General features: G+C 44.7%; 3 protein-coding genes across 4 annotated transcripts; all 3 read left to right on the forward strand.

Annotated features, from left to right (window-relative positions):
- Positions 1-5,167: 5,167 nt before the first annotated feature.
- Positions 5,168-12,962, forward strand: CDK20 (cyclin dependent kinase 20). Of its 2 annotated transcripts, XM_004276820.3 has the most exons (8): positions 5,168-5,613; positions 5,971-6,084; positions 8,206-8,394; positions 8,644-8,765; positions 8,956-9,018; positions 9,754-9,877; positions 10,323-10,478; positions 11,965-12,962. In XM_004276820.3, the coding sequence occupies exons 1-8, from the start codon at positions 5,539-5,541 to the stop codon at positions 12,160-12,162; spliced, it is 1,041 nt and encodes a 346-aa protein (XP_004276868.1). In that variant the 5' UTR covers positions 5,168-5,538; the 3' UTR covers positions 12,163-12,962. The 2 variants fall into 2 exon arrangements, with proteins under 2 accessions (XP_004276868.1, XP_004276871.1); XM_004276823.4 differs by lacking the exons at positions 8,956-9,018; positions 9,754-9,877 and having other exon boundaries at positions 5,171-5,613; positions 11,965-12,267.
- Positions 12,963-14,019: 1,057 nt separating this feature from the next.
- On the forward strand, positions 14,020-39,636 carry FBXW12 (F-box and WD repeat domain containing 12). The gene is made up of 6 exons (XM_049711544.1): positions 14,020-15,924; positions 18,478-18,515; positions 25,078-25,241; positions 25,689-25,814; positions 28,291-28,487; positions 36,671-39,636. Exons 1-6 carry the CDS (start codon positions 15,607-15,609, stop codon positions 36,851-36,853), a joined length of 1,026 nt encoding a protein of 341 aa, XP_049567501.1. The 5' UTR covers positions 14,020-15,606; the 3' UTR covers positions 36,854-39,636.
- Positions 39,637-50,750: 11,114 nt separating this feature from the next.
- On the forward strand, positions 50,751-60,276 carry LOC101276274 (NUT family member 2F). Its single transcript, XM_049711371.1, is given in 7 exon segments — positions 50,751-51,002; positions 54,871-55,403; positions 56,366-56,494; positions 57,541-57,852; positions 58,079-58,460; positions 58,873-59,115; positions 59,587-60,276. Coding segments are annotated over 7 exon segments (2,511 nt in total). The 3' UTR covers positions 60,247-60,276.
- The last annotated feature ends 11,292 nt before the right edge of the window (positions 60,277-71,568 follow it).

Genomic DNA, 71,568 nt, shown 5'->3' on the forward strand with positions numbered 1-71,568 from the left:
TTACTTTGGCTATTCGGGATCTTTTGTGTTTACGTACAAACTGTGAATTTTTTTGTTCTAGTTCTGTGAAAAATGCCATTGGTAGTTTGACATGGATTGCATTGAATGTGTAGATTGTTTTGGGTAGTATAGTCATTTTCACAATGTTGATTCTTCTAATCCAAGGACATGGTATATCTCTCCCTCTGTTTGTATCATCTTTAATTTCTTTCATCAGTGTCTTATAGTTTTCTGCATACAGGTCTTTTGTCTCCTTAGGTAGGTTTATTCCTAGGTATTTTATTCTTTTTGTTGCAATGGTAAATGGGAGTGTTTCCTTAATTTCTCTTTCAGTGTTTTCATCATTAGCGTATAGGAATGCAAGAAATCTCTGCATTAATTTTGTATCCTGATTTTTTAGCAGTTTCTTGCTTTCTGTTTTAAATATTGTTTGTTTTAAATGTTATCTGAATACACTGAGAACTACTTCAAACAACGCTATAATTTATTTTTGTTTTTCAGTATCAAGCAATTTTTAAAACCTCAGTGGAGAATAATCTAGTATCCTCACCAAATATTAACCCTTTCTATTCTTCTTTTTCACTCTTGACATTCCCTGCTTCCTTCTGTTATCATTCCCCTTCTGTCTCAAGAACTTCCTTTAGCAATTTTCAAATTAAGTCTGCTGGCAACAAATTCACTCAGTTTTCCTTCATCTGAGAGTGTCTTCATTTCACTTTCATTTCTGTAGGATATTCTCCCTGGATATAGAATTCTGTTCACAGTTCCTTTCTCTTAGCACTTGAAAAATGTTGTGCTATTTCCTTCTGGCCTCCATGGCTTCTAATGAGAAATCACAGGAATTAGAGACATTCTGCTCCAGGAGGCAATGTGTCATCTCTCTATGGATGCATTCAGGAAGGTTTTTTTTTGGTTTGGGTTTTTTTTTGCTTTTTTTCCCTTTAGTTTTCAGTAATTTGATTATGCTGTTTCTGGGCATTATGATCTTTGGGGGCTTATTCTTACTCAGCTTCTTGAATCTGTAGGTTATGCCTTTCCCCAAATTTGTGAAGCTTCCAGTCATTATTTATTCAAATATTATTTTTCAGCCTTGCCCTTTTCCTCCTCTCCTAAATGTTAGATCTACTGTTATTTTCCTACCAGCCCTTCATATTCTGTTTATTTTTAATTTTTTTATTTAAATAGTTTTAATTGTGGAAAAGAACACATATAAAATTTACCATTTGAACTATTTCTAAGTGTACAGTTCAACAGTGTTAAGTATATTTACAGTATTGTGCAACCAATATCCAGAAGTTTTCATCTTGTAAAACTGAAACTCTGTACTCATTAAAAAACAGCACCTCATTTCGTCCTCCCTCCAGGCCCCAGCAACCATCAATCTAATTTCTGTTGATATAAATTTGACTTTTCTACATATTTCATATAAGTGGAATCATACAGTATTTTTCTTTTTGTGACCTGCTTATTTCACTTAGCATAATGTCCTCAAGGTTCATCCACGTTGTAGAATGTGTCAGAATTTTCTTCCTTTTTAAGAATGAACAGTATTCCATTGCATGTATATACTGCATTTTGTTTATTCATTTCTCTGTCTATGGACACTTGGGTTGCTTCCTCCTCTTGCCTATTGTGAACAGTGTTACTATGAAAATGGGTGTGCAAATACCTCTTCAAGATCCTGCTATTAATTCTTTTGATATATACCCAGAAGTGGAATTACTGGATCAAAGAGTAATTCTATTTTTAATTTGTGAGTAACTGCTATATTTTTTTCCATAGCAGAAGCACCATTTTACATTATTTTGTGTCAAGTTTCTTTGCTGAACATTGTGTTTGGGATTCATCCATGTTGTTGCTAGTAGTTATGCTTTGTTTATTCTCATTACCGTGTAGCACTCCATTAGGTAAAAATCCCACAATTTATTTATTTATTCTACTATCGACTTTGGGGTTGTTTCCAGGTTTGGACTATTAAAAAGAGTGCTGCTATGAATATTCTTTTGTGTTTCTGGTGAATATATATATATATATATATATATATATATATATATTTACACATTTCTGCCAAGTTAAATTCCTAGGAGTGGAATGATTCTGGTGATTATAGTAATATTGTATTATGGTTTTGATTTGAAATTTCCTGATGACTAGTGGAGTTAGCACAGACCTTTTCAAATGGTTATGGGCCATTTGGGTGTCACCTTTTGTGAAGTATCTATCACAGGTTTTGCCAATTTTTCTGAAGGTTTGCTTCTTCTTTATGATTTTGTAAGAGTTCTTTATAAGTTCTGGATATGAGTGCTTTGTCAGATACATGTGTTACAATACCACGTCCCTTTTTGTGGCTTTGCTTTTCACTCTCTAAATGGTTTCTTTTGATGAACAGATGTTCTTACTAATGATGAAGTCCGACTTCTAATTTTTATTTCCCTTTTAGTATTTTCTGTAACCTCATTTAGAAAATCCTTACCTAACCCAAAGTCATTAAGATATCATGTTTTCTTCTAAGAGCTTCATTGTTTACCTTTTATATTTAGGTATGCAGTCCATCTGGAATCAATTTTCGTTTATGATTTGAGATTTGGGTCAATAGACATTTCTTCCTCATATGACTTTTCAAATGAAAAGTCCATCCTTTTTGAAGACCATCCTTTCGAATTCCACCACTGTGTCTACCCTCACCATTTATAATAGCTGTAAAGCATGTCATTCTAAGTTACTCTCATAACTTATTCAGCCACTCTTCCATGGGATATTTGGGTTATTGTCTGGCCTCTGCCATCCTCAAACAGGGTGAACATCTTTGTATGGACATTAAGGCCTTCTTCTGAAGTTGTTAGAACAAAGTAGAATTTCTGAGCCTGAAAATTCTTACATATTTTAAGAATTAGTAAATTATACAGTTCACATCTCAAAGAATACGAAGAGCCCCAGTGAAACATCTGTCTCCTACCCTGTCCGCAACCCTCCCAGTCCCTTCAACAAGTAAGCACAGTCATGAAATCTTGAGTATTTTCCAGATATCCTGCAATGCACAAAAATTCATTCTTTATATTCTTTTCTTTTCTTTTTATGCGGCTAGTGGTACTCTATATGCTCTGTTGTTCATCTTGCTTTTCTAAATTAACAAAACATCTTAGAAATCTTCCTATTACTGTAATAAAAAAAGCATCCTTATTCATTTTTAAGGTAGTGAGCATAATTTTCCATTTGATGGGTGTATCAGAAATTAGACAGTCTCCTATTGATTGGCATCTATGGTGTTTCTAATCTTTTGCTATTCAAACTATGCTTCAATGAGTAACTTTGAACATATCATTTCGCTGTGCGCAATATATCTGTTGGAGGTACTTCTAGAAGAGACCTTGCTGGATCCAAGGGGATATGCAGTTGTAATTTGATGAGCATTGCCAACGCTTCAGAAATATATGAAAGCTCCTGTTTTCCCACAGCATGGCCAATGTGAGGCAGGAGATAGATGGGCTCCAGGCTAGACATTTACAGCTGGCCTCCTGTTTGCCCTTCCTGGGGTGAGAAGAAGATGTGCTCCAGGCCGGGCATTCATAACCAGCCCCCTGTTTACATTTCCTGAAGCAAGAGATAAATGGGCTCCAGGACTACATATTTATGACTGGACTCCTGTCTATATTTTGAGATCTGCACTGCAGTATAAAAACCAGCAACAGAAATAGGGTAAATAACCGGACACTGGACATTTTTATTGCAGGGACAGAGTGGGACTAAACCCTGTTAAAAGATCAAGGGGTCATACATTTCCCACCCTTGGGGCACATGTGCAGAAAGTCTCGTTGGGGGTCAAAAGGGAGGGGGCACCACCCCATGATGCTAAGGCCATCCCACAGGCCTCTGGGCTGAAATCCATCTTAGAAAAAAGTTGCGCACGCATGTTGGGGAGGGTCCTAGGGCAGGTCAGGTGTGGAAAAAGAAACCAGATAATTGGCCAAAGGTACACAAAGACCCAGAAGAACTGCCTTATATAAATGACTTAACCTCCTCTTTACTGTGCTCCTCCTCATTAGGGAGGACGCCCACACCATTTGTGCCCAGGTGTGCATTTCTGCCTTGCTCCTGTCTTAACTAAACAAACTGTTTCTCTGTGTGCTCTCCCACTTGTTGTTGTTGTGCTGTGTCTCTAATAATAAACTTTGTACCTGTTTTTACAGTTTTGCCTCCATGAGAAATGCATTTTTCACAGGGGGCAAGAGCCAAGGGGTGTGGTTCCTAGGATTCCTGGTTTTCATCCAGGCTACACAGGTTCAATTCCTGGGCAGGGAATTAAGATCTTGCTTCACGCCACCACTCACTGCTGCCTCTTCAAGATTAAATGGACTGTTAGATCTGAGATCTTTAGCTATCCCAAAGATGGAAAATTGTAGATTATTTTCCATTTATCTCATTGTGTATGAGATTGAGCACCTTTTCATAAGTTTAAAAAGCTAACTGTGGGCTTCCCTGGTGGCGCAGTGGTTGAGAGTCCGCCTGCCGATGCAGGGGACACGGTGTTCGTGCTCCAGTCCGGGAAGATCCCACATGCCACGGAGCGGCTGGGCCTGTGAGCCATGGTCGCTGAGCCTGCGCGTCCGGAGCCTGTGCTCTGCAACGGGAGAGGCCACAACAGTGAGAGGCCCGCGTACCGCAAAAAAAAAAAAAAAAAACTAATTGTGTTTTTTGTCAACATCCTTTCATGGCATGAACTTCTTAAAAATCACTCAGGCTGCAAATTCCTCCAAATGTTTCCTCATGAGAAGCCCTTAGACATGGACTTTCCGGGTCAGAGTTTGTACTTTTTAAACGTTGTCTTTACATGTTGCCAACTGATGCTCCCTCCACAATGCAGACCCGAACCCGTCTCGCTTCAATCATTGGCTTTGGGGCTCATAGGTGGAAATGGCACCTGTAGGTTCTCACAGGTAGAAACTTGCACCTCTACGTATGGGGGCGAGGGTACCCTGGCCTGCCCGAGGAGCCGACCCCGCCCCGTCACCTTTCGGCCACGCCCTCGGCGCCGTGGTCCCGCCCTCGGCTGTGCGGCCCCGCCCCGTGCCCCCGCTCGCCCAGCTGATTGCCCCGCCCACCTCGCTGAGTGCCCCGCCTCCACCCCGGAGAGCGGCTCCACCCTCCCGCCTAGGTAGCCCGCTCCCAAGGCTGTTCCGCCTTGCTCCCAGGCTGCATGCCCCCGCCCCTCTGCGTAACCTGGCGTCACTCGTCACGTGACGTCTGGCAGTGCTGCGAGGGGTAGGCGGTGGGTGTCGCTCCCGCTGCCACGGTCTGCGCAGGGATGATTTCCGCCGAATGAAGCTCACTGAGGCGTGATGGCGAGGGCCTAGGGGAAGGCGCAGACAGGCCCGGACGCCGCCTGTAGCTGCCCTCGGCCTCCCGGCCTCTGCGCGCTTTCCTGCGCCGTTGCTAGGCAGCCGCCTCTGGGCGCGGGAGGCAGGGCGGGCTAATGCGGAAAGGTACGGGTGCCGGGGAGGGGCTGTGATTGCGGAGGGTCCGGGTGTCTGGCAGAGGGCTATGGAGCAGTACTGCATCCTGGGCCGCATTGGGGAGGGCGCGCACGGCATCGTCTTCAAGGCCAAGCACGTGGAGGTGAGCACCCAGCCCTTCCTCCTTCGGTTCCATTGAGATCTACCCGTTTTCCCGACCCACGCTTGGGCTCCTGCCTCCCCGCAGCTTTTCGTGGCGTGCTCCCCCCTCTTTTGCTTTCTTGAGTGGAGGGCGTACAGGTTGCGGCCAGCTACCAGCGGTGCTTTCTTCCGGAGAGTGCCTCCTAGGAGCGTGGCGTGGATGTCTCTGTTTGCTCAGCGCTGCGCCTGCTAGCCCTGATTTCCCTCCAGCACGGGGTGGGGGGCGCGTCCCACCCCCACGAGGGCCTCAGGCCTCAGCGTCGCATCCCCTTTTCCAGCCGGGGATGGGGCTGCAGTGTCTGCGTCCTGTCCCAAACAGACTGGAGAGATCGTTGCCCTCAAGAAGGTGGCCCTGCGGCGGCTGGAGGATGGCATCCCCAGCCAGGCCCTGCGGGAGATCAAGGCCTTGCAGGAGATCGAGGACAGTCAGTATGTGAGTGGGGCTGGTGTTCTGAGGTGCTGGTTCCCGCCCTCCTCCATTCACTCCCACTCTGAGGTCCTGCAGTCACTCTGTTCACTCATTTGCTTCCTCACCCCTCACTCACTCCCTTTCTTCTCCACTTGTTGTTCACCCTTATTCACCCAATTACTTCACTCATTCATTCCCTCTCGTTCACTCACTTATTTCTTCGCGTACTCCTTCGCTCATTCACTAACTTATCCTTTTTTTTCTCAAAACACTTAGTGATTTCTGAAGATAATAATTGCCACCTATTGAGCTCCTGTTATGTTCTGCATGCCAGGTTAACTGCTTTATGTATATTGTCCTTCTGAGTTTTGTCCTCTGCTCCGCAAGGCACATTCAGGCTCTCCCTATCTCAGGCCAGGGGAGGAGGCACAGCCACCAGCTTATGGGTGCTCAGCTTGTTCCACTTGTCTGTGGAGGCTTTGGCCCAGGTCTGATCGCAGAATCAGGACGGTTTAACATTGGAGCCTCCCATAGACTCTACCCTCTACTGGCCACTGGCAACACAGAAACCAGCCCCTACCCTGCTCTTGAGAACTGAAGTGTGGTAGGGGAGATGGACAAAGGCTACAGCGCCCATCTGGCGTGGTTTGTGCTGTGACAGGCCTGGGAGGGGCTGTGCGCACACGAGGAGAGACACCTCACACACCCAGTTTCATTCTCTTTGTGGTATTCTTTCTTGTCCATGTCCTGAGTAGAGGATGTGCTTAACTTCCTGGGGAGTGACAAGGGTAGGTCCACCCACCTAAGGGTGGGTGATACTCTGACTTGTTTCTTATTCTCTGGAGATGTCCTTGATATATTGGGTAACACAAGCATGTTATAAAACTGCATGTGTCATCTTGGTTTTGTATGAAAATATTTTGTATATATATATGAATACATGTCTGTGTGTGCCATGTCTCTTGTAAAGTCTGGTGGAATAGACTCCTAAGGTTGACTATAGGTGATAGGGTTTTTCTTTTGCTGTTTTTTTCATTATAATTTTGGGTATTATCTGAATGTATTTGTTTGTCCCAATCTGTAAAATGAGTGTCTACTACCCTCAACATCAGAAAAACAGCAATATGGCCATTCTTGTTTTTTGAGGAAAGTAAAAGGGCTTTGCTGACAGCTTGTGTGTGGGAGAGGTGGAGGGCCCATAGGAAGCTGGTGATATGGTCCCATTTCCTGTGCATCAGCAGTCCTGAAGAGTCTATCTTTAAAACACTCCAGATCTTACCCTGGCCCAGGCCATCCTCACCTCTCATCAGAACAACTACAGCAGGCTCCCCTGCCCCCCCGCCCCCCCGCCACTGCCTCCACTCCACAGTCAAAAAATGTACATAAAATCATCCACTCCCTGGCTTGAAAAGCTCCAGAGGCTTCTCTTCACTCTGAAAGAACTGTCACCATCTGCTTCCACCCGACTCCAGCCTCTTTTTTCATTCATTCACAACTTCTTAAGTGTCTCTCCCATGATAAGCACTGTCTAGGCTCCAGGAGTGCAGAACAGAGGAGCCTCCTTCCTGTTCTTGCCTCTGGGCCTTGTGTTTGCTGTCCCCTGGCCCAGAGCTCCTTCCCAGATGCCTTCTCTTCTTTCTTCATCAGAATCTTCATCAAAATACCCTATATGTTTGTTGTTTGGTCATTTGTCAGTCATTTGTCCCCTGAACTCCTTAAAGTCCTTCAGGACCCACCAGCCCTTGCTCCTGTTCACTACTGTGCAGCCTGCCCTTGTGACCTTGTGGGCCCTCAGGAAGTATATATGACATGTCTCCTGCTCTCCCACTGCTGGGAGTTGTGATCACCTGTGTGTGTGTGTTTCCAGGTGATTTTCCAGTTCGTGGGCTGGGTGGGGGACCAGACACTGCCCTAAGTCGCCTTTCTTAGACCTCCTTTTCCCTGAGTGTTTACTGGAGCATTAGAGTAGGGACTTGCCTTCTCCTGGGAGAGGGAAGCAAGAGATCACCAAGCTCCCTGATTCTGAGCTCAGATCTCATGCCACCATCTCTGTCTGCCTGGTCCTCTGTTGGTGCAAGGGCTGAGGGTCCCAGAGAGAGTCTGAGCCATGTGAGGCTGGTGGCTGATGGGATGCCCCACTTGCAGGTGGTACAGCTGAAGGCCGTGTTCCCGCATGGCGCAGGCTTCGTGCTGGCCTTCGAGTTCATGCTGTCAGATCTGGCTGAGGTGGTGCGCCACGCCCAGAGGCCGCTGGCCCAGGCGCAGGTCAAGAGCTACCTGCAGATGCTGCTCAAGGGGGTCGCCTTCTGCCATGCCAACAACATTGTGCATCGAGTCAGTTCCAGCATGGGCTGGGGTGGGACCTGGGGTGGTGGTGGCTGGGCTGTGGGTAGGCCAGCCCTTGATGAAGGGCATGTTTAGAAAAGGGACAGAGGGGGCAGGGCCTATGGGTACGAGGCCAGGGCTGGGGCCCTGGAGGAGGTCTGGTCTTGCACTGACCTGGGTGCCCAGCCTGCCAAGCCCTCCTAACCCTAGGTCCTGTGGGGGCTTTGGAGGAACTGATGCCTCTTTTGGTGCTCTCAGGACCTGAAACCAGCCAACCTGCTTATCAGTGCCTCGGGCCAGCTCAAGATAGCGGACTTTGGCCTTGCCCGGGTCTTTTCCCCAGATGGCAGCCGTCTCTACACGCACCAGGTGGCCACCAGGTAGGGAGGACCAGTTCCCAAGCAGGACCTAGCAATAGACAGGCCCCAACCCTCCTGCTAGGAAGAGGTGCTTCTGGACCTTCTGTCCAAACAGTACTCTTGGGGCTGGTGTGGGGGCCAGGATGACCTTCCGAGGCAGCTTCCTGACAGACCGGTGACCTGGCTGTGACCACCTGCCCTCCTCTCACAGGTGGTACCGAGCCCCTGAGCTCCTGTATGGTGCCCGCCAGTATGATCAGGGTGTCGACCTGTGGTGAGACTCCTATGGGCTGGGCAAGGGGAAATGTGGGTTGTTGGGTCACCTTTTCCTCCTGGGCATTGAGGTCTCTAAGCCATTTGGGGGTTTTCCTGCCGTGAGCTCTAGGTTGCCATGGAGGTGTCTCCCCTGGTTAGAGTATCTCTGAGGAGTTTGGGATCAGTGTTCCTCCCCATGACAGTTTTGAGCTGGGAGGGGTCAAGTGGGATCAGAGTGGTTGTCCCAGTAGGAAGCTTCTGGGCTGAGGTCGGGGAGGTGGTCTGAGGCATGGGGCATCTAAGCTGCTATGCACGGGGTGATATCCCAGGTTGCAATATTCCTGAGCTATCTAGAGGCCTGGGTCCCTGGATATGAAGGCCCTGAACCTTTATTTGGGGTAGGATGGTTTGTGTATGCCTAAGAGTTTGAGATTTGGGGGCCGTTTTGGAGTCTGCCCCAGAATGGGAGGAGGTGGCAGTGTGTCCCAGAATGTGAGGCTCTGAGAAGTCTTAGAACTGTTGAGGGGTTGATGTGTGTTCCAGAGTTGAGGCCTGAGAGCTGTTTAGAGAGGGGGATATGCTCTGTGTTCTAGGCTTGAAGTCTTTGACTGTTTGGGGATCTGTATCCTTAGCTATGAAGCCTGAAGTCTACTTTGTGGGTATCTTGACCGCAGTGTGAGGTGTGGGTGCTGGTGTGGGGAGATCTGTTTCCATGGTATGAGATCTCTGAGTTGTTTGGGTTCTGTATCTGCAGGGCTGTGGGCTGCATCCTGGGGGAGCTGTTGAACGGGTCCCCCCTTTTCCCAGGGGAGAATGACATTGAACAGCTTTGCTGTGTGCTTCGAATCTTGGGCACCCCCAGTCCTCAAATCTGGCCGGTTTGCAGGGGCCTACAGTGGGGAGGGGTGGGGGCGGGTGGCTTCTATTACCCCAATAGCTAGTGACTCCCCTGACCCGCACCTTCTCTCTCGTGGTCCCATGCCTCCTTGACTTCCCGGACCTCGGTCCTGGCCCAGCGTGGGATCTCCTCCACCCCTGCCCTGCTGGAGGTGGGAGGGCCAGGGCCCAAGCCCTATCCCTTCTCACCCGTCCCCAGCACACACGCATCCAGACCGAGCTGGGCATGGAGTAGGCGCCTGAGATGTGGAGGAAGGACTGAAGGACTGAGTGAGCACGTGATGTCATGAGTGACATGTGAGCAGGGGTGCGTGGATGGGGGAGTGATGAGTGAATGGGAGCAGGTAGGTGACAGGGAGCAAGAACTGACACCTAAGGGGGCTGGCGGTGTGGGTGCCGGCCCTGATGGACCCCCTTCTCCTCCAGGAGATCAAGGACCTGCCTGACTACAACAAGATCTCCTTCAAGGAGCAGGCTCCCGTGCCCCTGGAGGAGGTGCTGCCCGATGCCTCTCCCCAGGCCTTGGACCTGCTGGGGCATTTCCTCCTCTACCCTCCACGCCAGCGCATTGCAGCCTCCCAGGTAGGGTGACACCCATTGCCCTGACCCTCCTCGTCTGTGCCCTTTTGACCCAGCAGGTTGAGATTCTCAGAACATGTGATGGGCTGGGACCAGAACCCCTGGAGCCAGGGGTAGGAGGGTGCAGGGCAGGTGTGCCTCTCCTGAGTGGATCCTAGAGGGGACCCTAGAGGGCAGGTGGCCAGGGGTGGCCCATTAGAAGGGCATGCACACCTCGCAGAAGAGCGAGTCTCGGGTTATTGGTGACTCGCTTCTTCATCCCTTCATTCCTTCAACAAGAATTTACTAGCAGCTGCACATGCTGAGCATTGTCCTGGACCCTGATCCAGAGTGAACAGACATGACTTGTGCCTGTGGGGTCTCCACCCTGTGGTGAGGCCGGGCTGTCAGTCTGTGGGAGCCGAGGGGAGGGTTGTTGGGACTGACTTTGGGGTCATGCAAGGCTTCCTGGAGAAGGGCAAGTTTAAGCATGGGGAGCTGTTTTCCCAAGAGAAATGATGAGCAGAAGCCTGGAGAGGAGGACCCAGGAGGGGTGGGTTGTGGCTGGAAGGCAGGGGAGGAGGGGAGGACCATGGGCTGATGGCTGATGGTGTGAGGGCCTCTGTCAGGTGTACCTGGCCATCTGGCCTCATGGCAGCCTCCCCTCCCTGCCCTCGGCACTAGCAGCGTGTGTTTACACATGGCCCTGGCGAGTTCCCATGTCAGCAGCACCTTCAGAGTGTACTGAGGCCAACTGACCACCTCTCAGCCCCCTGCTGCTGCCCCCAGTCTAAGCACCACCACCCCTCCATCGCCTCCCAGAATCTGCTTCTCCTGCCCATTTAGTCTCTCCTCCACGTGGCAGAGAGAGGGACCTTGTCCAGGTAGGCTGTTGTATCCTCACCTGCAGGGCCCTCCTGGGGCTCCCTCAGAGGAGAAGCCAGGTCCTAGTGGCCCACAGGCATCACACATTTGGGGCCATCACCTCTGTGACTCTGCCAGCTCCCATTCCCCTTGCTCATTCCCCTCGGGCCCCAGGGCTCCTTCATGTTCTGGGGGTCTGTGCATTTCTGTCCCTAGGCCTCACTCATTCACCTTTCAGGTCTCTGCTTGAACGCCACCTCCCAAGGGCCTCCCCTCACCATTCTTCAGGCCTGCAGCCCCTCCAGTATTCCTCATCCCCCCCTCATACTTTTCTCTTTCCCACAGCACTAATCATTTGATGCACTGTTTGTCTTACTTCTTTATCGTGTTTATTACCCCCACCCCTCACTTTGTGGAAAACTTGAAGGCAGAGCTCTTTGTTCTGTTTACCGCTGCATCTCCTGTGTCTGGAGCAGTGCTCAAACAGTGAGCACTCAGAGGTGTTGGAGTCACCTGAACGATGAGCAGATGAAGGAAAAATACTCTTCAGGGCAATATTCACATCTCCTCCTCGGCGGGAAGTGGCTGAAGCTGGGACGGGGAGGTGACCAGTTTCCTTTTGCTGCCCCTTGCTTGCTACCCTCAGGCCCTCCTGCACCAGTACTTCTTCACAGCTCCCCTGCCTGCCCACCCCTCGGAGCTGCCGATTCCTCAGCGCCCAGGGGGACCTGCCCTCAAGGCCCCCCCAGGACCCCCCCACATCCATGACTTCCACGTGGACCGGCCTCTCGAGGAGTCGCTGTTGAACCCAGAGCTGATTCGGCCCTTCATCCTGGAGGGCTGAGACGTTGGGCCAGGCCCCACCGGCGTGTCCCCCCCTTCCCTCCCCAGGACAAGCCAGGCCTCTTGTTCTTCTGCTCTGGCCTGATTCGACCACAGTGGTCCTGCTCCTGGCCAGGCCATCCAGCCTCAGCAGAGGGGACCCTCGGCCTGTGCTGTCGGCCTCCCATCTGTGTGCTGGTAACAGATCCATCAGAAGGAGGCAGTGAGTTCCGCTGTCATGCCTGCCATGGGGCTGGTTCTCTAGTTGCTGCCTTCCTGGTCAGGGTCAGTCCTGGTAGAGCCATTTGGGGGAGCGCTGAGTTTAGGATGTCCTCATGTCGGAAATCCAAGTGGGAAGGAAAGTTTGGGTTGATTTTGTTCTCAGAGACATTAAACACTAGTTCACTTTTGAGATTTATTATAAAACCCCCCGGTAGTTCTACGTGATGTATGCCCCTCTTCCTTTCCAGTTGAGGGAAGTGGCTGAGGTAGCATCATCCCCTGGCCCTTGCTTTCTCTGTGGTCAATGGGAAAGTGGCCCCATTCATGGCTACTTTACTCTTGGGGGATTGCTAGGTGCTTCATGTGACAGAGCTCCCTTTTGGAGGTGAGTTGGCAGAAATCAGGACCCAGGAATGGCTCAAGTTGGGGACCCAATAAGTGACCCTCCACACCTTAAGCTGGTTTACCAACATCACCCTCAGGATACGGGTGAGCCTGGACCACATGGGCCTCCTCTTTACTCAGAGATACTGGGCAAATAAGAAGACAGACATTCCTGGAACTCATTTGTTAATTCAGTAAATCCCAATACAATCTGAACTGGCTCTTGTTTTTCTTATTAAATAATTTGGTAAGCCAATTCTAAAATATATGTGGAAATGAAAGGGTTAAGAGGAGGCAGAAGCAGAAGAAAAGGCAAAAAAAAAAAATGATGAAAGGACTTACCCTATCAGATACCAAGACTATTATAGGGCTGTAATAAATAAGCAATGTGGTATTGGTTCACAGATAGATAAAAACAGATAAATCAGAGAAACTTATTCTTAGCAATCTTTTATTCTTAAAATATTCATTTTGTGCTCATGTGGATAGAATTCTGTAAGCACTGCAGTCACAGAGGTGACTAACAGTGCCACAGTCACTGCCCTCCAAGCTCTTAGAGGGCAAAGCACAGTAAACTCCAGTTGTTGCTTTCAGGGAAGAGTCTGAGTGTCTCATATGTCTTTAGAGGTGTTTTAAGGATCTGGCCTCTGCCTGTCCAACCACATCTGTAGACTCTAAGCTTCAGTCTAGCTCAGTTTCTGGTGTCTCTTACCTCCGTATGAATGCAAGTCTGTACCCAAACCCTGACCACTGACCCTCAGCCAGTTCCACTCGCAAAGACTAAAGCTTACTCCACCCTGACATTGACCCTCACCTTGACCATAAACCTTACACTTAACCTGACCCTATCACCCTGACCCTGACATAGACACTGACTCTCACCCTCAATTCTTTGCCAGCCCCTTCCCCACCCATGCCTGGCTTTGATCTTGGCATTGACTCTGACCGTCACCCAAACTCTGACCCCGTTTGACTTAGAACTAAACCTTGTCCATGAACTTGGCTCTCATCTTCACCTTAACCCTGAGTCTCTAATTGACATTCCTCTTCCCTTGATGCTCATTATGATCCTGATCGTTAACATGTCCCTCACACTTGCCCTGAACTTGACTTATCTTTGACAATGACAGCTTCTCTCACACTGATTGTGAATACTGTGATAAATGAGATACTCACCACCTTCAATCTGATTCTGACCTTCAACTTCACTCTGCCCCTAGACTGAATCCTCACCTTGACAAGGACCATCATACTGACCCACCCTGCCCTTGAACTTGCGCCTTGATGCTGAACTACACTGTACACTCAACCTGAAACTAGTCTGCACCCCAAGCCTGACCATGATCCTGATCCTGACACTCATCTTGACCTAGACCTCCATTTCACCCTGACCTGGGTCCTCATCCTAATGCTGAGCCTCACACAGAACATGGACTCACACTTGGCTGTCACCGTTGACACCCTAATCCCATCATGACCTTGAACCTGATCTAGACCCTGACCCTGAAATTGAACTTCACACTGACACTGACTTTCATTATTATGAAGACTCATCCTCAGCCTGATCGTCACCTTCATCTTGACCCATCCTCACTTTGAAACTTAACCTTGAACTTGATTTTGACTATAAACCAAACTCTGACCCTCTGTGGTAAGCAGAATAATGTGCCCCTCCCGCAAAGATGCCCATGTCCTAACCTGTGAATACATTGCCTTACACACAAAAGGGACTTTGCAAATGTGATTTAAGGGTACAGACTTTGAGATGGAAAGAGTATCCTGGATTATGCAGATTGGGCCAATGTAATGGGGTTGGGGGGAGGGAGAGTTGGAGGAGGAGGACTTAATTCCTTCCAGCAGCAATAGAAAAGGAACCCACCTTGACTTTTAATTGACCTTGACCTTCACAATGAACATCATGCTCACCCTGACCCTGACATTACCTCACATTGATCTTGACCCTGAACCTGACACTGACTCTAATCCTGAACATCAACCTCACCCTCACCTTGACCCTGAATCCTACACGGAACTGGACATCCACTGTCAACTTGAATCCAACTTTCAATCTTACTTTCACCCTGACAATAACCATCATCCTAATCCTGACATTCATCCTCTCACTGATCCTCTCTAATGGAGCCTCAACCTGATCCTAACCTTGGCTCTCACACTGATCTTGAACTGAACCCTGGATCTAAAATTTCCCTTATAGTGACCTTGTCCTTGAACCTGATTCTGGCACCATGACCCTGACCATTCTCTTATCTTGATCCTTAACCTGACGTAGAATTTTACCTTGAATTGGACACTCACCCTCACTCTGATTCTGATCTTAATCACTCTGTCCCTGATCTTACCCTCATCCTGACTGTGACCCTGGCTGCTGTGACATTGAGCTTGATCGTGACCTTCACCCTTACACTAACTCTGATCTGATCTTGGTCAGGGCCACGACCAAAACCAGGGTCGGGGCTAAGGCTAGGTAGGGTGAGAGGCTGGGCAGGAGCCATGATGAGGGAGGTACCAGGTTAGGGCCAGGGCTTGGGCAAGGGCCAGTGCCAGTGTAAGACGGAGGCTGAGGGTCATTCTGAATGTGATTGTGAAGGCCAGGGTCGGGGCTAGGGCAAAGCTCAGGATGAAGGTGTGTACTAGGGTGAGTCAGGGTCAGGTGAGGGTAGGAACAGGAGTATGGTAGATGTCAGATGCTAATGAAGTCAAGGGTGATGATTAGGGCGAGGTTGAGGAAGAGGGTCAAGGTCTGGATAAGGGCCGGCACCAGGGCAAGGGCTCGGGAGGTGCTGGGTTCAGGGGCACCACAAGGTCCCGCGTGAGGGTCAGGGCGAAGGTCAGAACGAGGATGAATGTCAGTATAAGGGGGTGGGCAAGGGTCTCAGCGAATGTCAGGACAAGGGCAGAAGCCAGTCTGAGGCCAAGTAGAAGTGGGGCTGGTGAGCGGATTAGTAGAAGTGGGTGTTCCGAAAGGAAGCGCGGAGGCTGGGCGAGGATTAAGCGAGCGGGCGGGGCTCGGCCTGCGGGGGCGGAAGCGCAGCAAAGGCGTAGCCCGACCCAGGCAGCCATGGGGGCGGGCACTGTGGAGCCGCAGATGGGTTTGCACCAGCTGCTGCATGTGTTTTTGGAGGCCCAAGACATGCTCTGCGTCGCCCAGGTGGACAGGGTAGCGCGTCCTGTCCCAGGCGGGAGGCAGGGCTGGGCTCGTGGTCGGCCCGTCCCCTCGGAGCCTCAGTTTCCCAAATCTGGGAGGGGGCGTCGGACGGCCCTGAATCCGCGATCTGCAGAGGGCGCTTTTGGCCCCCGGGGTGGCGACCTCGGCGACCTATGAAGGGGTCTCTCTGAAAGCCTCTTATCCCTCCGTCCCTCCGTCCCTCCGTCTGTCGGTGTGTCCAGAGCTCCTGCGCGGTTGGCTTGCACCGGGCACCTGTGAACAGGGTTCACCCCTAAGATTGGCTTAGGGATCCCCACCTCTTCTGGCATATTCTGGAATTTCCCTTCTGAGGCCTGCCTGGAAAGCCGTGCTCTCCCCGTGAGTGGCACCTCCTCCTGCGGGCTCCGCCTGTCCCTTCCCAGCCAGTCGAACTGTACTGGCTGTGCGCCCTAAGTGCCTGTTTAGTGCATTAGTCTGATCTGCGCTTCTGCCCCTGTTGTGTTCCGAGCTCTTCCTCCTCTGTGCTCTTACGCAGCCCAACTGTAACTAAATGATCACATAGTGTACTTGTTAAATGTTTGCTTCCCCCCCCACCCCCGACCCCCGCTAGACTCATTCTTTTCTCTCTTGCATCGCTGTGTATATAACCACTGTATGATCACTGTGTGTATACACTCAGCGTATGGCTTGATATTTCGTGTACTCTAAGTAAATGTTTGTTGAGTAAATGAATTTCTTTACTTTTAAAATACATTATTATATCATTTTACAAAAAGATTAATAAACAGACCCTTACCTGAATTGTGTAATTATAACTTAAATGTATCAAGTAAAATACTGCGTTGTTATCCCCATTTTTACCAATAGGGAAAGTGAGTATCGTGCCGTGAGTGCATTGGCTGAGGTCACCCAGGTAGTCTCCCAGCAGATTTTGAAAGGGAGGTGCCGTTTACCCTTTGATAGCAGCAACTTCTCCAGGTTCTGGTTTCCCTGTTAGGTAAAATGAGGTCAATAAACCCTGCCTTACAGTGTCATCATGAAGATCAGCATCTAACAGAGGCATTCTCCAAGGTGGGTAACACCCATTTTGCAGGTTATATTACATACTATAATTTTATGTTAGGGAAGTAAGAACATCTCAGTTGGGTTTTGAACCGGGAACTATAGAAAAACAGAATGCGGAAATCTTCTTACTTGGTTTGATTATTGCAAAATATCAATTTTACATTCCTACTAGCCAAAAAGATTTCTTAAGGACTGAGAAACTTTGATTTCGGGTGAGTGAGGGCTGTGGAAGTAGGAACCTGGGCTCAGACAGGGTGGTTGTTATTTCTGCCAGGGCCTGGAAAGCCACGTATCTGGATGGGACCCTCAGTAGGTCTGGGCCACAGAAAGCTCCAGAGTGGTTTCTACTGAAGCTGTATAGGCTCCAGAATCCAGGGTGGCCCAGCTGGAGAGGCCAAGAAGTTCCAGGATGCAGGTGTGGGCCTGAGGGAGGGGGAGGCAGGGTACTCTGATCCCTTCCCAGGGCCACCTGAATCTCTTCCAGATACTTCTGCAGAGAGCAGTTTGTGGGAATAGGGCCTGTGTGCCCTCCCCAGGTAGCAGTTCTGTTCCTTCACCTTGGCATCTCTGGGACATCCCTTTAGCCAGAGCCTTAATTTACTCCATTGCAGCAGCCTTCTTATGGGTCCTGCTGCTCTGCCCTCGTTTCCAGTCCTTCCTTCTCTCTTTTTTTTTTTTAATTGGCCCTACCACATGGCTTACAGGATCTTACTTCCCCAACCAGGGATCCAACCCATGCCCCTTACAGTGGAAGCTCAGAGTCTTTTTTTTTTTTTTAATATTTATTTATTTATTTTGCTGCATCGGGTCTTATTTGCAGCACATGGGATCTTTGTTGTGGCACGTGGGATCTTTCGTTGCGGTGCACGGGCTCTCTAGTTGTGGCACACAGGCTCTAGAGCGCTCATGGGCTTAGTTGCCCCAGCATGTGGGATCTTAGTTCCCCGACTAGGTATCCAACCCGTGCCCCCTGCATTGGAAGGCAGATTCTTAACCATTGGACCACCAGGGAAGTCTCCAAATCCTTCCTTCTCATAGAAGCCTAAAACACAGTTTGACTTGCCACTTTTCCATTCACAGTTCTCACTGTTTTTGCCCTTCTGACTTCCAAGAGTTGGTCTAAGCCTGTCTCCAGCTCCTTTCTCTATGTTCTGATTAAGGCAACTTACTCATCATCTTTTTCATACTTCTGAATCTTTGCCCAAGTGGATCTTTCTCTCCCTGAAATACTTCAGCCATTTTCTTAGAGGATAACTGCTCATCCTTCAGGAGTTGATCAGTAATTACTTCTGAACCCCTTGGCTCCAACTGAGTTGGTCATTCTCTCCTTTGTCATTCATTATTTGGTGTGTTTTATTTGATTGTCTGAATTTGTCTCTAACTCCCCAGGGTGAGTGTTCTTGAGTGCAAGCACTGGGTCTCATTTAGCTCTCTGTCCCCTCCACAGGGCCTGGCAGGCTAGGCACTAATTGCATGTTGACTGACCAGATACTCTTCTAGGTCTGGAATGAGGCTTCAAGGACCAAGGAACTGTGGAGGTGAATGGAGGAAGAGCCAGGCCTGCTCAGGAGAGTATCCCTCAAAGGAGAGAGGGGTGTACTTTTCAGCACTCACTGCGTTTCTGCTAAGTAGACAAGAAGGGACAATCCACAGCCCTTACCAGCAGGAAACTCCTCCCTAGTTGGGGGTGTGAGACTTTTTTTACAGTGTATTGAAATATAAGCGATTTTGTTAATCAAGTGGAGGTTGATGTAGGTGGGGGTGCCAAACTCAGGGGCAGAAATGTACAGCAACTTGAATGCAGCTGGCTGATAGACAAATCAATAGACAAATGAACCACTTTTATTTGATTTCAACTTTGGTGTAACAACATAGTTATATAAGCATGTTTGATATTAGAACTTAAATAAAATTCAAAAAATTAAAAGTAGAAAATAAAAAATATTTTAATCATTAAATTATTAAATTTTTCTTTTCTGTTCATTCCTCCTTTGGAACCTGACATCTTTTCTTTTGTCCCAAGGGGTAAGTGTCAGATCTTCTGCCTCTTGTAGTATATAGGACAGACTATAGAGCCTTGACTATCAACTAGGAGCTACATTTAGTTTTAGTCTTTCCTTATGGAAAACAACTGTTCACATGAAGTTTCCTCCAAACATGGAGGGAATCTTTGCTTGATGGTTTTTATTTTTAGAATAACTGTGAATTGATAAATTTGAGAATTGTGGAATGCCAATCTTGCCATATTTAGTTTTCAGTATCATACAGCACTGTTCTGTTTGTTGCTTTTTATTCATTTTTTTATTGCTAATCATACTAATTAGAAAAATGATGTTAATCTCTAGTCAATTTTAAAGTAAGGGAACTTTTACTGGATTTCAGTCTTTATCTCTACAATTTGGGGAATGTACTCTACATAGAACATTCAATTCTGGAAATTTATTTCTCTGTAGATAAGTGGACAAGAGAATGTCTTGCCAAATGTGATTCTCAAAGACACTGTGTCACTAGAAATAAATGAGTTGACTCATAGATTGGTGTAACTATTTGTGGAAGCCCTTGGAGGGCAATTCTCACAGTTGAAATGGGTAGGATGCCAAACCCTAAACCCTAGTCTTTGTTCTCATCTTTACTGATAAGCTGGGGTAGGAATTTCCCTTTGAGTAACATAAGTAATATATTTCTTTCAGCAGTTCATAAAATCTCTTGAGCAGCTTATCACCTAACCCCCACATGTTTGCATGTGTTACCATATTGTGTGTACCTCCAGGTTCCTCAAGCAGATTCTTCAGCTGTCTGCAAGCCAAGTCATGAATGGGTTTTCGGTTCATTACTATTTTATAGTTTTTGGTGCTAAACTCTTTTTAGCCTACAGTCATTCTTTGGTATGGTATCCTTGACCTATGTTCATATAAAAAATACTGGGTTTATGCTTCTGGAACTGGGACAACTGCAGCAGCATTCCAGGAGCATCGTCACATGCACGTGTCATTTCTAATGTTGTATCTGTCATGGGTACTAGGCCCCAAAACTCTCCAGGCCCATAGAAACTCTTACAGACACAGTAATGAACATGGTTAACCGGTCGTATGTTTTTAATATGTACTCTATAATTCTAATTTAAAACACTGCAAGTTACTTCTTTAAAATGCTTCATGACCTTTTAAATTCTGCCATCTCTTTAACACACTATGCGTTAGATTTTTGGTTAAAATTGCAAATATTTGCTTTTGTTTAAGCAAAAAAAAAATATTTTTTTGTTTGTGTACAGTAGATTGTTTTGCTGTTAATTGCTTTCTGAAAGGTTTTGGTGCCATGGTGTTTTTTCACTTGATACATCCTTGTATTTCAGAGGCTTATCTCATACTTTACTCATGTGCACACTTCAGCCTTGTTGACAGTCTGCCCTTTTCTTGGTCAAATCACTTGGTTTTATTTCTTCTGAATATTGGTTATGGTTCCTACTTATGGTTTGATGTATAATGGCCTTAAATATGTAGAAATAGATTTCACTTCCACAAAGAAATGTTATCCCCCCTTTTTCTTAAACCACATTATCTTCTTAGTCTAGCTTTTATTTTCACACTGTTTAGGTTGAGATATGGGTACAAGAAATTTCCCTTTCTGTTTATTTCAACTAAAAGAAAGTCAACAACATAAGAATGATGATGTGAGGCAGCTGATACTCAGCCTCTTAGTCCAAGAGATAAAAGGGATGGTGAAGGCCATGGTGGAGCTAAAAGCTCATTCTTTTTTTTTTGGCTGTGCCATGTGGCTTGCAGGATCCTAGCTCCCCAACCAGGGATCGAACCCAGGCCCTCATCAGTTAAAGCAGAGTCCTAACCACTGGGCCACCAGGGAATTCCCTGAAAGCTCATTCTTGTCTGAGGAGTACCATTCTGTGTGGCCCCAGATAAATTTTTCCAGGTGAGAATTTGATTTCAGTATAGCTAGATATCTTCTTCTTTTACCTAATTTGTATGTGAAATCTCTTGATTTTTAAGTATTGACAGCTAGTTCAAGTAGGCCAATCCTATGCAGGCCAGACAAGGTAATCTGGATGCCCATTCTGCCTGCAGGCTGTGAGTATGCTACTTCTGGTAGAAGGAACAGGGTTTCGGTGAGGACAGGAAAACCCATATCCGACATAAGCACTGGATCCTTCCCAGTGTGTTAGAGGTCACTAGTGCCTAGTACAGAGCCTGACACATAGGTGCTCAGTGAGTGTACAGGCTTTGAATGGAGAGAAACTCTTTGCGTTGTACTTATTGGGACCATGGGCTGTGAGCTACTTATTTCCCACCCAGCCTTATTTTTCTCCTCTGTGAGATATGACTGGAGTCCTCTGATGCTGTATCAACTCTGGTGACTGTAAATTTTGAAAGCCTTTGTCCATGGGGCCTCCCTAATCCTCTCCCAGATGTTCACTCTCCTTGTGTTTTACTCCCATGGCACTATAGGCTGCCCCTTCTGAAACTTAGCATTTCTCTCCAGAATTTTAGTTTTACTTATCCTCCTAACCACCAGCTGAGAGTACTCATAGGGCAAGGGCCATGTCTCACTCACTTTGGGGTCCACAGACTAGGTGGGATTCAGTATTCTCCATAGTGTGGATGAGCTAATGTTTTATCTTCAACAGCCTTATAAGCGAGTTGCTATCATAGAATTGACAGTAGTTATTGATACATACAAGTTAAGGATGCAGACTCTTGGAAATTGGTGGATTAATGACTTCTGAAAATTTTCTGTTCCATAAAAGCAATGAGAAAACTGGCATAAATTGTCAAAATCAACTTTTACAGAACTCTGGAAATTAACCAGAGACTTACAGTAGTCTGGGAAGTGTTTATTCAAGAAAAAAATGGCTTATTCTCAGTAAGAGCAGCAAGTGTTCACTTGCTCTGTTCCCATAACAACCTTCCAGCTTTGTGTTAGTCTTGAATACCAACAGTTCACAATCACAGTGAAACCAGGAGCTGCAGTCACTGGAAGGGTAAGAATGGGTAAGATTCTTCAAAGCCTTATTCCCAGAGAATTGTCATTGTTCAACCTGTCTGGTGTTTCCTGGAAGAGCTCACATGTAAGCTGTCTTTATTTTACCTTGCTTGAAGTTCACCCAATGTGAAAAACCTTTACTTTGGGGCATCTGTCAAGACAACTAAAGAGAATTGATTTACTTTTTTTTTTTTTTTTTTTTTTGTGGTACGCAGGCCTTTCACTGTTGTGGCCCCTTCCATTGTGGAGCACAGGCTCCAGACGCGCAGGCTCAGCGGCCATGGCTCACGGGCCCAGCTGCTCTGTGGCATGTGGGATCTTCCCGGACCGGGGCATGAACCCATGTCCCCTGCATTGGCAGGCAGACTCTTAACCACTGCACCACCAGGGAAGCCCTGATTAACTTTTTAATTAGTCTTTAATCAGAGTTGATGAATGATAGTTAAGGAAACAATAGGCCAACCAAAGAGTTTAAAAGGAAAACTGGGAATGTGATGTCCTTAGGGATTTTGGAAAGCTCCAACACATTCCTAGGAATCTAGAAGGCCAAGTGCTTATTCAGGGCTGTGTGCTAACTCAGGGAAGATATAAAAGGGCTCCAGACTTTTACCTCTGGTTAACCTTGAGGTTCCATGGAAGCAGGAAGTGAAGACTAAGACAGAGAAGTCAACTGCCTGGCTGAGTGTTGAACACATGCCCCAACCTGCACATAGAGCGTTTGGCAATCACTAGGAAATTTAGTGGTTCCAGAAATTTAGGAAATATCTGTTCTCTCATTACTGCACATTAATTTAACTGAACAGAGACATAAGTGGCCCTACATAACAAAGAATACAGACTTTCAGAGTTCAGAAACTTTTCAGAGTTACTCCACTAAACAAACAAAAAATAATAACAGCTATAATAAAACAGGGGTGGGGTGGAATCAGATTTCCAGAGTTCTGCATTATGTTATTTAAAATGTTCAGTTTTCAACAGAAGTTATAAGTCATGCAAAGATATAAAGTGTGGCTAATATGCAGGAAACAAAGCAAACAATAGAGACTGTCCCCAAGGAAGCTCAGGCATCAGACTTACTAGACAAAGACTTTAAATCAACTATTTCAGTATGTGCAAAGAACTAGAGGAAACCATGTGAAAAGAACTAAAGGGAAGTATGAGAACAGTGTCTCATTAATAGAGAATATTAATAAAGAGAAATTATAAAAAATAACTAAACAGAAATTATGGAGTAGGAAAGTACAATATCAAATTAAAAATTCAAGAGCAGATTTGAGCAGGCGGAAGAAAGAATCAGTAAACTGGAATATAGGTCAGTTGAGATTATCCAGTCTGAGGAACGCAATGAAGCTAAAGATGAAGAAAAATGAATAGTGCCTAAGAGACCTGTGGGACACCATCAAGCATGCAAGCAACAAATAATAGGGAGTTCCAGATGAGAGGAGAAAGAAAGTAGAAAGTATTTAAAGATATGGCTGAAAACTTCCCAAATTTGATGGAAAATGTTAATTTACACATCCAGAAGCTCAGTGAGCTGCAAGTAGGATAAAGTCAAAAGAGTTCCATTTCGAGACACTTTATAATCCAACTTGAAAGCCAAAGACAGAATCTTGAAAGCATCAAGAGAGAAGCAACTCATCATGTACAGGACAACCCCGATGAGATTAATGGTTGATTTCTCATAAAAAACCATGGAGCCCAAAAAGGAGTGGGCTGATGTATTGAAGGTGTGGGAAGAAAAAGATTGTCATCAAGAATTCTATATCTAGCAAAATGAAGGAGAAAATTAAGACATTCCTAGATTAACAAAAGCTCTGAGAATTTGTTGCTAGTAGATGTGCCCTACAAAAAATACTAAAGAGAGTCTTTCAGATTGATATGAAAGGACATTAGACAGGAACTTGAATCCACGTGAAGAAGTAGCACCAGTAAAGTAGCCACATAGGTGTATATAAAAGGCAACATAAATGAATTGTTTGTAACTCCTTTTTTCCTACGTGATTTAAAGGACAACTGCATAAAACAATAATTGTGACTCTCCATTGGGTACATAATGTATGAAGAAGTAATTTGTATGACAATAACAGCATGAATGAGAGGGGCATAAAATGGAGCTACACAGGAGCTAAGTTTTTTGATACTATTAAGTTGATATTAATCAAAACTAGATTGTCATAAATTAAGATTTTATCCGGTAATCCCCAAGGCAACCACTAAGAATTAAAAGAATATACAGTTGAAGAAATGACAAGGGAATAGGACATAAGAAAATACTTAATACAAAAGAAGGCAGTACCAGAGGAATAGAAGGAAAAATGCATAGAAATAAGCAAAATGACATATGTAAATCCTATCTTATCAGTTGTATTAAATATATATGGATTAAACACTCCATTGAAAAGGCAGAGATTGGCAGAAGGGATTAAAAATATCCAAGTATATGCTCTTTACAATAGACACATTTTAGATTCAAAGATACAGGTTGAAAATAATAGAATGGAAACATATACCATGCAAACAGCAACCAAGAGAGAGCTAGAATGACCATGCTAATAACAGACAAAATAGACTTTAAGACAAAAAGTGTTACTAGGGACAAAGAAGGATATTTTATAATAATAAACAGATCAATCCATCAAGAAGATCTAAAAAATTATAAATGTATATGGACCTAATAACAAAGCAACAAAATGCATGAAGGGCTGACAAAATTGAAGGGAGAAATAGACAGTTCAACAATAGTTGGAGGCTTCAAAAAAATGCAGACTCTTGAGTTGCAGTTGCATGACCAAGGCTGCATGACCCTGGGTTAGTTGTTTAACCCCTCTCTCATATCTAAAATGGAGATGAGGACCTACTTCATGGGGTTGTTATATAGATTGACTGGAAACACAAAAAGCACCTATTCCTGACATGTGGTGAGCACTCGTTCAGTGTCATATCATTATCCCCATTTAACGGTGGAGGAAACTGAGGCCTACATAGGCAAAGTGAGTTGTCCAAGCTAGTAGACGGTGAAGCTGGGAATCAAAGCTAGGCCTACTGATGCCAAAACACCTTCTAATGACTCCTGTTCTGCCTGGGACTGTGGGGTCTTTGTTTCAGGCAGCTGTGTCTGAGACGCTGGTCCTCCTGTAAAGCCTCCCAGATGACCCTGGGCACACAGACATGGAAACAGTACTATCTCTGCCGATCCGAGCTGGAGTTCCAAATGGAATCTGGGTGGCCAGAGAAGGATTTTATCTGCAAAGCCATTGCTGGGCACAAAGGTATGGGGTGGGGAAGGTGGTAACTGTGCATTCCCACTCTTTCCCTGGTCAGATCTCCAGGGATTTAGTTTTTCAGCCAATTAGTTGGAAAATGCCACATAATGAGGACATACCCTGCTATGTTCTATACCTCTGTTATCATTTGATCCTAACAGAGATCATTACATCTATTTCAGAGTAGAAAGAAACAGAAACTAAGAGATAAGGATGTTGTAACTGTTGTTCACAGTAACATGGCTGGTGGGTGGTAGGCAGTCCTGGGCATGATACCCAAATTGTAAGTCTGAAGTCCCAGATCTTTCTGTCCACTGCTGTCCCCAGAATCAGCACCTGTCATGCTCCTGAGAGAGAAGAGGAATGACTTGCCTGCCTCCCCTTCACTAAGTTGAATGTTCACATCCCAGGCATCCATGTTTGTGCTTAAGGCAAGTCTGTGTTCTCTTTCAGGAGAGATAGATGAGCTGGCCTACATTTCAACCAAAGAGTACTGGTTTGATGGGCGGGAGAAGTCCGTGGTGTGCGCCGTGTCATCAGATGGCACCGTGTGTGCCTGGGATCTGCAAGAGGTGAGCTGTTCAGGAGGGGGCCAGGATGAGAAGTGACCAGATGCTGCTATGTCCTCAGTCTTAGCAAGGCCCTTTGCCTTTATTCTTTATCATCACAGCCAACTTGTGAGGTGAGTAGTGGGAGCCCCATTGTACAGATGAGAAATCTGAGCTGCAGGAGGCTCCGTCGCTGTGCCAGGTCACACTTCAGACTTGAGTCTGATTGATCGCAAATGCCCTTGACTTTCTGCTGTCCTGCCTCAGGGAGATGGGCATTTTTGCAGTGCCTGATGGAGGCTGTTTATGCAAGGGGATTGACAGCTGCCATGCCCAGTTCTGTGCTGTCCACATTGGAGCCAATGCCTGCCTCTGGGTGGTTTTTCCCAGATAATGCAGATTTTACTCACCCCACTTGCAAACTTAAGTGTTAAAACCTCGATAACTTGGTTGGTACTAATTGTTAAAAGCTTTCCTATCCATTTTCATATTCTCTGATTGCTCTTTTTTGTCGTTTAAAGGATACAGTTATTTGCCTCATATGTCTTTCCTCCATGGTCAGTTTTTTCATTTGTTTATGTTTTTTTTCTCTTCCACGTGCTTTATTTTCCTCATATACATTGTGATGTTTGACATTATAATTTCGAGTGAAGGTCTCTGGTGACTGATGGGTGCAGGTGGCTGGTTTCTGTTTCATTGCAGTTGTGTTGCCCTGACCCACCTTAGGCTGTGGACATGAGACCACACAGGCTTCGATGAGGGGCTCTCGGGCAGGAAGAAGACCTGAAGGCTGGGAGGTTCCATAGTTGCCAAAACAAAAAGGTCTTGACTTGAACATAAAGAGCTTTGGTGCTGGGGTGGCAGACCTTTTCTGTAAAGGGCCAGAGAGCAAATATTTTAGGCTTTGCAGACCACGTGGTCCTGTTGCAACTACTTAACTATGTGGCTGAAATGCAGAAGCAGCTGTATACAAGTAAACAAAAAGGGAGTGGCTGTGTTCCAATAAAACTGTACTTATGGACACTCACATGTGAGTTTCTTGTTTTTTTCATGTGTCATGAAATATTCTTTGATTTTTTTTTAACGAAAATACAAAAATGGTCAGTGGGCTGGGTTTGGCTGCAGGCCATGGTTTGTTGAACTCTAGTGTGGTCCATTGGTCACAGTGTGGGACTGTTAGACAGGGCTAGACCCCTCGGCACCTATTCTGCCTGGCTTCCCAACCTTAATCCTCTTTGTGAATACATCTCCAATCTTATTTTATTTTTAAAAAGCTCAATCATTTTGTTGGAGTCATGCATTATGTAGCCTGTTTCTGAACTCTGTTTCCCTGGTTGCTACTTCCTATTCTGAAATGGGAAGGGGAGTTTCACTGCTTCTTTACCCACTTCCATACTACTAGCCACTGGCGAATAATGTGTATTCTCCGAGACCTAGTTGACATGAGCCAGTCACCGGTGCTGAGTCCCTACTAGTAATAGTCTTGTTAGCTGTTTAAGCAACAGAAATCAACTGTTGATTTGCTGATGTGAGGGGGAAGAAAAAAAAGAATGGAAGAATACTGGGATATCATGATTGGAAAAAGATCATGCTAACATGATAACACTTGATAGAAAAAGAACCGTAATAACTCCAAATTGGAAACAAACCCCATGTGGCAACTCTGAGAAACTCAGAAACAGCAATTAGAGGATTGGTTCTCTGATGCCCTGTCCTAATGTGCTGTGGGCCTGCTGGACCCGGGCTCTTACCTCGCTGTTCTAGCTTTCAGAATCGTGGGAGACACCATGTATCTGGGAATCAGCCCATCTCGGACCAGTCATTTTCCTCTGTGCTAATGGCCTTCGCCAGGCCCAGCCTGTGGTGGCACTGCTGGGCACACCACTGGGAAGGGCATGTTCTGAGCAGGGCAGTTGTAGATATGCAACAGAAACTGTTTACAACTACAAGGCTGAATTAGCTTATCTGTAAACCTGGGTTCCTTGGGGACCAAGTGAGATGCTCCACGTGGAAGTTCTCTTTATGCAGCCCTGCACAGCCCAGGTCCTGAGTACAGCCCAGGTCCCCAGCACAGCCTGGGTCCCAAGCACAGCCCAGATCCTGGGCAGGGTGGGTAGTGTTGGGTCCTGCCTCCCTGCCCAGCCTTCTTTAGTTGAGCCATAGGTAACCACTGGGAGTGCTTCAGACATCCTGTGCCCAGTGCACATGAAGGACCCCACCCTCAGTCCCCCTGCAATGGCACCAACCCCAGGCAGTCTCAACACCCATGCTCAGCCACTGCTCTCCTCCAGGACACACCTGTCTCCTCTGTGGTAGAACATTGCTCCTGTGTTGTGTTCCCTACCATGCTGTGCAGCCTGTGAGGATGGGGATCACATCCTTTACACCTGCACGTCCCCATTGTGCACTGGGTGATGGTCAAATGAATGAAAATAATAAGCGTTTAGGAAATAAATGGGCCCTATGTGAGTTGTTACATTAATTTTGTTGTTGCCTAGGGCACAGAGCTCTGTCGAGCCCTCTACAGCCTGCAGCTCTGGTGAATTTGGTGACTTACCCTCGGCTGCAACTGGCTGTCACCGTGGATGAGCGGGGACTGATCAAAGTATGCAAAGCAGAGAACGGGTGTAAGCAAGCCTCCTGCCTGCCTACATACTCGTCTTCACTGGAGGCCTGTGACTTTCCAGAAGGCCCCCTCCTGCTGGTGAGTGACCCAGCTCTCAGGAACCTCTGCTGTTTCCCAGGGTCTGTGGACCTGGCACCAGACCGCTGTGCCAGGTGGCACTTCAAGCCAGGCCCTCCACATGGCAGACCAAGTGACCACGTAATTCTGCTCAGTCCCCCAAGGTCCTCCTTGCCTGCCACATGGAGGGCAGACTCCTCATCCCCCTTCGGCTCTAGTGTGCCACAGCCTGTTCCCTGGCCCCATCTCTGCAGCCTCTCACCCTCTCAGAGGTCCAGCCCTGTGGGCTGCCTGTGTTTTCTTGTCCACGGGCCCCTGCTTTCCTGTCTCCTTGTCCTACTCATAGTCTTTCTTCTCCTTGCAGTTCCTTCTCACTACTGCATTCTCACCCTTCTTTCCCCCTTTTCAAGTCTCCACAAGGGCCCAACTGAAAGGAAAACTGAGGCATATTCGACAGAATGCAAGCATTTGCTTCAGATGATGAAGGCCTTCTGTTGCCAGGACATTTGTTTTAGAGGTGATTCTTGGGCATTGGGAGGGAGCATTTGGCCAGAGAGAAATGGCAAAAGGGGGTGTTAGCCGGCAGATTGAGGAAGTGGCTCTCACCTGGGGGCAGTATCCTCCTCCTGGAGGGAAGGAGGTCTTTGAAAGCAGGGGCAAACTGGCATCGCAAATATCAAGATGAGCAGACATCCGGGAACAGTTTCATATGTAAACAGAACTAATTCTGTAAAAGAACTAAGCTTGTAAACAAAAAGGTAAAACCTGATGAAACAGATTTCACATAAACAACTCTAGTTGTTTAAAGAAGACTTTGGAATAAGTGTAATTAACATCTCCAGAGCAATTTGAGAATATATTGTATAGAAGAAGAGGAATCCACTAAGGTTCTCTCTTGGGAATGGTAGAGCACATGATTCACACATACTTGTCAGTGAAGGACAATTAGAAAAATTAGAAAATATATCAAGTAAGAGAGCTAAAAAGAGCAAACGGTTTCTAGGCCAAGATTCAGAAGATGGCAGAAATCAAAGTGCTAAGCCTAAAAATGGGGCTGCTTTTGCCCTGGAGATGTTTACTACAAAGCTAAGGGGCTGAGCAGAGCTTTAATAGCCAAGTAGACAAAAGTTGGACTGCAGGTCCACCAAGGAATGGAGCCCTGTGAATCCTCTTACATTGGGGTGGGTTATCAAGTTGCAACCTAAGAGTGAGGGTGGTCTGAAAGTAAACAGTCCCTGCACTGGCTGCAGCTGCCCAGTTACTGGGTGGGAGTAAATGAAAATCCTTTCTGGAGAAGGTTAACAACTCCCAAGGCCTCTCTTTTCAAATACAGTGTGCAGGACTCACTTAGAGATAAGTAGGCACATGAGGTAAGATGATAAGAACTACCCAAGGCAATCTACAGATTCAGTGCAATCCCTATCAAACTACCATTGGCATTTTTCACAGAACTAGAGCAAAAAAGTTTTTTAATTATATGGAAACACAAAAGACCCCGAATAGCCAAAGCAATCTTGAGAAAGAAAAATGGAGCTGGAGGAATCAGACTCCCTGACTTCAGACTATACTACAAAGCTACATTAATCAAGAGAGTATGTATCCTGCTACTTTACCAAATTCATTGATTAGCTCTAGCAGTTTTCTGGTAGCATCTTTGGGATTCTCTATGTATAGTATCATGTCATCTGCAAACAGTGACAGCTTTACTTCTTCTTTTCCGATTTGGATTCCTTTTATTTCTTTTTCTTTTCTGATTGCTGTGGCAAAAACTTCCAAAACTATGTTGAGTAATAGAGGTGAGAGTGGGCAACCTTGTCTTTTTCCTGATCTTAGTGGAAATGCTTTCAGTTTTTCACCATTGAGGACGATGTTGGCTGTGGGTTTGTCATATATGGCCTTTATTATGTTGAGGAAAGTTCCCTCTATGCCTACTTTCTGCAGGGTTTTTATCATAAATGGGTGTTGAATTTTTTTATTTTGGGGTGTTGAATTTTGTCGAAAGCTTTCTCTGCATCTATTGAGATGATCATAAGGTTTTTCTCCTTCAATTGGTTAATATGGTGTATCACGTTGATTGATTTGCGTATGTTGAAGAATCCTTGCATTCCTGGAATAAACCCCACTTGATCATGGTGTATGATCCTTTTAATGTGCTGTTGGATTCTGTTTGCTAGTATTTTGTTGAGGATTTTTGCATCTAGGTTCATCAGTGATATTGGCCTGTAGTTTTCTTTCTTTGTGACATCCTTGTCTGGTTTTGGTATCAGGGTGATGGTGGCCTCTTAGAATGAGTTTGGGAGTGTTCCTCCCTCTGCTATATTTTGGAAGAGTTTGAGAAGGATAGGTGTTAGCTCTTCTCTAAATGTTTGACAGAATTCACCTGTGAAGCCATCTGGTCCTGGGCTTTTGTTTGTTGGAAGATTTTTAATCACAGTTTCAATTTCAGTGCTTGTGATTAGTCTGTTCATATTTTCTATTTCTTCCTGGTTCAGTCTTGGCAGGTTGTGCATTTCTAAGAATTAGTTCATTTCTTCCAGGTTGTCCATTTTATTGGCATAAAGTTGCTTGTAGTAATCTCTCACCATCCTTTGTATTTCTACAGTGTCAGTTGTTACTTCTCCTTTTTCATTTCTAAATCTATTGATTTGAGTCTTATCCCTTTTTTTTGTGATGAGTCTGGCTAATGGTTTATCTTTTTTGTTTATCTGCTCAAAGAACCAGCTTTTAGTTTTATTGATTTTCGCTATCGTTTCCTTCATTTCTTTTTCATTTATTTGTGATCTGATCTTTATGATTTCTTTCCTTCTGCTAACTTTGGGGATTTTTTGTTCTTTGTTCTCTAACTGCTTTAGGTGCAAGGTTAGGTTGTTTATTTGAGATGTTTCCTGTTTCTTAAGGTAGGATTGTATTGCTATAAACTTCCCACTTAGAACTGCTTTTGCTGCATCCCATAGGTTTTGGGTCGTCGTGTCTCCATTGTTATTTGTTTCTAGGTATTTTTTGATTTCCTCTTTGATTTCTTCAGTGATCACTTGGTTATTAAGTAGTGTATTGTTTAGCCTCCATGTGTTTGTATTTTTTACAGATCTTTACCTGTAATTGATATCTAGTCTCATAGTGCTGTAGTCAGAAAAGATACTTGATACGATTTCAATTTTCTTAAATTTAACAAGGCTTGATTTGTGACCCAAGATATGATCTATCCTGGAGAATGTTCCATGAGCACTTGAGAAAAATGTGTATTCTGTTGTTTTTGGATGGAATGTCCTATAAATAAATCAATTAAGTCCATCTTGTTTAATGTATCATTTAAAGCTTGTGTTTCCTTACTTATTTTCATTTTGGATGATCTGTCCATTGGTGAAAGTGGGGTGTTAAAGTCCCCTACTATGATTGTGTTACTGTCGATTTCCCCTTTTATGGCTGTTAGTATTTGCCTTATGTATTGAGATGCTCCTATGTTGGGTGCAGAAATATTTACAATTGTTATATCTTCTTCTTGGATCGATCCCTTGATCATTATGAAGTGTCCTTCTTTGTCTCTTCTAATAATCTTTATTTTAAAGTCTATTTTGTCTGATATGAGAATTGCTACTCCAGCTTTCTTTTGATTTCCATTTGCATGGAATATCTTTTGCCATCCCCTCACTTTAAGTCTGTATGTGTCCCTAGGTCTGAAGTGGGTCTCTTGTAGACAGCATATATATGGGTCTTGTTTTTGTATCCATTCAGCCACTCTGTGTCTGTTGGTGGGAGCATTTAATCCATTTACATTTAAGGTAATTATCAATATGTATGTTCCTATTCCCATTATCTTAATTGTTTTGGGTTTGTTATTGTAGGTCTTTTCCTTCTCTTGTGTTTCTTGCCTAGAGAAGTTCCTTTAGCATTTGTTGTAAAGCTGTTTTGGTGGTGCTGAACTCTCTCAGCTTTTGCTTGTCTGTAAAGGTCTTCATTTCTCCATCAAATCTGAATGAGATCCTTGCTGGGAAGAGTAATCTTGGTTGCAGGTTTTTCTCCTTCATCACTTTAAATATGTCCTGCCACTCCCTTCTGGCTTGCAGAGTTTCTGCTGAAAGATCAGCTGTTAACCTTATGGGGATTCCCTTGTGTGTTATGTGTTGCTTTTCCTTTGCTGCTTTTAATATGTTTTCTTTGTATTTAATTTTTGATAGTTTGATTAATATGTGTCTTGGCATGTTTCTCCTTGGATTTATCCTGTATGGGACTCTCTGTGCTTCCTGGACTTGATTGACTATTTCCTTTCCCATATTAGGGAAGTTTTCAACTATAATCTCTTCAAATATTTTCTCAGTCCCTTTCTTTTCCTCTTCTTCTTCTGCGACCCCTATAATTCGCATGTTGGTGCATTTAATGTTTTCCCAGAGGTCTCTGAGACTGTCCTCAGTTCTTTTCATTCTTTTTTCTTTATTCTGCTCTGCACTAGTTATTTCCACTACTTTATCTTCCAGGTCACTTATCCGTTCTTCTGCCTCAGTTATTCTGCTATTGATCCCTTCTAAAGTATTTTTAATTTCATTTATTGTGTTGTTCATCGTTGCTTGTTTCCTCTTTAGTTCTTCTAGGTCCTTGTTAAATATTTCTTGCATTTTCTCTATTCTATTTCTAAGATTTGGGTCATCTTTACTATCGTTATTCTGAATGTTTTTTCAGGTAGACTGCCTATTTCCTCTTCATTTGATAGGTCTGGTGGGCTTTTACCTTGCTCCTTCATCTGCTGTGTGTTTCTCTGTCTTCTCATTTTGCTTATCTTACTGTGTTTGGGGTCTCCTTTTTGCAGGCTGCAGGTTCGTAGTTCCTGTTGTTTTAGATGTCTGTCCCCAGTGGCTAAGGTTGGTTCAGTGGGTTGTGTAGGCTTCCTGGTGGAGGGGATTAGTGCCTGTGTTCTGGTGGATGAGGCTGGATCTTATCTTTCTGGTGGGCAGGTCCACATCTGGTGGTATGTTTTGGGGTGTCTGTGGCCTTATTATGATTTTAAGCAGCATCTCTGCTAATGGGTGGGGTTGTCTTCCTGTCTTGGTAGTTGTTTGGCATAGGGTGTCCAGCATTGTAGCTTGCTAGTCATTGAGTGAAGCTGGGTGTTCGTGTTGAGGTGGATATCTCTGGGAGATTTTCACCGTTTGACATTACGTGGAGCTGGGAGGTCTCTTGTGGACCTGAAGTCAGCTGAAGTTGGCTCTCCCACCTCAGAGGCGCAGGAGCACCAAGAGCCTTTCATCCACATGGCTCAGAATAAAAGGGAGAAAAAATAGAAAGAAAGAAAGAGGATAAAATAAAGATAAAATAAAATAAAGTTATTAAAATAAAAAATAATTATTAAGAAAAAAATTTTTTGAAAAATAAAAAGAAAACGGACTGACAGAACCCTAGGGCAAATGGTGAATGCAAAGCCATACAGACAAAATGTTACACAGAAGCATACACATACACACTCACAAAAAGGAAAAGGGGAAAAAATAATATATCTTGCTCCCAAACTCCACCTCCTCGATTTGGGATGATTTGTTGTCTATTTAGGTATTCCACAGATGCAGGGTACATCAAGTTGACTGTGGAGATTTAATCCGCTGCTCCTGAGGCTGCTGGGAGGGTTTCTCTTTCTCTTCTTTGTTCGCACAGCTCCCGGCGTTCAGCTTTTGATTTGGCCCCACCTCTGCATGTAGGTGGCCTGAGGGCGTCTGTTCTTCGCTCAGACAGGACAGGGTTGAACAGCTGATTCGGGGGCTCTGGCTCACTCAGGCTGGGGGTGGGAGGGGTACGGATGCTTGGCGAGGCTGCGGCGGCAGAGGCCAGTGTGACGTTGCAGCAGCCTGAGGCACGCCGTGCCCTCTCCTGGGGAAGTTGTCCCTGGATCACGGGACCCTGGCAGTGGCAGGCTGCACAGGCTCGCGGGAGGGGAGGTGTGGATAGTGACCTGTGCTTGCACACAGGCTTCTTGGTGGCAGCAGCAGCCTTAGCATCTCCTGCCTGTTTCTGGGGTCCGCGCTGTTACCGTGGGGGTCCGCGCTGTTACCGCGGCTCGCGCCCATCTCTGGAGCTCCTTTAAGCGGCTCTCTTAATTACCTCTCCTCGAGCACCAGGAAACAAAGAGGGAAGAAAAAGTCTCTTGCCTCTTCGGCAGGTGCAGACTTTTTCCTGGACTCCCTCCCTGCTAGCCGTGGTGCACTAACCCCTTCAGGCTGTGTTCACGCTGCCAACCCCAGTCCTCTCCCTGCGATCCGACTGAAGCCCGAGCCTCAGCTCCCAGCCCCCGCCTGCCCCAGTGGGTGAGCAGACAAGTGTCTCGGGCTGGTGACTGCTGGTCGGCACCAATCCTCTGTGCATAAATCTCTCTACTTTGCCCTCCGCATCCCTGTTGCTGCGCTCTCCTCCGCAGCTCTGAAGCTTCCCCCCTCTGCCACCCGCAGTCTCCGCCCGCGAAGGGGCTGCCTAGTGTGTGGAAACATTTCCTCCTTCACAGCTCCCTCTCACTGGTGCAGGTCCCATCCCTATTCTTTTGTGTCTGTTTTTTCTTTTTTCTTTTGTCCTACCCAAGTACGTGGGGAGTTTCTTGCCTTTTGGGAGGTCTGAGGTCTTCTGCCAGCATTCAGTTGGTGTTCTATAGGAGCAGTTCTACGTGTAGATGTATTTCCGATGTATCTGTGGGGAGGAAGGTGATCTCTGTCTTACTCTTCCGCCATCTTCCTCAACTCTAAAGGGTAGTCTTTCCAACAAATGGTGCTGTCGAAAATGGATATCTGCATAGAAAAGAATGACATTTGATCCTTACCTTACACCATATACAGAATTGACTCAAAATGGATCAATGACATAAATATAAGACCTAAAACAACAAAACTCTTAGAAGAAAACACAAGACAAAAGCTTCATAATATTTGATTTGGTAATGACTTCTTAGAAAACAGTGAGTACTGACAATGATATGGTGAATTTGGCATCCTTGTGCACTGTCAGTGGGAATTTAAAATGGTACAGCTACAATTGGAAAAAAGTATGGAGGTTCCTTAATAAATTAAAAGTAGAATTACCATATTACCTAGAAATTCCACTTCTGGATATATACCAAAAACAAAGTAGGGTCTTGAAGAGATATTTGTACACTCACATTCCTAGCAGCATTATTCATATTATTTAAAACAAGGATGTAACTCAAGTGCCCATCAAATGATGAATGAATAAGCAAGATGTGTTATATACTTACAATGGAATATTTCATTGTTTTATTCTAAAAACTTCATGTTTAGGAAGGAAATTCTGCAATATGCTACAACATAGTCAAACCTTGAATACATTATGTTAAGTGAAATAAACCAGGAACAAAAAGACAAAAACTGTATAAGTCCAGTGATATGAGGCATTTACAGTAGTCAAAATCAAAAAGACAGAACATATAATGGTGGTTGCCAGAGGCTGGGGGAATGGAGAAGTTGAGTTGTTTAATAGGTATACAGTTTCAGATTTACAATGAAAAGAGTTATGAGGATGGATGGTGGAGATGGCTGCACAACAATGTGAATGTATTTAGTACCACTGAACTGAATGCTTACAAATTATTAATATGGTAAACTTTATGTTACATATATTTTAACTCAATAAAAAAGAAAGGTTAGGGCTTCTCTGGTGGTGCAGTGGTTGAGAGTCTGCCTGCCGATGCAGGGGACACGGGTTCGTGCCCTGGTCCGGGAAGGTCCCACATGCTGCGGAGCGGCTGGGCCCATGAGCCATGGCTGCTGAGCCTGCATGTCCGGAGCCTGTGCTCCACAACGGAAGAGGCCACAACAGTGAGAGGCCCATGTACCACACAAAAAAAAAAAAAAAAAAAGAAAGTTTAAAAAAAAAAAGAAAGAAAAAAAAGAGACATCACTGAAAGCTAACATGAAACAAAGCTGTGTCTGGGTCCCACTCTGCATCCTGTCTGGGTTTGCTGGCATCACAGAAACCCATCTGGATACTTGGCAAGTTTGAGAATAGGATGTGGGCACCTGTAGGAAAGTTCAATGTGTCAGTGACAAATGCTTCCCTGCCACTTGGAAGGGCACCTCACATTGGGTATAATGAATTAAATGGTGCCCCCACTGAATATGTCCATGTTCTAATCCCTGGAACCTGTTAGTGTGACATTATTTTGGAAAAGGGTCTTTGCATATGTAATTATATCAAAAACTTATTTGCAATCATTCTAGATTATCCAGGTGGGCTCGAAATCTAATGACAAGTGTCCTTATAATAAGAGAAGAAGACACCGACAGAAAGGAGAAAGACCATGTGAAAATGGAGGCAGAGATTGGAGTGAGCAGCCACAAGCCAAGGAATGCCAACAGCCATTCACTGAAGTTGGAAATTGCAAGGAAAGGAATCTTTTCTAGAGTCTCTGGAGAGATCATGGCCCTGCAAACACCTTGATTTTGGACTTCTGGCCTCCAAAACTGTGAGAAAATAAATTTCTGCTCTTTTAAGCCAAAAAAGAAAGAAAGAATGGCTGATAACTTCCCAATCTGGGGAGAGAAGATTTGGACATACAAGTTCATGAAGCTAATAGGTCAACACCAAATATCAACCCAAAATGTTCTTCTCAAAGACACACTATTAAAAAACTGTGTAAAATCAAAGACAAAGAGAGAATTTTTAAAACTGTCAAGAGAAAAACAAACCCTCACATAATAAAGGAACCCCCAATAAGTCTATCAGCGGATACTCAGTGGAAACCTTGCAAGCGAGGAGAGAGTGGGATGAAAAATTCAAAGCGCAGAAAGAGAAACACTGCCAAAGAAGTTTACCCAGCAAAGCTATCTTTCAAAAATGAAGAAGAGATGTTTGTTCTCAAATAAAAGCTGAGGGAGCTATTCTACACTAGACCTGCCTCACAAAAAATGCTGATAGGATTTCTTCAAGCTGAAAGGAAATGACAGTAATTACTAACATGAGAACGTATGAAAATATAAAACATTCTGGTAAAGGTATGTATATAGACAAATTCAGAATATTGTAATATTGTAATACAGTGTTGTGTTAATCACTTTAGTATAAAGGTTAAAGGATAAAATTATTTAAAATGACAATAATAATAATGTGTAAAAATATACAATATACAAAGAGGTAAATTTTGACATCAAAAACATAAAATGTGGGGTGGGGGAGTAAAAGGGTAGCATTTTTGTATGCAATTGAAGTTAAGTTGTCATCAACTTAAAATAAACTGTTACATCTATGTTTTATGTAAGGTTCATGGTAACCACATAGCAAAAACCTACAATAGATACATAACAGTTAAAGAGAAAAGAATCAAAGCTTACATTACAGAAAAGCATAAATTCACAAAGAAAGCAAGAGAGGAAGAAAGAACAATGGAACTACAAGAGTCAGAAAAATATTAATAAGATGGCATTAGTAAGTCCTTACCCATCAACAGTTATTTTAAATATAATGGATTAAATTCTCCAGTCAAAAGGCAGAGGAGCTGGATTTTTTTAAAAAAAGATCCAACGAAATGCTCCCTACAGAAAACTCACTTCAGGTTCAAAGACACATACAGACTGAAAGTGAAGGGGAAAAAAATATTTCTGAAAATGCAAACAACATGAGACCATGGATAGGTATACTTATATCAGACAAATTTTATTTAACTTTTTAACATTTTTATTGAAGTATAATTGCTTTATAATGGTGTGGTAGTTTCTGCTGTATAACAAAGTGAATCAGCTATACATATACATACATCCCCAGATCTCCTCCCTCTTGCATCTCCCTCCCACCCTCCTTTATCCCACCCCTCTAGATGGACACAAAGCACCGAGCTGATCTCTCTGTGCTATGTTCCTGCTTCCCACTAGCTATCTATTTTACATTTGGTAATGTATATATGTCCATGCCACTCTCTCACTTCTTCCCAGCTTACCGTTCCCCCTCCCCATGTCCTCAAGTCCATTCTCTATGTCTGCATCTTTGACAAAGAGACTTTAACTCAAACACTGTAACAAGAGACAAAGAAGATCATTACATAATGATAAAGGGGTTGATTCACCAAGAGAATATAACAATCATAAATTCATATGCACCCAACATTGGAGCACCCAGATATATTAACAGTGAAGAAGGCAGAAATAGACAACAATACAATAATAGTAGAAGACTTTACTATCCCACTTTTAACAATGAACAGACCATATAGACAGAAAATCAATAAGGAAACACTGGACTCAAACTATACTTTAGGCCAAATGGACCTAACAGACATATGCAGAATATTCCATCCAAGAGCAGTGGAATACATATTCTTCTCCAGTGCACATGGAACATTCTCCAGGATAGATCATATGCTAGCTCACAAAACAATTCTCAGCAAGTTTAAGAAGACTGAATTGATACCGAACAACTTTTCAAACCATGATGGTATGAAACTAGAAATCAATTAACAGGAGAAAAACTGAAAAACTCAGAAATATGTGGAAATTAAACAGCACACTCCTCAACAACCAGTGGGTCAAAGAACAAATCAAAACAGAAATGAAATATCTTAAAACAAATGAAAATGGAAACACAACACACTAAAACTTATGGGAAGCAGCAAAAGCAGTTCTAACAGAAGTTTGTAACAATATATGACTACGTTAAGAGAAAATAAATATCTCAAATAAACAACCTAACTTCACACATCAAAAAATTTAAAGAAAAGAACAAACTACATCCAAAGTTAGCAGAGGAAAGGAAACAACAAAAATCGGAGCAGAATCAATGAAATAGAGACCAGAAAAACAATAGAAAAAAATCGAACAGCACATTAAAAGGATCATACACCATGATCAAGTGGAATTTATCTCTGTGGTTCAACATATGCAAATCAATAAATGTGATACATCACACTAATAAAATGAAAGATAAAAATATAATCACTGCAATAGATGGGGAAAGCATTTGATGAAACAAAATATCCTTTCATGATAAAAAAAAACTTCACAAATTGAGTATAGAATACAGGTCATATTCAACAATCCTATAGCTAAAATCACACTCAAGAGTGAAAGGGTGAAAGCTTTTCCTCTAAGATCAGAAACAAGGAAACAAGACAAGGGTACCCAGAGTGGCACCACACATATTCAACATGATACCAGAAGTCCCAACCAGAGAAGTTAGGCAAAAATAAGAAATAAAAGGCATGCAAATCAGAAAGAAAGGAGTAAAACTGTTTTCAGATTTATGGTCTCATAGATAAAAAATCCTGAAGACTCCATCAAAAACTGTTAGCACTAATTTTTAAAATTCAGTGAAGTTCCAGGATACAAAAATCAACATCCAGATATCAATTTCATTTCTATACACTAGCAACCCAATATCTGAAAAAGAAATAAAGAAAACAATCTTATTTATAATAGCATCCAAAACAATTAAATACTTAGGAACAAATTTAACCAAGGAGGCAAAAGATCTGTACACTGCAAACTATGAGACCTTGATGAAAGAATTTGACAAAGACACAAATAAATGGAAAGATACCCCATGTTCATGGATCAGAAGAATTAACATTGTTAAAATATCCACATTACCCAAGGCCATCTACAGATTCAATGTCATTCCTATCAAAATTCCAATGGCATTTTTCACGTAAATAGAAAAAACAATCCTAAGATTCGAATGGAACCACAAAGACCACAAAAAACCAAAGCAATCTTGACAAAGAATAAACAAAGCTGGAGTTACCACACTTCCTGTTTTCAAACCTTATTACAAAGTTATAGTAATCAAAAGAATATGGCATAAAAACAGACACATAAAACAATGGAACAGAGTTGACAGCCCAGAAATAAACCCACACATATACAGTTAATTATTATTTGATAAGGGAGCCAAGCATACTTACTGGGGAAAGGATAGTCTCTTCAAATAATGGTGTTAGGAAAACTGGATATCACATGTAGAAGATGAAGCTGGACTCTTAATTTACACCACTCACAAAAATTAACTTAAAATAGATTAAAGACATAAACATAAGACCTGAAACTGTAAAACTCCTAGAAGAGAACATAGGGTAGAAGCTCCTTGACATTTGTCTTAGTATTTTTTGGATATGACATCAAAAGCACAAACAACAAAAGCAAAATTTAAAAAATGGGACTACATCAAACTAAAAACCTGTACAGCAAAGAAACAATTCACAAAATGAAAAGGCAACATATGGAATGAGAGTAATATTTGTAAACAAACTAATAAGGGGTTAATATCCAAACTACATAAGAAATTCATTTAACTCAACAGCAAAAAACCAAGCAATTCAATTAAAAAATGGACAGATGATCTAAATAGACAGTTTTCTGAAGAACACATATAAATGACCAACAGGTGTATGAACAGATGCTCAACATCAACAATCATTAAACACAAATCAAAACCACAATAAGATATCACTTCAAACCTATTAGAATGGCTATCATAAAAAAGAAAAAGATAAAAGTGGAGGAAAGGAATGCCTGTACACTGTTGGTGGGAATGTAAATTGGTGCAGCCATTATGCAAAACAGTATGCTCAAAAAATTAAAAAGAGAACTACCATATGATCCAGGAATCCCACTTCTGGGTATATAGCCAAAGGAAATGGAATAAAATTACTATCTCAAAGAAATATCTGCACTCCCATATTCACTGAAGCATTATTCACAATAGCCAAGGTATGGAAACAACCTTAGTGTCCATCAACAGAAGAATGGTTAAAGAAGATGTGACAAATATATCTACATATATAGATATACACACAATGGAATATTATTTAGCCAAGAAAAAGAATGAAATCTTGCCTTTTGAGCAACATGGATTGACCATGAGGACATTATGCTACGTGAAATAAATCAGAAAGACAAATACTGTGTGCTATCACTTATACATGGAATGTAACAAAGCTGAAACTCACAGAAACAGAGTAGGATGGTAGTTGCCAAGGTCTAGGAATTGGGGGAAATGGGGAGATGTTGATCAAATGGTGGAAACTTCCAGTTATAAGATGAATAAGTTCTGGGCATCTAACATACAGCATGGTGACTGCAGTTAACTATATTGTATTATATACTTCAAAGCTGCTAAGAGAGTAGATCTTAAATGGCTTAACCACACACACACAAAGGTAACTGTGTGAAGGAATGGAAAAGTTAACTAACCCTACTGTGGTAATCATTTTGCAATTATGTATTTGTAGCAAATCATCACACTGTATACCTTAAACTCACTCAATGTTATATGTTAATTATTTCTCAATGAATATGGAATACAAAACAAAACTGCAGTCCACCATTGTTGGCTTAGTTGATCAGACTGGCATCCCAACACAGTCTATTGGAGGAAGCCTCTCCTCACTCACTTTTGGGAGTAGCCTCTGCCTTGTATGTTAACTAGTTGTTCTAGTCACTCCTAAGGTCACCAGCCTGAAAAGCAGTATATTGATCTCAGACAAAAAGAGACTGATGAGATGAATCTATCCTGGCTAAGGTGCCAACTAGTGAATTATAGTCCTTTCAGACCTATACTATAGCACCTTTAAGCTACAGAAGGAGCTGCGAAGGACATTAAGGACTACTCCTTCAAGATCCTATAACAATTTAAGTTGGAATACAGCATATGGTAGACACAGCACAAAGTGGCAGCAGCCAAAGTGCAAACGCACCAGGAACTAACAGTACCTTCTTAGGCAGAACTTGCTGTGTGGTAAAATCAGTTAGAAAGCCAAGAGCAGCCCAGAGGTAGGCCCCTCCATTGAACACTTGAGTCATTCTGCTCACTGTGCCAACTGTTCTAAAATTATGTCCAGGATTTAATTTATGGAGGTGACCAAGTGATGATACAGAGAATCCAATGCCTCTGAAACTCATTAGTTACATTTCCTGAAAGAAGGGGACATGCAACACCACACAGGGCTAGTGCGTAAGTACCAGGTTTGGTCAGGAGGCACAAGCAGGAACAAGGAGAAAGCCTATGCCAGAGTGTTTATTGGAATTTTGACAGAAAATGTAAGGGAGGGCAGAGTAAACAATTTAGGATTGCTTAGTTTGAATAATTCTGGTGGGTTTTAGGCTATAGGTGTGGTCTCTAGTTGCCTGGTACCTGACCCTGGGACATTTTAGGTCAGGGGAAATATTGGCTTAGTGTGTAAGTTAGATAAACGGGGTAATTGAGGCTCTAGACTCCAGATTGGTTGGTTGATTTGCATATGAAAGACAAGCTCCCAGAGAGCCCTTTGCTAGCCCAGTGTGGGGCAGTCTCTCCCTGGCCAGACAGCTTTTTAAGATGTCAAAACATCACAAAATACAGAAAATGAAAACTTGATTAATACACTGCTGCTGCTCTACATGGCCGTTTGTTCACCAGGCTCACTCATCTCAAGACCCATATGCCAGGACCACACAAATGCTGAAGGAGTGTGAACCTGCCTAGGTACAGACACCCTGAACCCATCTGCATGAAGAGGAGCCAGAAATCACCAACATTTATGGGTATTCTTTGGCCCTAGAGAATGGACCAACTCTAAAAATAGAGTTACCATGTGATCCTGCAATCCCACTCCTGGGCATATATCCAGAGAAAAGTCTAATTTGAAAAGATACATGCACTCCAATGTTCATAGTAGCACTATTAACAACACCAAGACATGGAAACAACGTAAGTGTCCATCAACAGATGAATGGATAAAGAAGATGTGCTATTTATATGCAATGGAATATTACTCAGTCATAAAAAGAGAATGAAATAATGCCATTTGCAGCAACATGGATGGACCGAGAGATTATCATACTAAGTGAAGTAAGTCAAACAGAGAAAGATAAATATCATTTGATATCACTTATATGTGGAATCTAAAAAAAAAGATACAAATGAACTTATTTATGAAACAGAATTAGATCCACAGACATAGAAAACAAACTTATGGAACCAAAAGGGAAAGGAGGGGAGGTATAAATTAGGAGTTCAGAATTAACATATACACACTACTATATATATAATAGATAATCAACAAGGACCTACCGTATAGCACAGGGAACTATGATCAATATTTTGTACTAACCTGTAAGGGAAAAGAATCTGAAAAGAATCACTTTGCTGTACACCTGAAACTAACACAACATTGTAAATCAACTATACTTCAATAAAAAAATATATAATGCTTCCTTTGGAATTTTCCTGAAGGTCAATGACCAGTGGGTATCTTTACTGTGCATTGGCAGGAGGCTATCTTAACCCATGAACTGATTATTTTGCTATCAATGAATAGAAAATTTAGTCCATACATTACATTTAGTCCATACATACATTTTTTAAAAAGAGAAATTTATTTTTTAAATATTTATTTATTTGTTTGTTTGGCTGTGCCAGGTCTTAGTTGCTGTGTGCAGGATCTTCGTTGCGGCATGCAGGATCTTTAGTTGTAGCATGTGGGAATCTTTTAGTTTCGGCATGTGGGAATCTTTTAGTCTCGGCATGTGGGATCTAGTTCCCTGACCAGGGATCGAACCTGGGCCCCCTGTATTGGGAGCGTAGAGTCTTAACCACTGGACCACCAGGGAAGTCCCGAGACAATTTATTTAAGAAATTGACAATTAGTCCTTATTGTTTTGAGTGCAATTTGAATCCATCCTCACTTCTAAATTCCACTGCCACTTTCTTATTGTGAGTCACTTCACCAACCAGAACAATTACTGCGATCCCCAGTTCCACTCTTTCAATCCTGCAGTAGTGCCTCTGCTCAGCTTCTAAAACTGCCATTTTCTTGTTTAAAACCTTGCCTGGGAAAGTGTCCAGCTACAGATTGTAATGGTGACCACCTGAATCTGAATCTCTTCAACCTTCCAAACCAGAAGATCAACAATGACAAGTAAAACAACACAAATAAAGAACACTAATAAAATTACTATTGGCCATGCTTTAGATATACTAGGGTGCAGAGAATACCATGAACTTCTAATTATTTACAAGTAGAGAAATGAAAAACAAATTTCAACAGGCTCTCATTGAGATAGGCCTGGGACCTGGGACCTTTTGCTGCAGTGCTGCAATGCTTGCACCTGGACAAACCTCTCCTCAAGCAAAAAAGTACAAAGAAACTATAAGGGACTAAAAATAACTGCGTGCATGCGCTGTTGGGACAAATTATGGACAAAAGATACAAAAAGAACAAAAAACCTCCCTACTGTCACTTCTGAAGACCTGGGAACAAAAAAACAGGGTGTCCGGAGCAAAAGCAGGGTACTGAACACGCCCCCTGCACTCAACACCACCAGAGGGGTGTACAAAACACTTAAGCCACCCCTCTGGCCCAACCCCTGGACACCCCCTACGCTCACCCCATATAAAGAACCAGCTCACTTATCCCCCCACCAAGGGAGCAAGTAAGCAAGGGAACCTGTAACTTGTTCTGGCTCCCCACTGCTGCAGCAGGGGCTCCAATAAAGCCTTGCCTGAATTTCTTGTCTGGCCTCTAGTCAATTTCTATTTATTGAGGAAGGCCAAGAACCCTGGTCAGTATCATCATGGCTGGTAAAAGTCTACAGGCATGAAGAATGAGGGAAGGTGAACTTAAGAGATTCTGTGAAAAAGAAGAGTGGAACAGAAGATGCAGATAAAGATAGACAAAATCGCTTCCAGAAAGTGAAATTACAACAGTAAGTGTCAAAATGCTAAACACAAGTTGAAGAATTGTCAATTCCTGGCATCAGCTATAATAATTGGGCTTGAAAGTAAGCAGAGCTATAGGTATTAGCCTTTGGGATGCATTGCTTCTGGGGGGAGAATCTGCCAAATGGAGAAGTGGTGGCAGTGAAAAGAAAGAAGGAAGAAAAAGGAAGAAGTAAAAGTTAAGGATCCTACAGAAACCAAAGACAAACATGTCATGCCACCTCTCCTCTCTTTCTGCCACCATCCCAACCGTTACCAACATAATCAAAAATTTTAAATGCATTTTAAAATACTGGTAGAAAAGGGCACTCTAACGCCAGGAAAATTATCAACAAAAGGCCTAGGACTGAAAAAAAATTAACTCAATTCAACATAAAGTATACAAAAAGTAAATAGAAAATTCAAATTAAAATATTTCCTGTGATAGATATTCTTTCCAAAAATTAATAAGGGAGCAGAATACTGTAACAAACTTCTAAATTGAATTAAGTATTCATAAACAAGCAATTAGTTTTAAAACAATAAGTTTTTTAACATTGAATGCATGCATTGAATCAGCAATTTTAAAAACTAATGACAAAAAAGGACAAAACACACAAAAAATTCAATGAAAGTCAATCAAGTTCAGAAAAGGAATAGAAGAAAAAGACAAAGTCCACCAGGGAAGGAAGAGCAAATTATAGGGTGCCCAAGAGAGTACAGATTGGAATAAAATTTTAATAAGGGACTTTGAGGAAAGGCAGGAAGGCAACAAAGAGTAAAAAAGTTTAAGGAGAAAGTGGATGAAATGCCAGGCAGGCAAGAAAAAAAAATCTGATCTTTATATAATTAGAGTTACTAGAAAAGAAAAAGAAACACAACAGAAATAAATATTGATATTTAAATCTGTAAGGCAAGAAATCTATCTGGAAATAAAAGATAACTTAAATTTACATGTTGAGAGGGCCTACCTTGTACCTGGGAAAATGATTCAAAAACAAATCACTTTGAGAAATATGTTAGTAAAACAACTCTAAGGAAAAAAATCATCAGGTCCTCTAAACAAAATAATCAAATTACCTATAATGAGAAGAATATTAGTCTAGCACCAGCCTCTCAAGAGCAACATACAATGCAAAGCAACAGTGGAACAGCATTTTCAAAATATTCCATAGAACAAAAGTCACCCAAGGTTTTTATATTCAGCCAAGCTGCCTTTAACGTATCAAGTCTATAAGTAAACAGTTTCGACTGTGCAAGAACCCAGGGACTATTGTGCAGGTGAGTCATTCATGAGGAATCTACTATAGGATGAGCTCATGTAAACAGCACACACTGAGGAAACCTTGGTAAATGATTGCTGGTGATTATTTAATATATTTAATTGTAAATCAAATACTAACACAAGAGTAGGGTAATGGGTGAGAGAATAGTGTTTAATTGTTACATGTTCTGACTATGTGGAAAGAATTCCATTAAAAATGGGAGGAGAAGAGAGGGAGAAGAGTGAAATTTGAAAAAGGTAACTGACTGTTGTATATATGAGTGTCAGTGAGTACCATTTAAAACTGACAGACTAGATAGCAAAAGATTTTTTAAGAAAAAGGAAAATTAAGGGCACTGTAACAGGTATACATATAAAGAGTACTTAGAACAAAACAGAATCTAAAAACCAAATAAAATAATAAAAGAAAATTTTGTTACATTTATTGTAAATAAAATATATCAATTATAGCATAAAATAATATGTCAGAATTGAAACAAAATGTACTTGTAACATTAAAAGTACATGGGCAAGGAAAAAAAAAAAAGAATGTACCAACTTGATCGACCAGGGTCAAGGCACACATACAAAGGCCCACAACCCCTGAATGCCCCACTCAAAATTCTCAGAGTCTCCCATACACGTACGCACTGATGCCTGAATATTCTTGCTTCACACACACACACACACATACACACACACACACACACACACACACATGCACACACTCACCAGTGATAAATGCTGATGAATGCTTAATAAAATGCTTTCCAAGGGTAGGTAGGAAAGCTTTGATTTACGGAGCTTCACAACTTACCTGGTGTAACTATTCTCAGCATGACTAATTTCAACCTGACATCACAGAGCTAGGAAGAGATATGCACCATTGACTATACCAAGCTAGTATGAGCCAGTTCCAGTGCACCCCATCCCCTTTCATGTGAATATGTGCACACAGTCTGACTGCACCCTGAGTAACACCCTGAACTCTCACCCCAGATATACAAAGAAAACCACACTACATATCTCCAGAACATATCTCAGAACATACAATCTTTAATATACACTAAACACACCCATACAACTGCTACCTGAAACCTGAATGTACATACAAAACACCTCTCACTACCTTATTTTTACACAAAACCACTCACCTTGAATGTGCTCAAATACCAACATATGCAACCAACACACTACCCATATATTCACAACAAATAACCTGTAGATACATAGGCTTTCAAAAAACACCAAGTATACAGTTGTTTCATGAACCACCCAAAAAATACCCACACACAATACCACAGTCTCAAAATACATATACTCCACAATTCCTGAACACAAACCTACACAGCCTCTCTGTTTCCAAATACACACACTGAACCTCTCCCGTATCTCAGAATACACACCCCATAAGCCCCATGAACCTAAAGACACACACACACAGGCACAAAACAACCAAACTTGCCAAATATATAGAGGACCATCCCACAAACATTGAAAACACACATATAAGCAACTCCACCAAGTTCTTCAACCAGTACATTCCAGAAATGACACAAGAGGATCCCTGAATGCTTTAATACACACACAAAGCCCTTATGCACACTCTCATAAACTAACCATGAACATACACCCCTCATGCTCAGATACATAAAAGACACAAAAACACCAGCAATCCCTCAACTGTAGCTACATACACTCATGACCCCCACACACACATGGACACACACACCAGCAAATATTCCCAATCTCTAAATATATATATCCCCCAAAACACTATACATCATCCTTACATTTCCAGAATCCAACATTACCACCACAATCCCCAAACATTTCCAAACACAAAAATCCCAGCATTCCAGGAAACCACTGTGACCATTTCTGACTACCTCAAACCCTATGAATTCACCCATGCCCTGATGGATATACACACAAACCAGTACACACTCCTAAGACACGGACACATCTCCAGCATATCATATATAAATACACATAAAACCCCTTCCAAATCCCAAATTACACATCTTAAACCTCCATACCCCTAAATACTTACTTAGAACCATATCATATACTTCCAGTACAAATAAATTCTCCCATTCTCCTGTATACACATAACTCCATTACTATATCAACACAAAAATACTTACTTCCAGATACAAATAACCCCCAGTGAAAAATGCAAACACATACTCTAGAAAATATTCATCTAATCTGCTACGCTCTTTGAATACACACACAAACTCAACATATATGTTTCTCACCACAAGCCCCAAATATACCCCCAATTACTCAGCATACTACAAATATGGAAACATACCAACCTATAACCAAAAATAGACATGAGGCTTCACACTATCTGCATATACATAATCCCACACTCCCAAATACTCACACTGAAATAACACCACCTGCTTCCAGAATACAGATTCATATAAACCCCACACCACACAACACATTCATATGCACATATACATTATACCACCAGTCCCATAAAACAGTCATACACCTTCCCTCACACACCCCAAAACACACAATTCCTGAAAACCACCAAAAGAAACGCACATAATACAGCATGCCCTGAATAGATACAAATGATCCCTCTACGTTTCAAAAATAAGCAAAACACACAACCCTACACCAAAAATAATAAACACAAGTACTTTTTCCAACTTTTCCACTATGTACATGCAGCTAACCCTTCAAAACCCACCATCAGACACGCATTTATAACATGCTGGGAGAAAACACACACATAAACGCACATTCCCAAAGTCTTACACTACAAATACATAATCCGAACAACTAGAGTATATCTGAATTACATCTCAAACCCTCTACATAAACTCAAATACATCCACTCTCACAACAACACACTCATGTCTTCCACTTAACCCCAAATATCCACACAGACATCACCAACCCACAAATACAAATACACTACTCAGATTCTCACCAACTCCATAAATACACAAATAAACCTTACGCCAGGAATTCATGGAAACACATTCCCAATAGGCTCCCAAATAATGATATACATAAAACCACCCACTGCCCATGAGGTCCTACAATCCCTGGAAGATCTACAAATACACATATACAACATGACACTTCCAGATACACATAAACACCCACAACTCCCCAACTGCCAAAAACAAGGATGTAACTTCTTAATATCCTTAAATACAGACACTGAACTCCAACAAGCCACAAACGCACATATATATAATTCACACTACAAACACACCCACACAGTACTTTCACGACCCCAGAATACAAACATAAACTACCTTAAGCCCCATACGCACCTGCTGTGGTGTGTTATGAAGCAAAGCCTTAATAACCTGAATCAGCACTCCCTAAAGAAGTGTGGAGATATATACCATATAATTAATTTTAATGATATAATAGATGTGTGCACATAATTTACAAATAAGATAAAATGTACACTACTCTTCACTGTAAATTCTATATACCGAATTGATTCTTACCTAATGCTTTCGTTGATTTTTGCTGAACTCTTGCATCACCAGCCAACCTATGCTTGCAATTCCGTCATGATTTGAGAGTATCAGACTACGAATAAATGCTTATTGTTAGATTCAGCAAATTTACTCCTCTCATTGACAAAAGAGTACAGTTTGAACATAAGTGTTGATTGATATTTTTATGTTAAAAATTTACTAGTGGGCTTCCCTGGTGGCGCAGTGGTTGAGAGACCGCCTGCCGATGCAGGGGACACGGGTTCGTGCCCTGGTCCGGGAAGATCCCACATGCCGCGGAGCGGCTAGGCCCGTGAGCCATGGCCGCTGAGCCTGCTCGTCCAGAGCCTGTGCTCCGCAACGGGAGAGGCCACAGCAGTGAGAGGCCCGCATACCGAAAAAAAAAAAAAAAGTTACTAGTAAAGCTATGAGGATGTTCGCTAGTTCTTCACTCATATTCCAGTGACCTGAGCTACACCTTTGGAACCAGATGAGGGTTTTCAACTCGCAAGAACTTCCCTCTAGCTTTTGTACTCTTCAGAACGCGCAGACTAGAACTGCACCTGTTTAATAGCTCGCACACAGTATTTATCCCGCACTGTAGGTCCCGCAATCACTGAACCCTTCATGCAGCCGGCTCCCCAGTGGTGCCAGTAACCCTGGGGTAAACACCTCAAGGGAATCGAGCTCTATGGGGGTGTGGGGGGAGTCTCCTTACATGGACAAGGGCACAAATAACCCACAGGGTGAACAACAGCGCATAGCGGTGACACCTGAGGGGTGAAAAGTCCCCGTACCCCTTACCACAGGATTCCTATAATTGACTCTAAAGGCCGCCATGAGACACCCCGCCCCCCCGACGGCCGTTGGGGCCCCCGCCCCCCGCGCTCGCGCATGCGCTCCTGTCTTCCGGAGCAAACTGCCCCAACAGACGCCGGGAGCAGTTGGAGGACGGCGGTCCACGTGCCCGAGAGCCCCGCCCCAGTGGGCGTGCGCAGGCGTGAAGGCGCGGGGCGCGCGGGCATCTGTTCCAGAAGGTCTCTGCAGGAGAGGAGAGAAGTGAAGGGTTGGGCACGCTGCGGAACTTCTCAGGCGACGCTCCTCGCCGGGAACCTTCGTGACGGTCTCTTCTTAAAACCAGCTCTTGTGAGATGTGCACTCGTGATTTTTATATTGCACACGTGAAACCCATGCACTTAGATACAAAGAGTTCTGGAGAGCTCCTCTCTAAGCACAGTAGCCTCAAGTTGGGGCAAGTGCTTTCATGCCCTTTGGACATCAGTTCCTTGGTTCTTGTTTATGCCTTTCAAAAAACAGTAGGTCCTTTTTCCTAGCAAGCCTGAAGTTTCCATTAAAGAACAATTCTAGGAAAGAATTTCAGACCTGGGAAACACTCTTAAGATACTGTCTCCTGACTCCGTTCCTAGAGTTTTTTCCAAACGCATTTACAGTAATAGAATTTTTTTTCTTAGTGTATTAAATACATGGAGGTTTTTCAATAAATGTTGATTCACAGGTGTTTCCTTTGTACGGTTTTGTCTTTTTTTTAATAACTTTGAGAAAGAGTTGACAATCTGGGCCAATTTCAACACAGCAGGTAATATGGGAACAATTTTACTTTCCCTCCCTCCTTTTTTGTAATATCTTGCAGAATTTCAGTTGGCAATAAAAACAACAACAACAACAAAAATAGTAGCGGGATCAACTTACTGACCTGATTTTTTAATACTTCCCAAAGAAACTTCAATCATCAGATCCTCTCTCTGGTCAATTTCAAGATTAGAGCATTTCTCACTCAACAGGATGCCTCTGAAGACCCCTCACACCTAATAGCACTATGCGCCTCCAAGTGCACAGAGAAAAGACACAAACATGGTATCTCTTCGTTTCTTTAATGTTTCGTGATTGAGTGGAAATGAACTGTCTTCTGAGGCTTGTGATGCATGTCCAGAGATGTTTTTTCTCAGTAGTCAATGCCTGCCCCCAACCTCTGTGCAGGAATAGTCAGAGATCATGATCCAAAGGAATTTTAGATACTCCCTTCTGTGACTGGTCTTCCCAAATTACATTTGGGCTAATTTGATTATCTCTGTCTCTGGGGTGTAGGATTTTGAAGTATTACAAAAGTGATTGCAGAATTGGAACTGGCTAATTTTTGCACAGTGCAATTTTTGTATCAGTGGCCTTGAGAAGACTCCTTCAAATACTGTATCAGAATTATGAGTGAGAATCTTGTAAATAATTGGTTCAATGACTGAACAAGGGGAGGAAGCAACAAGGAAGCCTGCCTTCCTCGAGTGCCTGGGTACAATATTTTGCCTCACCATCCCTCTAGTATGAAGTTATTGGTTGAAAATCATTTAAGTTTTCCTTCATTATAAAAGCTCCAGTACTGAGTGTTATTCCCAAATTGTTTATTTTTTTCAGTCCCCAACAGGAGTTTCTTTAGATAGAAAGTTCACCATGATGTTGCTTGAAATATTCTCACCTTATCTTCTCATCTTCTTCTGAGTCAATTTCTCCTGACAAGGGGCAAGGAACTTCTTAAGCACCAACAGGAGTCTTTTTCACACTGTGGAACAGTCCTTCTAAACCTCTGTTTCCCTCCCCAACACCCCACAATCAGTAGGAGTTCTACTGCTGCTACAGCAGTCAGTGAATCTCGTCTCCCAAGATATTGGGTTGCAATCCTCTGAGGTTTTCACCCTTCATCTCCCTTGACAAGTTTCCTAACAGGCCTCTCTTCTCACAACACAAAACACAAATACTCTTTCATATCATTTTGATAGTGGTAAACTGACTGACATGGATTCTCAATTTGAAAAAAATAATCAAACAAGTTTTTTAAAAGGAATGCTACCGTGATTCCCATGCAGATGGGACCATATGCAATGATGAGGCCTAGATTCTAAAGAGCAAGGGTATGTAATACAGACAGGAAATTAACAAACTTGTAAGCAGGGCTTGCAGGCTAGGATTTAGTTGGAAGTGAGTTTGTATGAATGGGGATTGGAAATTGGTAGATGAACTCTTGGCATTGTCTCAAGGTGCACATCCATTTCATGGGTAGTGGATTTTTAACACCTAGAAAAACCAGGGCTCTAGAATGTTTAGTCCCTTTAACATAAGGAAAGAGAAGATTTTCCGCCTTCTTGTTCCTTACTTCTGTCCTTACCCCTACTAAGCCAAGACGTTCAATGCTATATGATGGCTCTTCCAAATCCATTTCATCTGAAGAGCCTGCAGATTTTGTGTATGTTTACAATTGTGTTTTGTGTTGGAGCCAGGATGTACACTTGAGTCTCTTTACTCCAAGTTCTCTTTCTCATAAGGATGAGTAACTAATAATAGCTTGGTATGTTATACTTTTTTGGTAGTGTTGCCAGATAAAATACAGATTTCAAGTTCAATGTAAATTTCAGATAAACAGGAAAAGAATTTGCAGTAAAAGTATGTCCAAAATATTGCGTGGGACACAGTTATACTAAAAACAAATTCATTGTTTATGTGAAGTTCAAAAACCAAATTCAGTTAGGCATTTGTTATTTTTCTTTGCCAGATCGAGCCACCCTATTCTTTCAGGTACTTTGAAATTTAAGGGACTGTAGAAATTCTTGTTCCAGGAATCTAGTGCAGAAACAGAGGAGCCACGATACCCGTACAAAGACAATCATTGGAAATATCCTCAGATATATTGGAACATATATGAATTTTCAACTAGAAAAAACAATGAAGGCATTTTTAAAAATGAAAATAGATTGCGTTCATTTTTAGTTGCATGGCATATCTCTGGAAAGATTTTAATGAAACAGATAACACTGTTTTCCTCTGGGAAAGAGGATTGGGTTGACAGGGGAAAGAGGTGGGAGGAGGACTTGCCACTGCATATTCCATTTTGCACAATTTAATTTTGAACCATGAGAAGGTGTTACTTGCTTAAAATATTATACTAAAATCATTTAAAAGGTAAAAAAACTAAATCTTTAACAACCATGGAATACTATGAGAAAGACATTTAGTGAATTCTGTTCTTGGACATGGGGGCTGCATGACAGTTTTTTGATGGACGGGGGCTTTCCAACACAAAGGATCATTAGTAAGGCTGGTCCTGCTGGATGTTGGTTGGAGCACAAGGACCACTTCCTTAGGAGTGATGTACATACAGCAGTCAAAGACACTGGATCTGCTGAGACAATCCTAATTTCAAATACTCAGTTCCATGTGGCCATAAATACCCAAGTGTTTATCAGACTAACACTTGGGTATTTTGTTCAGAAAGTCTAGTCTCTGTTGAAGTAAGTCAAGAGCCTGGTAGGAAGCAGAGTGTGTTGAGGGACACAAAACTAGGTTGATGGATAAAGACGTGAAAGGAAGGGACCGTCATGTCCAACCTCGGTGCCATGAATCAAAAAAACAGTTTATAAACTGCCTAAAGAGGCACACGCCAATTGTGTTGCCACTGTGTGAGGTGGAAGGAACTTCTGGTTCTTGCCTACCTGCCAGAGCCCTCGTGAAATGTCCCCCCACCCCACCCCACCAAGACCCACGTGCCCTCTGCCCCTCCCCCACTGCAGAAAGTTTCAGCCCACATTCTACTATTTAGATTCAAACTTGTCCCTCCTTTACTTGGATCCTGAGCAACTGCTGAAGCAGGTCACTCTCTGGGTCCTGGTCTTGACTTTTCTCATTGAGGCTACCAGGCAGCAGTAGTCCGTGCCCAAGCCTGCAGGATGGCTTCAGAAGGAGGTAAGCCTATAGGCTGGGGGTGTGTTCTCAGAGACCCTGCCATCTCTCACATCCTTCGGGTTCACACGTGATACTTCACTGTGGGCACATAGTTGGACTGAAGTAGAGGGAGAAGAGAGCACTGAACACAAGCACATTTCAGCTGTGGAGACTAGGGAGCCTGAAGAAACCTGAGACTGCACTGGGGAGGAGGGGTCATTGGAGGTGGATCAAGAGGAATTTCCCTGGCTATGGAGAAAGGATGGCAGCAAGGATGACAGGTTGATTCCCCACGACGCCTTTGGTGGCTAATGGTGGCCGTGGACCCAGTGCCCCTGGGGCTTGCAACCTCACTGTCCAAGTCAGGTCACAAGGGAGTCCAGTGGAGGCCCCCCAGACTCAGACCTTTATCGTTACTCAAGGCCCCCTCACCTGGAGTACTCCAGGGGCCCTCAGCGGGAGTGCTGCATGTCCTGCACCCGTATTCTTAGCAACCCCTGTGATGGAGACCATTGTGACTGCTCCAGCTGTTGGAGTTACTCAGGCTGGCAAGGGAGGCTGGACCCCAGGCTTTCCTCCTCAAGCTCCACCACTAGCTGCCCAGCTGGCCCCTATCATTTGCCCAGTGAACTATGGGCCTTGGCCACATGGCACTTCCAGGCAGGGCAGCCTGGCCACCAACCAGTCCTACGCCTCGCACGGTGACTGCTCTAACCCCCAGAGCGTGTACAGTAACTTCCGACGTTGGCAGCGCCTCAAACCACTGGCCTGGAGACACCTTCCCCAGAGTCCTGATGCAGAAGCTCTGTCCTGCTTTCTCATGTGAGTGAACGCTCAGGGGGTCGTGAGCTTATCGGAGCTTTTAGATAAAGAGGACCTGGGGATGGACTTGCAGGTTAGGTTTCTAGGGATACTGGAAGCAAGGTCTGAGGGCGATGTCCATGCTATGAGAAGGCACATTGTCGGTCATATGGGTGAGCCGCCCAGTCCATGACATCATGACTGAAATGTGCCTCATCTCAACTGACCCCACCACCCTGAGAGTCTAGCCAACTTGCTCTTCCATGATTCTCATGGTAATATGGACTGAAGACTTGCAGTCAGAGAGGGTCGTGGTGTAAGGTGAGGAGCCAAGGAGTGAATGCCGCACTCTCCCGTGGTGCGATCTCCTTTCGTACAGGACTTGATGTACATGGCCGGGGGAGGTCACTTCGGAGGAGGGGGAGGAGTGCGGGGCCCAAAGAGAGCGCTTAATGCACGCCTCGACTTCATTGTTGTGGAGAATTCCACTAGGAACAGGGTGATGGTAGAGCTCTCCTAAGGGTGTGGGCTCTCTCCCACTAGAGTTGTGAGCCTGGCAGGCATTTCCATCCTAAACCTCCGGTCCCTCGTAAAAAGGGGACAATCACACTTCACTCAGAGGACTGGGCAGAAAACTCCTTGGGCTAATCTATGAAGTGTTAGCTTCATAGATGGGCTGGCACATGCCACACCTTATTGATGATAGTGATTTTTATTATGAAAAGGCAACCTTGAAGAGGAAAAGAGCTCCCCAAGGCACAGTGTCCCAGCTATAGCCTGGGAGTGGATGGTCATCCTCGAGTGAGTGTGAGGCGGTGACAGCAGTAGCCGGGAAGGCTTGTCTTTGCCCTCCCAGACACCTGCCTCTCACCCTCCTGTTGCTCAGTCATGCTGCGTTGAGTGATGTGTGGTCCACATTGGCCAGTGGGGTCAGGCAGGTGGGAGCTGGGCTGGGCACGGAGACTGACCCCGAGGGCTTACAGCCCAGTGCTTTGATCCCTGGCCCGCTTGAAGCCCACCATGACGCTGGAGGAGGCACTGTGCAGGGCCATGCAGGAATGGCAGTGCAGAAGCAACTTTGACCGGATGATCTACTACGAGATGGCGGAAAAGTGAGTCAGCGTCCTGGGCCCAGGGGCTGCATGGAGGGTGAGGCGAGTGGGTAAGGGCAGGGTCTGGCCATGGGGGTGCTCATCAGAGAGGACAAAGGAGGAGGGCTGTCACCCAGAACAGGGGCCCCGCAGCCCAGAGGCCCTACTGTCCTCCAGAAACCCCTCCCTCACCTTGAGAGTTTGAGTCTTCTGTCCTTCCTCCACCAGGAGCTCTGCCCTCCCCTGATTTTGACCTACCCTTGCCTTGACATGAAGGTCTCAGGACGGCGCAGGGTGAAGCTGTGAGTCCAGTAGGGGTTCAACTCCGGCCATATGGGCTGGGCCGGGGAAAGAGCTCCACCTGCCAGCCTGCTGCTTCTTTAGTGGTGGGTGGCTGGCGGCCACTGACATAGATTTGGGACCCCCTCTCCTCATGAAAAGTGGCCTGAGTGGGTACCCTGGCATCCCTGAAGAGGCTGGGAAAGCCAGCTGTCATCAACCCAAGGGTCAACGGCCCTTCCTGTGTTTGCTCCATGGTAATCCCCTTGGTTTAAGAAACAAAACCAAACAAACGAGCGCCTCTCAGAGGAAAGGAAGGCCTCTCCTCTGAGCTCAGCATCCACGTTGCCCAGCCTCTCCTGGGCCCTGTCTCCAGGTCTATGTTCCAGGACTCTCAGTCCCAGCCCAGGGTTCTGGATTCGGGCAAGGACCCCTGTAGGGAACACATGCCTGTTCCAGCCTCTGGCTGTCAGCCCTTCACGTGGTTCTGGATGGGGTCGGGGGGCATGAGGAGGGTGCCCCCTGGGTCAGCCACGTGTCCCATTGACCTGGTTCAATTAAGCGACCTGGGTCTATGCTGTTGAATGACCTCCAGTGCTGGTGAGGCAGGAAGGGTCCCAGATCTTGTATCAGTTCCAGGAGCAGCTCTCTGCTGTGGACAGCACCTCACAGGACCTTGACAGCCTCAAGGCACATCCTCTCCCAATCCCTCATTCTTGACTGCCTTTGTTGGGCTCCAGAACCCAGGCCTTTTCCTCAGGGTGGCCTATGCCTCCGTCACCCCCCAGGTTCATGGAATTTGAGGCCAAGGAGGAGATGCAGATTCAGAAGTTGTAGTGGATGCAGTGTGCGCAGGACCTGCCTCCTCCAGCCCCACCGAAGCTGGATCCTCGGGGGCCCCCAGCCCCGAAAGTGGGCCTTCAGCCAGGCACCCAGGTTCCCACTGGAGTTGAAGGCACAGGTAACAGGGACCTAGGGTTGGCTACTGTCCCCACGTGGATCCTTTTCCTTCAAGACAGGGGCATTGGTCTTTCAACCAAAACAGCCACCGAGGCGGGAGGTGGGGGCATGGGGTCTCAGCTGCCCTTTGTCACTATGGGGTATTGACTTGGTCAGTTTTGTAACTCCTCTCACACCTCCCTGTCAAAGGACCCCACAAAAAGTCTGCCTAGGAAGTGGGCTTGATGGGCAGACCCCTAGAAAATTGGAGGTTCCCCACTTCCTTACTTGTGACTCTTAGATGCCCCCCTTACCTTCCCTCTCCAACAGTGCATGAGGCTTCAGGTGGTCCTGACCCCCCCCACACCCACATCAATGTCCCCCAAACAATGCCCTCACCAACGTGCGCTTGGTGGTCAGGAGGTGGACCGGGAGTCCCTCACCTTCCTTCCCTTCCTCCTGCTCTGTCTCAGCCTGTGTTCCCAGGATGTCCAGCCCCAGGGCCCAGCCCTCCCGCCCAAAGCCACACAGGTCCCAGCGGCCCCCAGAGCCCAAGGCACCCAAGGAGATTCCCCCTGAGGCTGTGAGGGAGTATATGGACATCACAGAGGCGCTGGTGGGGCCCGTCCACTCAGCCACAGGCGAGTCAGATGCAGAAGGTGGAGAGGACGGAAATGAGCTGAAGCAGGAAGAGGACGGCACCTACTCGGACCCGGGCCTCTTGAGCTACATTGACAAGCTGTGTTCCCAGGAGGACTTTGTCACCAAGGTAGGATAGGCATGGAGCCTGGGATCTACAAGATGCCAGGGCATGGAACACTCAGCACCCAAGATCTGGGCTCTGCTCAGGCCGTTGGGACTTAAGCTCAGCTCCTTGTTCCTGAACCAGGTGTTAGGGGAGGTTTACGCAGATGTATGTGTGTACATGTTTGTGTCTCTTTGTGTGTATGCCTTTGTGTGTCTGTGTATGTGCCTCTGTATATGTGCTCTTTTGTGTGTGACTGTGTATGTGCATGTTTGTGTGTGTATGTGCGTGTGTGTGTGTTTGTGTGTGTGCTGACCATCCCCGCCTTGTGGAGGAGAGTGGGGTGGGTCTCTGCTTTTCACTTTCCCTCTGGGTCTTCTTGTCTCACAGGCCACTCCTGGCCAAGGATGCTCACAGCCTCTTCTTTCTGTCCGAGGTGGAGGCAGTCATTCACCCTCGATTCCTGGCAGAATTGCTTTCCCCAGACCCACAGCTGGATCTCTTGGACCTAGTGGAGGAGCTGGAGCAGGAGGAAGGGCTCACTCCCGAAGAAGTGAGCCAGAGGAGGGAGAGGGACACTCAGGGAGCCAGGGGACCCCACAGGAGGGGGACTCCAGGTGATCCAGGGGACAGGGGAACCCAGATGTCCCAGGGGGGCCAGAGGAGGGAGGGATCCCCGGTAGAACAGGGGACATAAGGGACACCCAGGAAGACCAGGGCACGGAGGGACCCCAGTGAACAGGGGAGAGGTAGGGCCCCAGAACAGGAGGGCCACCTGGTGCTGTCCATCCCTCCCCTGCCTGGGAGGTCTGGCATGGGGAAGGGCCTGTTCTGGGGTGGGTGCAGTGCAGGGTGAAAGGAAGGAGAGGATGGGGAGCCGGGAGGGGAGGGAAGGGCACAAAGCTGGGAATAAGTTGCAGGAGGATGGCAGGAATGCCACAGTGTCTGTATTTGGATTCGAGTCCTGGAGTCACTGTCCGTCACTGTCCTCCTCCCTCCTACCAGCTGATGCAGAAACAACTCCTGGCCTTGAAAGAGGACGAGGGTGTGCGGGCAGCCCCGAGTCACAGCGCACCCGGAATGGGCTCAAGTCCTTCGGAGTCCGACGCTGGCCAAGGTGCCCAGAGGCACGACCAAGACCCCCATCTAGGGGTCAGTGATGAAGCCTGCCCACCAGAGCTTGATTGTGAGGCTCTTCATAGGCTCATGCAAACAGACACTGGCCTGTGCAGGCCCAAAGCCTTTGTTTCCTCTCGAGGACGTCAGGAGGTCTCTCCATCCCCTCCCCAGGGTCAAAGGCACGCTGGCCCTCTACGGGGACCCAGGGATGCGTCTATGCTCAGAGAGGCCTCTCCTGTTCGGGAGGCCCGAGGGCCCAGGGACGGGTCCGGTGAGGACGAGGAGGAACTCCCCAGCCTGGCCTTCCTCTTCGGCTCTCTGCTGGGTGTCCCAGAGTCCTGCCCATGCCTCAGGCCTGGCCTCCCCTGGAGGTTGGGGGGCCCAGAGTGCTCCCCATGCCCCCTCCCCTCAGAGAAGAGGCCTCAGCCCAGCTCCACCAGCCGCTCCCAAGTTGAGGAAGCAGGCTCTGTTTGGACACCCAGCCACTGCTGAGAAGCTGCCCATCCCCGGGGCTGGCCTCCGGGTGTCTGGGAGGCCAGGCTTGGCTCTGGGGCCGGCTCACCCCTCACAGCCAAGAAAGAGAAAGCGTGACCCATGTGTCACAGAGAAGAGTAGGAAGAGGAGAAGAAGCACTGCAGCCAGTAGGGAACAGCTGGGCCGGCCCTCCAGGGCGGCTCCCAGGGGAGCCTAGGGGCTCCCTGTCATCCCAGTGCTGATCCTAGATGATGTGGGGGGAAGGGAGGGAGGGCAGGACCACCACGGTGGGGAGGGGGTATGGGATTGTGGGAGGTTAGGGAGGTGGGGGAGGTGGGTGTGGCCAGGTGTGGGTGGGAGCAGGACCTTTGGAGTGATGTATATCAATTGTGAATAAAGATAGTCTTGGTGGGAAATGCTCTCAGGCCACTGTCATCTTGTTCATGTTGAGCTGCTCCACAGAGAGGAGCTGATCCAGAGAGGAAGGAAGGATGAGGGCGGTCACAGGAGCTCTGGATCTACAGGTGGCCAAACCTTTCCTCCACATAGACAAGGACTCCTCAGGCTGCCCCTGGGAACGCACAGCTCTCACTTTCCCCAGGGACCCCCTCATCATCCCCTTATCTAAAGCCTGCTTGGCTAGGGGCCTTCTGGGGCATCTGTACCATCTTCTGCATCCCAGAACCTTCTGGGGAGGCAGAGCTGCTTTTGTGCCTTTCAGCCCTCTGGACACTCACCAGTTTCTAGGATGGAGCCTGGAGACAGCCCTTGTCATTATGGAGCTTCTCTCTGCTTCCCTGAAGTGGCCAGGTGACGGCGCTGGGATGACCCTCCACTCATCCAGGGTCTCCTGTGTGGGTGGCCTGACCAGAGAGGAAAAGTCTTAGCCATGGGGACAGGACTGTCTGCCTCGTCGTAGCGGGAGCATCCTCTAGTCCCACTGGGATTATTGCAATGTGGAGAGCGGTGGATGCAGCTACCTCTTAATCCCAATGAGGATGCAACAAGGGGAATGGGTGCGGGGAAATTCATGGAGCACCCGTGAAAGGTGTGTATAAGGGTAATGACAGTTGGGCCCCTTTGTGGAACTTGTGGGATTTCTGTGCAGCAGCATCTCGTTCAACTGAGGGAGGAGGACCCATCTGGCTGTGGCTGTGGGGACTGGCCTTAGGGGCCTATGGGTGTGCAAAGACACCCCAGAACTATACTGTCCCTTCCCTTTCCACCCATGGCTGGACATGTGTGTGTATTGGTATCAACACTGATTTGTATTCCCATATAAAACAGTTCCTCCTAACAAACTATGACCGCATTTCACAAGAACAGCTTGCTCACAGGGGCAGCAGGGTCGGGAGAGAGGTGTCTGTGGCCCCAGATCTGGGTAGGAGCTGGGATCCGTGCAGAGGAGTGTGAAGGCCTCAGTCATCGTCCTGTGGGTGCCGGCAGAGACTTCGAATCATCAGAGCAGGGGAAATGACCCGCTCATAAGGGTGAGACAAGCAAACAATGAGGGGCAGGGAGCAGACCCCTGCTGTCTCCCCGAACTGCCCCCCCCCCAGTCTGCTTAGCCCCCGTCATGGCCTGTGCTGGCCCACCTCTGAAGCTCCTTCCTCCTAATGCACTCAGATGCTCTGACCCTTTGTGAACCCGCCCTGGGCCTCACCCCCCCTTCCCTGCTAGCCAAAGCCTCTTCTCCTGCTTCTGAGTTCTGATTCCTTCCCCAGGACCCAGGCGGGGTTGGGACAGCAGAGACTCCCTAATTCGCCCTCCTCCTCCCTGAGATCTTGACAATCACCTTTGTATGTTTCTATGACTTTAACTACTCTAGATACTTCATGTGAGTGGCTATGACATGTCCTTTTATGAGTGGATTAGTTCACTTAGCATAATGTCTTAGAGGTTTATCCATGTTGTAGCAGGAGACATGATTTCCTTTTATTTCAAGGAAGGACATATTTCACTGTATTTATAGACCCCATTATCCGTTCATCTGTTGATGGACATTTGGGTTTCTTTATATCTTGGGTATTTTGGATAATGTTATGATGAATGTGGGTGTGGAAATATCTGTTTGAGATCCTGCTTTGAATTCTTTTGAATACAAATCCAGAAGTGGGACTGCTGGATCACATGGTAGTTATATTTTTAATTTTTTGAGGAAACTTCATATTGTTTTCCATAAGGGTTGTCCCATTTTACACTCTCACCAACAATGAGAAAGATAGCCACCATCAAGAACTTGGTATATATCCATCTTATAAAAATGTTTATGCTTTCAGCACAGCTGTAGATAATCAAAATTATGTATAATAATAATATTTTTGGTTATATATGGTGTCATGTAAATCATATTGCCTTTGGCTTCTTCTTTTAACATTCTTACTTTAAGAAAAATTGATATATTAGATGTTCTTTAATTTTTTAATTATTTATAATTTTGCATTATATGCATACATTAAAAATAATTTATCAGTTCCCTTGTTGGTGAACTTTTATAAATTATAATGTGACAGGGTAATCAGTTCCAGAGGAAAAGTTTTTCCTTTCAGAACTTTGAATATTTATTCCATCGAATATGGCTTTTGTTACTGTTTTTTCAAATTATGCCATCAGTACACTGTTTCATGGTGGGTGATCAGTTTCTTTGCTAATTGTTTTTTTTAAGATTGTCTTTTGTGTTCTCCAGTTTCTTGACGCGTGATTAGTTTCAGGTTAAAAAAATTTATCCTCCATGTAATCTATTTTGCTTCACTAACTGATAATACACATTCTTCATCTCATCCAGAACATAATATTATCTTTTTCAAATGTTACTTCTACTCATTCTCTCCTGTCTCTACTTCTAGAACCCTGGATATATGTATATTAGACCATCTTATATATATTCTCTATGTCTTCATCAGCTTGGACGGCTATAACAAAATGCCATAGACCTGGTGGCTTGAAAAACAGATGTAATTTCTTAACAGTTCTGAAGGTTGGAAGGCCAAGATCAAGGTGCCATATTCAGTTCCTGGTGAGAGCTCTCTTCCTACTTTTCAGATGGTTGTCTTACTGTGTCCTCACGTGGCAGAGACAAAGAGGGATCTCTCTTGTGTCTTTTCTTCTAAGGGCACTACACCCATTATGAAAGCTCCATTCCCATGACCTAATTACCTCCCAAAGGCCCTATCCCCAAATACATTGAAGGTTAGGGCTTCAACATAAGAATTGGTGGGGGGGATATACGTTCATAGCATTCTGCCCCTGGTACCCAAAATTCATTTCCTTATTGTATACAAAATACATTCATTCTATCCCAACAGCCTCAAAAGCCTTAACTCATTCCAACATCAACTGTAAAATTTAAAGTCCAAAGTCTGAGCTAAACACCATCTAAATCATATATGGGTGAGACTGGAGGTAGTATTCATCCTGAGGCAAAATTCCTCTGTAGTTGTAAATCTGTGACCAAGACAAGTTAAGTGTTTCCAAATACGATGGTGGGACTGGCATATAATAGACATCCCTACTCGAAAAGGAAGAAATAGGAAAGAAGGAAGGGGTGACAGTTTCCAAGCAAGTCCAAAGCCTAGCAAGGCCAATCCCATTAGATCTTAAGGTATGAGAGTAATCCTCTTTGGTTTGATGCTTTGCTCCCCAGTCCCGCTGGGGTGGAAACATCATCCCCACAGCTTGGTGGGGCAGCCCCACTCCTTCAGCTTGGTAGGGTGCCACCCACACTGCAGCTCTCTGTAGGGCCTCCACCTACACCATGACTCTCTGTGAGGGCGACAATATCACATTTTGAAACTGAGGGCCCCTGGGCCTGTGGTGGGATTGACAGACCTGATGACCTCGGAATCACCTTTGGGGTCTTTCTTCCCTTTTCTTCAAGAGGAGTACACATTCACAGCCGAATTGCTCTAGTCTCCCATTCTGTAGAATCCAAGAATTCTGACAGCCTTCCCTCATTCTGCCTGGCTTTCTCTGTCCCCTGCTAGTTCAAACTGGCAGTGTCCCTGCTGGTTTAATCCTTCTCTATTCCTGGCCTCTGCTGAGATGACTAATTAAATTAATAGCACACCTGCTACACCCTTCGAGTTTTCTTCAGAACAAGTTTTCTCACTTTCAAATATGGATAGGCTGAGAAGTTTCTAAATCTCTAAGTTCTGATTTCATTTTGCTTAACAATTTGGTCTTCAATTTCTCTCTCTCCTGATGTGTTTTACTGTGAGTGGTGATGAGGAACCAAGCTACTTCTTCCAAACTTTGTTCAGAGATCTCCTCAGATGAATATTCAGTTTAATCACTCACAAGGTCTACCTTCCAAAAAACACTAAAACAGAGTTCAGTCAAGTTCTTTGCCACTTTATAATAAGAATTGCCTCTCCTCCAATTTCTAATAACGTGTTCCTCATTTCTGTTTTAGACCTCACCAGAATAGCATTTTTTTGTTTGTTTGTTTGTTTGTTTGTCTGTCTGTTTTTGCGGTATGTGGTCCTCTCATTGTTGTGGCCTCTCCCGTTGCGGAGCACAGGCTCTGGACACACAGGCTCAGCGGCCATGGGTCACAGGCCCAGTCACTCCGCGGCATGTGGGATCTTCCTGGACCGGGGCACGAACCCGTGTCCCCTGCATCGGCAGGCAGACTCTCAACCACTGTGCCACCAGGGAAGCCCCAGAATAGCCTTTAACGTCCATATTTCTATCTGTTCATGATTATTTCTGTATTCTCTACAAAGATGGAGATTTTCTCTCCAGTGTGCCTCTTTTCTTTCTGAGCCATCGCCAGAATCACTTTTAATAGGTAAGGGCTGAAAGGCATTTGTGGTGATCTCAGCTTTTTTTTAGCATGCACTTCAAATCTCTTTCAGCCTTTACCTACTATCCAATTCCAAGGCCACTTTCACATATTTAGGTGTTTGCTACTTCTTGGTACCAAAATATGTCTTAGCTCAAGGGACTATAAAAAACTACCACAGACTGGGTGGCTTAAACAACAGAGGCTTATTTCTCACAGTTCTGGAGGCTGCAAAGTCCAAAATCAAGCCACCAGCAGACTCTAGGTCCATAAACTTCTCATTCATAATTTCTGACCATTTCTTTTCTGTGCTACATTTTAGCTAATTTTTCACATCTATTATCCATGTCGTCCACTTCCTCTTTATCAGTATCTGATCTAACTTTTTCCCATTCACTTTGATACACAGATGTGTGATGTTTGTATGTTGAATTTCATCATATACTATAAAATATTCAATTTCAATGGTCAAGATTTACTAACATAAATCATTTTTACTGTTGAAGACAGAACATTCTTAACTGGAACTGGCACTGTTAATACAAGTATATGATAGTGAATAGAAGCCCAAGTAGTACAGTTTGGTGCCACTCCTTGATTTGGGTTAAGGTGCCAGCACTTCTGCCACCTTTGCTTTTGCACCATCAGTACCTATGTCAACACAATTGTTCCAGAGTAAATCATGAGATTAAAAAAGTTTCACCAACAGTTTGAATATTACAGCATCATGTTGTTTGTGATCAAGCATGAAGATCATCAATATTATCTAGTGCTAGTACTAGACAAATTCAAGGAAAACAGCAAACCCAGTCATTTTTTGTTTCCTTTCCCATTTGAAAAGCTGCAAGCAACATTTTTTTGCCCTTTAAAGGGCTCATATGTCTCTGTTTAAAATATTCCATTCCTCTCTCTCTTTTTTTAAATTCATTAATTTATTTATTTGTTTTTAGGTGCGTTGGGTCTTCGTTGCTGTGCGCAGGCTTTCTCTAGTTGCGGTGAGCAGGCTTCTCATTGTGGTGGCTTCTCTTGTTGCGGAGCACGGGCTCAGGGCGCACGGGCGTCAGTAGTCGTGGCACACGGGCTCAGTAGTCGTAGTTCATGGGCTTTAGAGCACAGGCTCAGTAATTGTGGAGCACGGGCTTAGTTGCTCGGTGGCATGTAGGATCTTCCCAGACCAGGGATCAAACCCATGTCCCCTGCATTGGCAGGCGGATTCCCAACCACTGCACCACCAGGGAAGGCCCAATTCCTCTCTCTTTAAACGTAAAGTGATTGGACTTAAAGCAGTGCTTAAAGTTTACTGGTACTATAATCCTTGTTCAAAATTGCTCTGTGGCATAAGCCACAATGCAGTGAATTGTTGACACCTCCAAATCCCAGGGAGGCCCCTGAGTGCTCTCTCAGGAGGAAATTGAGGTCAGGTGTATCTGATGGCCTGTGTGCTCTCTGTGCTCCTGGTGATGTGTGGGGGCTTTCAGGTGAGTGCAGTGGGTAGACTCATCGACTTTTAGTCTTGGCTGGGGGAGACAGCACTGTCGGGTTTATTTTTCCACATTTGCCTCCTTTTGTGTTGCCTTTCTCCCAGTTGCATTTAGCCTGATTAGAGGGAAGGAAGAGATGTCGGTAGCTGGGCAGGTGGTTCTCCAGGAGCAAATGTCAGGGACGGTTGTGTGGGCAAGATCCCTAGGCCCTATCCTGGCAATCTTGCTGTGCACTGAGCAGTCCAGATGAATCGGGTCCTTGATCAGAAGTCCATGGAACTTTTGGCAATCTGTGCAAAATTTGGGATCTGAGGATGGGCTCAGAAATTTCAGCAAGGATTTGGCGGTATCTTACCCTCGGGCTGTTTAAGAGCCCCTGGTTTTGAATGGCATGAAGCACCAGAGAGCCTTTGATCACATTCTATACAGCTGTCCTGTGTATGGCCCTCCAGCAGCAAACCTCCTCTGCTGTGACCTCAGGGCAGGCCCCATCCCCCCCGCCAGGCTCCTGCCCTGTGAAACATGAGGGTGTAACGCAGGCTGATTGTCAGTGCTTGGCTCCTGGCTTGCCTGACTCAAAGTATGGAGCATCTGTTCACCTTGTGCTGGTCCCCTTCCCAGAATCAATGGGCTCACAGCCCAGACATTTATGCTGAGTCTGGGGGCAGCTGTGCCCTGAGAAGCCATGTCTTGTCACTTGGCCCAGGGAGCACCTCCTCAACGGACCACACTTTTCATATGGGCCTCCTGCTCTCGTGCCCTCTTGTTTTGTTCTGAGGCAGGTGGTTGTGATGGCCAGTACTGTGGGGTCTTGTGACCTCAGAGCAGACACTGGAGGCTGACTGACCCCACAGAGGTGGACAAGGATGTGGCCTCAGACGATGGGTCCCTTCTGGGTTTCTGCCTCTCCTCCCTGACACCTGACCCTTGCTCTCAAAAACTCACCTTTCTGTTGTAGTTGCCTCACCAGGGAGCAGTGACAGGCTTTGCCCTGCTGACCTATACCCTCGGAGTAGGTGGCCACAGCCTGGCTTGTCACACACTGGGGAAATCCTACACTGGGGAAGTCAGGATTGTGCCTTGCTGGGCTTGGAACCCAGGTAGAAAGGTAGATGGTGTGGGTCTGAGGGACAGATGCCCCAGCCGCAGGACAGGTGACTTCTCCTGGGAGAGGTTGCCTATGGCCCCCTTTGGCCCCTCACCCCTGCAGAGGTGCTGATAGATGACCCCTGCAGGCCATAGCCTCTGTGCATAGGATCTGCCCAATATCACATGAGAAGCCAGGCCCAGGAGCCTCGCTCTCTCTGAGAGCAGCTGGTCATCCCAAACTGAGGGGCATCTTCTCAGACAGAGGGCACATAGCTGACCTGCAACTGACATATGGACTCTTCCCTGGGCTTTACCCCTGAATTTACCTCCATTCTTGTCTCCTGTCTCACGTCCCCTGCCTTTTCCCCCAGACACCAGAGATCTCCAGGCTTGGGTGGAGTATGACATGTTGTCAAGCTCAGTGGTGTCCACATCACCAGCCCACTGGAATCAAGCCCGAGGAAGCCTTTGAGAGAGCAAGACCAAGGACTTTAAGAAGACTAGTGTTAATGTTAAGGAGCATAGATTGTAAGATGAGGAATTTCACTAGTGTTTTTCAATCCGTAAGAAGAATGAAATAGAAATTGCAGAATTGAAACTTGCATAGACATCAAGAAATAATAGTTTACAGGCCTCAAGAAATAATAGTTTAACAAGTGACACATTCACAGAATCAGAGAAAGGACCACCATCCACAGAGTGTGCAAAGGAGGTGCCTAATCCCAGGAGCAGCAGCAAGGCAGGTGCTGGGCAACCTTTTGTATGTAATATACACCAAAAGGAACCTTGGCCAGTGATACCAGGGAAAGGCTATCATGGTGAAGGTGCACTCATCTCCAACACCCTCACTTGAAATCAAAGTATTGGCTGAAGAAACAGACTTGACAGAGAGTTTGGCCACCTGGCCTGGGTTCTCCCTACAAAATGCCATGTTTCTCCAAGAACAGGGCACAATTTTCCAAAAGGAAAATTGAAAGGAGTCACAGTTTTCTGAATCATAGACTGCATATCTTAACGGTACAGCTATTACAAATTTGCACCTTTGTTTGAAGGGAATTGTTAAGTGGTGGGTAGGGAGTGATGTGTTCCAGGGAGGATTTGGGCCCTCTGGCTTGCAGGTGACCCTCTTATCAGACAGGGCAATTCTGCCAATAATTCATCACTGCCTTCATTCCTCAGGTGGTAGGGATACAAAGGGATTAAAAGGGGTGCGGGCAGAGGACAGCCCTCACTGACAGCACAGAGCCATCACCTACTGTCTCCTCAACTCCTCTGCCCATATAGCCACCAAGGGTGCCAGCTTCTTTCTTTCACAGCAGCTGTTGATAGCACACCATCATCCAAGGTGTTCTTGAGCACCAACTTTGCACTACTCAGCAGCATAATGGAGAAATCAAGGATGGCCCATGGAAATACCTAAGGGTCTTGTTTTAGGGCAAACGAGCTTATTCTGCAATATGTGCTTCTTAGTTAATTGGGGTTCGAATGTTCTTCCTTTTATGAAATGATGTTGATAATGTTTGAAAAATAAAAGGTTGGCAACCCCATGAGAAACTATGCTTTTGTCTGAGTGGGGTTGGAGACCAAGAGGGAGTAATGAAAATTATGGCTGTTGAAGTAGTGAGAGGACAGGGCTAACTTGTTCAAGACTGCCTCCCTGTAGGAGGAAGGCCAGCCTTCCTCAAGACTTCATGGACACATAAAGCACCAGAGCCCAAAGTTTGGGTCCCTCTCCTGGACCCTGGATACCTACTGGATACCTGTGTGCTGGCCCAGAAAAAAGTGTGCAGGGGGGACCCACAAACTCCCCACTATTCCTGTGTCTGTGAACTTCCCCTGATAAACATGACTCCGGCAGCCAGGGTTACATATTTTTTGGGAATTCACTTATGGTTACATGTGCAAAAGACTGAGAACTACTATGTAAAATTAATATTTCAAAACTTCAGTTCAGTGATATTTGAAGGACCTCTATAAAGTAACTAAACAAACATAATTGCATTTTATTCCACTGTGTCCAAAGTCTAACTTTTAAATTGTATAAAAATGAGAGTGAGAAGTAGAGAGCCTCCAAACGTCTGGAGATTAAGATGCACACTTCTAAATAATCCATGGGGTTCTTTTTGAATTTTATTTTATGTTTTTATACAGCAGATTCTTATTAGTCATCAACTTAATACACATCAGTGTACACATGTCAATCCCAATCGCCCAATTCCTCACACTCCCCCCCAACTCCCCCCCCGCCGCTTTGGCCCCTTGGTGTCCATACATTTGTTCTCTACATCTGTGTCTCAATTTCTGCCCTGCAAACCGGTTCATCTGTACCATTTTTCTAGGTTCCACATATATGCATTTAATATACGATAATTGTTTTTCTCTTTTTGACTTACTTACCCTGTATGACAGTCTCTAGATCCAACCATGTCTCAACAAATGACCCAATATCGCTCCTTTTTATGTATATATGTACCACATGTATATATGTACCACATGTTCTTTATCCATTCGTCTGTAGATGGGCATTTAGGTTGCTTCCATGACCTGGCTAATGTAAACAGTGCTGCAATGAACATTGGCCTGCATGTGTCTTTTTTTTTGTGGTACGCGGGCCTCTCACTGCTGTGGCCTCTCCCGTTGCGGAGCACAGGCTCCGGACGCGCAGGCTCAGCGGCCATGGATCACGGGGCCAGCCGCTCCGCGGCATGTGGGATCTTCCCGGACCGGGGCACGAACCCGTGTCCCCTGCATTGGCAGGCGGACGCTCAACCACTGCGCCACCAGGGAAGCCCATGCATGTGTCTTTTTGACTTATGGTTTTCTCTGGGTATATGCCCAGGAGTGGGATTGCTGGATCATATGGTAATTCTATTTTTAGTTTTTTAAGGAACCTCCATACTGTTCTCCATAGTGGCTGTATCAATTTACATTCCCACCAACTGTGCAAGAGGGTTCCCTTTTCTCCACACCCTCTCCAGCATTTGTTGTTTGTAGATTTTCTGATGATGCCCATTCTAACTGGTGTGAGGTGACACCTCATTGTAGTTTTGATTTGCATTTCTCTAATAATTAGTGACGTTGAGCAGCTTTTCATGTGCTTCTTGCCCATCTGTATGTCTTCTTTGGAGAAATGTCTGTTTAGGTCATCTGCCCATTTTTGGATTGGGTTGTTTGTTTTTTTAATATTGAGCTGCATGAGCTGTTTATATATTTTGGAGATTAATCTTTTGTCCGTTGATTCGTTTGCAAATATTTTCTCCCATTCTGAGGGTTGTCTTTTCATCTTGTTTATGGTTTCCTTTGTGGTGAAAAAGCTTTGAAGTTTCATTAGGTCCCATTTGTTTATTTTTGTTTTTATTTCCATTACTCTAAGAGGTGGATCAAAAAAGATCTTGCTGTGATTTATGTCAAAGTGTGTTCTTCCTATGTTTTCCTCCAAGAGTTTTATAGTGTCCGGTCTTACATTTAGGTCTCTAATACATTTAGAGTTTATTTTTGTGTATGGTGTAAGGGAGTGTTCTAATTTCATTCTTTTACATGTAGCTCTCCAGTTTTCCCAGCACCACTTATTGAAGAGACTGTCTTTTCTCTGTTGTATATCCTTGCCTCCTTTGTCATAGATTAGTTGACTATAGGTGCATGGGTTTATCTCTGGGCTTTCTATCTTGTTCCATTGATCTATGTTTCTGTTTTTGTGCTGGTACCATATTGTCTTGATTACTGTAGCTTTGTAGTATAGACTGAAGTCAGGGAGTCTGATTCCTCCAGCTCCGTTTTTTTCCCTGCAGACTGCTTTGTCTGTTCGTGGTCTTTTGTGTCTCCATACACATTTTAAGTTTTTTGTTCTAGTTCTGTAAAAAATGCCATTGGTAAATTGATAGGGGTTGCATTGCATCTGTAGATTGCTTTGGGTGTTACAGTCATTTTCACAGTATCGATTCTTCCAATCCAAGACCATGGTATATCTCTCCATCTGTTGGTATCATCTGTAATTTCTTTCATCAGTGTCTTATACTTTTCTGCATACAGGTCTTTTGTCTCCTTAGGTAGGTTTATTCTAGGTAGTTTATTCTTTTTGTTGCAATGGTAAATGGGAGTGTTTCCTTAATTTCTCCTTCAGATTTTTCATCATTAGTGTATAGGAATGCAAGAGATGTCTGTGCATTAATTTTGTATCCTGAAACTT

This window comes from Orcinus orca, chromosome 6 (assembly GCF_937001465.1).
Source record: "Orcinus orca chromosome 6, mOrcOrc1.1, whole genome shotgun sequence".
NCBI lineage: Eukaryota > Metazoa > Chordata > Mammalia > Artiodactyla > Delphinidae > Orcinus > Orcinus orca.

Coding starts and splice junctions, on each gene's coding strand:
- CDK20 (XM_004276820.3), top strand. CDS start 5,539: ATGGAGCAGTACTGCATCCTGGGCCGCATTGGGGAGGGCGCGCACGGC. Junction 6,085..8,205: donor AGATCGAGGACAGTCAGTAT/GTGAGTGGGGCT, acceptor CCCCACTTGCAG/GTGGTACAGCTGAAGGCCGT. Junction 8,395..8,643: donor CCAACAACATTGTGCATCGA/GTCAGTTCCAGC, acceptor TGGTGCTCTCAG/GACCTGAAACCAGCCAACCT.
- FBXW12 (XM_049711544.1), top strand. CDS start 15,607: ATGAATGTCAGTATAAGGGGGTGGGCAAGGGTCTCAGCGAATGTCAGG. Junction 15,925..18,477: donor GCGTCGCCCAGGTGGACAGG/GTAGCGCGTCCT, acceptor ATACTCTTCTAG/GTCTGGAATGAGGCTTCAAG. Junction 25,242..25,688: donor AGCCATTGCTGGGCACAAAG/GTATGGGGTGGG, acceptor GTTCTCTTTCAG/GAGAGATAGATGAGCTGGCC.